At 37.5% G+C, this 71757-nt stretch overlaps 6 protein-coding genes across 11 annotated transcripts; 3 read left to right on the forward strand and 3 right to left on the reverse strand.

Annotated features, from left to right (window-relative positions):
* The first annotated feature begins 5141 nt into the window (after positions 1-5141).
* LOC121997605 (vacuolar cation/proton exchanger 3-like) lies at positions 5142-25501 on the forward strand. 3 transcript variants are annotated; one of them, XM_042552107.1, is made up of 13 exons: positions 5142-5389; positions 5511-5795; positions 6420-6680; positions 7063-7130; positions 7194-7222; positions 7356-7552; positions 7646-7858; positions 15262-15393; positions 21436-21552; positions 21639-21692; positions 22287-22403; positions 22711-22804; positions 23450-23853. In XM_042552107.1, the coding sequence occupies exons 3-13, from the start codon at positions 6420-6422 to the stop codon at positions 23455-23457; spliced, it is 1290 nt and encodes a 429-aa protein (XP_042408041.1). In that variant the 5' UTR covers positions 5142-5389; positions 5511-5795; the 3' UTR covers positions 23458-23853. The 3 variants fall into 3 exon arrangements, 2 of the variants coding, with proteins under 2 accessions (XP_042408041.1, XP_042408040.1); XR_006116312.1 differs by lacking the exon at positions 5511-5795 and adding an exon at positions 24353-25501 and having other exon boundaries at positions 5143-5389; positions 23450-23624; XM_042552106.1 differs by lacking the exon at positions 5511-5795 and having other exon boundaries at positions 5143-5389.
* Positions 24529-25939, forward strand: LOC121995201 (pollen receptor-like kinase 3). Its single transcript, XM_042549006.1, has 2 exons — positions 24529-25846; positions 25911-25939. Exons 1-2 carry the CDS (start codon positions 24529-24531, stop codon positions 25937-25939), a joined length of 1347 nt encoding a protein of 448 aa, XP_042404940.1.
* A 23-nt stretch (positions 25940-25962) lies between these two features.
* Positions 25963-26768, forward strand: LOC121997608 (pollen receptor-like kinase 6). Its single transcript, XM_042552110.1, has one exon. The coding sequence runs from the start codon at positions 26258-26260 to the stop codon at positions 26663-26665; it is 408 nt and encodes a 135-aa protein (XP_042408044.1). The 5' UTR covers positions 25963-26257; the 3' UTR covers positions 26666-26768.
* Positions 26769-27911: 1143 nt separating this feature from the next.
* On the reverse strand, positions 27912-28784 carry LOC121997606. Of its 2 annotated transcripts, none has more exons than XM_042552108.1 (2): positions 28642-28784; positions 27912-28549 (listed from the first exon to the last, which is right to left on the reverse strand). In XM_042552108.1, exon 2 carries the CDS (start codon positions 28532-28534, stop codon positions 28109-28111), a length of 426 nt encoding a protein of 141 aa, XP_042408042.1. In that variant the 5' UTR covers positions 28535-28549; positions 28642-28784; the 3' UTR covers positions 27912-28108. The 2 variants fall into 2 exon arrangements, with proteins under 2 accessions (XP_042408042.1, XP_042408043.1); XM_042552109.1 differs by having other exon boundaries at positions 28666-28756.
* Positions 28785-32683: 3899 nt separating this feature from the next.
* On the reverse strand, positions 32684-41083 carry LOC121997609 (aldehyde dehydrogenase family 7 member A1-like). Its single transcript, XM_042552111.1, has 15 exons — positions 40858-41083; positions 40679-40765; positions 39807-39938; positions 39254-39326; positions 38533-38555; positions 38373-38436; positions 37832-37877; positions 36331-36511; positions 35739-35915; positions 35475-35639; positions 34673-34813; positions 34432-34529; positions 33674-33823; positions 32871-32933; positions 32684-32782 (listed from the first exon to the last, which is right to left on the reverse strand). Exons 1-14 carry the CDS (start codon positions 40993-40995, stop codon positions 32879-32881), a joined length of 1530 nt encoding a protein of 509 aa, XP_042408045.1. The 5' UTR covers positions 40996-41083; the 3' UTR covers positions 32684-32782; positions 32871-32878.
* A 1365-nt stretch (positions 41084-42448) lies between these two features.
* Positions 42449-54836, reverse strand: LOC121997610 (protein SEMI-ROLLED LEAF 2-like). 3 transcript variants are annotated; one of them, XM_042552112.1, is made up of 20 exons: positions 54625-54836; positions 54056-54248; positions 52977-53051; positions 52402-52517; positions 50626-50740; positions 50414-50542; positions 49103-49150; positions 48552-48751; positions 48268-48464; positions 47850-48139; positions 47162-47311; positions 46650-47075; positions 46399-46548; positions 45637-45718; positions 44997-45124; positions 44389-44589; positions 44137-44268; positions 43935-44057; positions 43174-43389; positions 42449-42813 (listed from the first exon to the last, which is right to left on the reverse strand). In XM_042552112.1, exons 2-20 carry the CDS (start codon positions 54188-54190, stop codon positions 42658-42660), a joined length of 3069 nt encoding a protein of 1022 aa, XP_042408046.1. In that variant the 5' UTR covers positions 54191-54248; positions 54625-54836; the 3' UTR covers positions 42449-42657. The 3 variants fall into 3 exon arrangements, with proteins under 3 accessions (XP_042408046.1, XP_042408048.1, XP_042408049.1); XM_042552114.1 differs by having other exon boundaries at positions 54758-54835; XM_042552115.1 differs by lacking the exons at positions 52402-52517; positions 52977-53051; positions 54056-54248; positions 54625-54836 and having other exon boundaries at positions 42513-42813; positions 50414-50538.
* Positions 54837-71757: the final 16921 nt, after the last annotated feature.

Consider the following 71757-nt stretch of genomic DNA (forward strand, 5'->3'; position numbering starts at 1 on the left):
TTTTAGCTTGACCACTAAACCTAGGATTGGTCCCATAACTATATGGAACCCTATGAAAGGAAGTCACATCCTTCTTGGCTTTAGGTTTGTATCCCAAACCTATATAGCCATTGGATGACTCTTGTCTAGCTTTTTCTAGGTTATGCTCATTTTGACCCCTAAGAATATTTTCCATTCTTGCTAGGGTTCTTTCTAAATTATCAAGTCTTGACCTCAAGACTTGGTTTTCCGTCATTGAATCTATAGACTTGGATTTTTCTTGACCCCTATGAGTATTTCTATATCTAGGCATATATCTATAATCCTTAGAGTTATTGCCTAAATTATTATTTACCTTCCTAGCCTTAGGTGTGATAAATCTAGCATGAGGAGGGATATATTTATCCTTAGATTTATCATGCATTCTATTTTCATGATAAATAGCATTATAACGATTTAAATTTGAACTAGCATTCAAGTTAGGGTTTACCTCCCTTACCCTTGAAGCTCTCTTCTTCTCCCACTTCTTCAAGTGCACCAATTTCTTGAGCTCTCCTCTCCTTGGGCACTTTGTGTGGTAGTGACCCCACTCACCATATGTAAAGCACCTAATGTGCTTCTTCTCCTCCTTCTTCTTCTTCCTACAACTCACATTAGTTTCTAAATTAACTTTAGTGAGTTTAGGGTTTACCTCCTTTACCTTCTTGAGTGAAGGACACCTACTCTTGTAGTGCCCCATCTTACCACACTCAAAGCATTTGATGTGGTCCTTTGTGCTCTTCTTGGTAGTTGAGGTGGAGGGTTGAGCTTCCAAGATCTCCTCTTCCTTAAATTGCTCTTCTTCCTCTTCACTTGAAGATGTCGATGATTCCACTTCTTCCTCCCTTGAAGATGTGGATGATACCTCCTCATCTTCCTTCTCCTCCTCGGATGTTGACCTTATGTCAACATCGGATTGGTCATTCTCTTCTTGGACCAATGAACCCTTCTCCTTGGACTCCTCTACTCCTTGGAATTGTGACGGGTCTTCATGATAGGCAATGATCTTTTTCCAAATATCACATGCACTTGTGCATTCACCTACACTCACAATGATATTAGAAGGTAGTAAATTATGCAAAATTCTCGTTACCTCCTTGTCCGCCTCCGATTGCTCTCGTTGCTCTTCGGTCCAATGCCGAGGTCGGAGGCGTTTACCCTTCTTGTCCGTAGGAGCTTCAAATGGGTCACTCAAGACAACCCATTGATTCCAATCCATTTGAAACCATGTCTCCAACCGCTTCCTCCAATAATTGAAGTCTTCTTTGTCATACGGAGGTGGAATTCGGATATACCATCCGAGCGGTCCTTCGGACTCCATCTTCTTCTTCCTCTAGCTTCTTGCTCTCTTGGCGGTTAGTCCGTAGAAGAGCGACCTCGCTCTGATACCACTTGTTAGGACCTTGACGTCCGCTAGAGGGGGGGTGAATAGCGTCTCACCCAAAACTTTACTTCCTATAATGTTAGTGCACAGCGGAATACAAAAACAAACTAACAAATACGAAAGTTAACCTAAAACAAGAAAGAAGAAGACAACAAGCCAAACACAAACCCTAACACAAGGTGTTTACGTGGTTCGGAGATAACTTGCTCCTACTCCACGGCGTGTCCGTAAGGTGGACGATCCCTCAATCCGTCGGTGGATTAGTCCCCGGCAAACTCCGGCTAGCTCAACCTCCTTGTGGGTGGAGAAACCTCACCACAACTCCAACCAAGATCACTTGGACACAAGAGATCCTTGAGCACTTTGGTGACTACTAATTAGGCTTTAACCAAGTCTAATTTCGTCACCTTGGCCGGCCATCCCAAGCTCCTTCTTATAGAGCTTGGAACAAATCAGTAAGCTGATTTGCCCGTTACCAGTCGATTGGTGTCAGCCCAACGGCTCTCTCGACGGCTATCTACAGTGCACCAGTCGACTGCTACAGTCACCAGTCGACTGCTACAATAACGCTACAGTACCGCTACAGTAAACCCTAATTCTAGGATTTTACCTCGAGTACATTCACTCAACACTCGTTCTCGCCCGACCAACCTAGACCTAGCCTTCTAGCCTCCTCCATCAGCCTTGCGTCCCTCGGATGCCTCCTCATCCTTCACGTCTTGCCTTCTGGAGCTTCCATCGGCCTTGTCATTGTTGTCAGGTCTTCCTTTGCCAAGAGATCGCGCCTCCGGGACTTCATCCATTGCCAAGTCACACTTGGACTTACGTTGCCAAGACTACATGCTTGGACTTACACCGCCAAGACTCATCCTTGGACTTTCCTCCTTTGCCAAGATCACACTTGGACTTACGTTGCCAAGACTACATGCTTGGACTTACACCGCCAAGACTCACCCTTGGACTTTCCTTGTTGTACCTGTATCCTGCACACTCACAATGCATATCAAATACAACAATAAACCTAACTTAAACCTTTGCCCAAACATCAAAACTTAGGGCACCTAGATTGCTCCAACACGATTAGCACTAACGGTCTAACTCAAGTTTTGATAAATGACAAAGTAGACTAAGTTAGTTTCATATTGATCTAACACTTTGACCAAGTGTGAAGGAGAAGCTTAGACGGGTCGACGGGCTGACCTAACGTTTGGCACGAAATCCAATTAGGTCGACGGGCTGACCTGATAGCTGGCTCGAAGTCCAGACGGGTCGAAAGGCTGACCTGACGTCTGACACGAAGTCCAGCTAGGTCAACGGGCTGACCTGATAGTTGGCACGAAGTCCAGACAGGTCGAAGAGTTGATCGGATGTCTGGCACGAAGTCCAGACGGGTTGAAGGGCTAACCGGACGTCTGGAAGGTAAGTTAAGGTAAGTCACTGGATGAGAGTGACTGTGAGAACGCGTTCCCGGGAAGGGAACATTAAGCGTCGATCCAACTTAGATCCATTTCGAAAATCTAAGTTAAGACCGTGACTAGATTTCGGTCTCGAGGAGATGGAATCTAATTACTGCTTTTATTACTCTTATAAATTAATTATGCTAACACTTTGTTTTGCAGGGTAGTTTTGCATTTTGCCTCAGACTAATATTTTTTGCAGGTTGCTGAAAAAACAAAGGTCCGAGCGCCCGGAATGCAAAAGTTATCCTCGACGCACGGCACCACGTGGAACACTCTGATTGGACGGGCTACGTCACACTCCAGGCGCTCGGAAGGGATCCGGGCTCCCGGAGCCTCCTGTATAAGGAGGATGCACCCTGGAGCAAAGAACAATGAACAACAAGATCTTCCAACACTTGCTCTGCCGTACTATGCTCTTGCGATGCTGCGAAGCTCCTCCGACAACGTGCTTCTTTTTCATTCATTATTGTTGTCGATAATTTTCCTTTAAAGCAATTGTACTTTCACGTGTAATATTTCAAATTGCTAGTGGATTGCCTAACGAAAGCACTCAACGAGTGCGGGTCTTGGAGTAGGAGTCGACCAAGGCTCCGAACCAAGTAAAAAATTACTTGTGTTAGCCGTTGCTTTAATTTTATCTTTTCCGCTGCGTACTCAATCTTCTTTTCGACTTTTTAAATCGATATCCCCCCTCTATCGACTTTCATGATCCAACAGTGGGTGCCTAGGGCGAGCTAGCGGTTCGGGCGCCTGGACTTGGCGCGGGTGTCTGGACTTGGTCCGGGTGCTAGGACTTGGTCCAGACTCCCGGACCCAAAAAATCATCCATAAGCTGATGTAGAACGTATCGATTGGTCGAGCCACGTGGTCCAAGCGCCCGTAGGGGTTCCAGGCGCCCGGAATGGACCTATTTAAAGGCCTTCGATCAGGAGCTTCAGAACAACAACTGCTACAAGTTTCTCTCCTACTCCGTACTCTGAAAAAGCTCATGCGACTCTGTGAAGCTCCTTCAACAATCAGCGACCGAGACTTTTCGTATTTTCTTTGTTGTCGGTAACTTTTATTTTTAGTTTTTCTACTTAACTCTTGTAACACATTTTGCGAACTATTAAAGATTGCCCAACAAAAGCACTCGACGAGTACGAGCCTTGAAGTAGGAGTCGTCGAAGGTTTTGAACCAAGTAAAACTTGGTTTGTTAGTATTGTTTTATTTTTTTCCGCTGCGTACTTCAATTCGCTCTCGATTTTCGACGATCGCTATTCACCCCCTAACGTCTTTCCGATCCTACAAGTCCATCAGCTGATTTCGGCAAAATTGGTCGATGGACCTAGAGATCTCGGAATGATATGAATCAGTTCCTATGTGTTCATCTAATTCTCTTGATTATTAAAATGCTATCGAATATCAATTTGACCTAATATATTGAGAGTAGTAATTTTTTGAATACGAATGTGTCTTAAAAATTAATTCATATTTAAAAAATCACTACTCTCAATATATTGAGTCAAATTGATGTTTGATAATAATTTTACAATCATCAAAATTGAACGAACATATATGAACTAATTTTATATCATTTCGAGATTTTTTGTCTATTAATCGATTTTGATTAAAATGGATGGATGAATTTTTCAAATAAAATCAAAACGATTGAAAATAAAATCAATCGACTAATTTATTTTTACAGTCCAATTAATTTAAAGACTAAGGTAAAATAAAAAGTAAACACATAATTTAATAACTTTAAAATTATAATACATTTTTGAGTATTTTAAAATCTTATCTACCAAATTCCGTAAAAAACTGTCGTAACTAAGCAAATACCTCCCACCCAACAGAATCTATTTGACGCATCTACCCAAAGATTCTCACAATCATTGTTGCATTCCAATCCTTAGAATCTTCTAAGGTCTGACGGGGCACGCCAAGAAAGGGACAACCCGCTGATGACCATGAAAGGCAACTCGTTGGCAGAAGCACATTTATTTATTTATTTATTTATAATTTTATTATAAAAAATTATACTCTTAAGACTTAAGCCTGCACCGCAGCTATCCGCTGTAAATTCTCGTCCACGAAACAGACTTTTCACAAATGACCGGGAAATGTAGTTCTTTCCCTCATGTGGTCGCACTTATCCTTGGTGGAGAACACGTCGAGCTTGGGTGAGACAGCGACAGCTGATCTGACGTGGTCAAGATCGGGCCCGAGGCGACTTCTTGGCTCACCCCGAAGTTTCGCAGAAGCTTCCAGTTGGCGCGTCCTCAAATCTCTGCCGTCCTTGTTCAAGTGGAGCCGAATCCCTAGAATGAAGGCGATGTTCCAAAAAAAAATTCTCCAAATTTGAAGAGAAAAAAGGGCAGAAATCTAGATCAACGGCGCTAGCGGAGAAAGAGATGGGTTTGATTTGAAGTATTGTAGCAAAGCTTCGTCTTCGTCTCAGTTTATATCGATTTGCTTCTCGCTTTGCCTTGCAGTACCTTCTCTTCGATCTCCTTCGATCGAGAGAGCAAAGAGTGAAAAATGGTAGCTTGGTTTATTTTGTTTCCGATTTCTATCTCCATGCCGTTTGTAGATCTCTGTTGGGCTTGAATTGTTCATTTTTGGCTTTAGAATCATACTCAGTTTTGATATACAACGCTTGCAGACACTGAATTTTACAACTACCAAATGAATGTCCGAAACCTGGCGATAGATATTGAGTTCACGTTGACATTAAGAAGGTGGATCTGTGACTCAATATCTTGTGCCTCAGAAATTTGGTGTAGCAGTTAAAAGAATCTGAGATCATGCCGATTGCTGAATCCTCTAGCGCCAACCTACTTTGTTTCCCGGGAGCAACTTCCATGATAAAGAGAAATGATTGAATGGCTTCTTCGCAGTCGTCCTTTGATGGCCAAATAAGATTCATTTAGGAATTGAAGCCTTAACTGTGAGGCTGAGACTTCTTGTTTATAAGAGTTCTCTCCTTTTGCCCAGTTAGCCACTGCCTATGTTAGTTTACAAATGATGTGGACAATCATGTGACCATTGTATTGTTTTTTTCTTTCTTTTTGAATCTTTGGCATCTTCACATAATAGTTGCTTGTTTGATGCCCCTTCCTTCATTGATTAAAACTCAAAATTTATTTTCTTGATTCATTTTTTTAATCTAATACCCCAAGCTAGGTGTCTCGACCAAGAGTTATGATATAGAGCTTTTTCTTAGACTGTAATCAATGATTTATTCCCATCATCAGTATTCCAGATGAGCCTACATCCATTTGATACTGATTCTAGTATGATACAAGTATACATATTGCAACCATTCTTTGCAAATTAAGTTGGTTAGTTCCTTTGTAGTGCATAGATGGGCCCAGAAGATTCTATCCTTATGATATTGTGAACTTTGTAGTGCCTAGTCCACTATTGGATTTATTTCTTTTCAGCACTACTTCAACCACTTCCATTTCTGAAAGAAAACATTTGGACGTATTTTTTGCAAAAAGAATCTTTACTACTGTTTTTTTTTTTAAGATTCCAAAATATGATTGTTTTTTATGGATTAATTATACAGATGAGACCTGTGGATGAAAGGGAAGGTTTTGCAATGGAGGTGGAGACAATTGTTAATTCATCATTACCGTCCACAAAGATTATTGCTTCTGAGATACTCCATAGTAGGCCTCGTCCAAATGTTGCTTATTTGAGGACCTTCTGGAGAATACTCATTGGACTTTCTAAGAGCATTAAAGTTGTTATTTTCTCTGCAAAAATTAATATTCTACTACCATTTGGACCTCTGTCGATCATTCTCCACTTTCTCACCAAAAATCATGTAAGTCAAAATTCAGATATTGTTTGTACCTGTCATTTCCGTTTGTTTTATGATTTTTTTTTGTCCCATAAAAATATGGACAAACTTAAGTTAAACTAGGAAGTTTTTTTAGTCAACTACTTGGTTGCCATGAAAATAAAACAAATGTCATATGGGAGTTGTTTCTGATTAATGATATTAATCAGTGAATTCTGAGTCTAACCATGGTGATTCAATAAAGAACAACAATCAATCACCAACTGAAATAACAATTATCAGAACCTAATTGCAAAAAAGCTAATCTTCTCTATTTAAGAAAGGTCAATCATATATCTTATTTTCCACTCCCTGGGATATTATCCTGAAATCATCTCTCTGATTATTCCTTTTCTGCTCATTTCAGGGATTAGTTTTCTTCTTCAGTTTGATAGGTATTATTCCTTTAGCTGAGCGTTTAGGATATGCAACAGAGTAAGTTATTCTGTATTTGCAATATTGTTTTCATCAAATGTACTGAGAATTTCTATTTCACAGGCAGCTTGCTGCTTACACTGGTAATACAGGTGAGCTAGATCTAACTATAACGTATAATTCTGCCATAAAATATCTTTGGGTTTCTTTTTTTTTAATTGCCTTTTGGGTTAGATGAATATAACATGTTAACTGTTTTTTTTTTTTTTTGCTTTGCAATTGCAGTTGGAGGATTGCTAAATGCCACCTTTGGTAATGCAACCGAAATGATAATAGCTATATATGCACTAAAAAGTGGAATGATCCGTGTTGTGCAGCAATCATTATTGGGCTCTATATTATCAAATATGCTATTAGTTCTTGGTTGCGCTTTTTTTGCTGGTGGAATTGTTCACAACAAAAAAGATCAAATTTTCGACAAGGTAGTTTTTTTGGTTAACAAATGTTTACATTTTGCAAAATTTAGGATGGTTGTATTATGGTAACTGATATTTATGTAGATTTAATCGTCTTAGGCTGCTGCTGTTGTAAACTCGGGGCTATTGTTGATGGCTGTTATGGGTTTAACATTTCCTGCTGTCCTCCACTTCACCCGATCAGAGGTGCACTATGGAAAGTCAGAGGTTGCCCTTTCGAGGTTTAGCAGTGGTGTTATGCTTGTCGCATACGCAAGTTACCTTTTTTTCCAACTCAGGAGTCAGCAAAACAGCTACCATCCGATTGCAGATGTGAGTAACTAGGCAGATATAATTGGAATTTTGATTACATATATGCTCCTCTGCCCAGCTAACTTATTGTTTCATTTATGTCATATGCTTCCCCTGATCAATATGTAAGATTAGGAATAGCTGATAATTCTGTCATTAAGTCCTTGATTTAGTCATAATTTCAGGAATATTTCAGGATCGTTTCCTATGTAAATACAGATTGTAAAAGATATTCAAATAAAAAAAAATGGGAAAGTATAATCTGTCAAATATTAGCTTTATTTAGTTTTTTTTCATTAGTTTCCTTTTCTATTGTAAATTCTCTCTATAAAAGGAGAGCCTTGTACTTCTTCTAGTTAAGTGGAAATAATTATTTTCCTCATATTTTCTATCTTGGTATCTGAGCAAAAAGGAAAAAAAATACAACAACAATAAAATTGTAATAGCCATGTCAGAAGTCACGTCCAAAACCACTACAAGCCAGCCACCTTCACAGTAAAATCCTCTGAGACCCTGCAACACCATTCCAACTCTCATTCAGTCCAAATCACCACCATCCGCTTGAATGGTGACAACTTTCTCTGGTGGTTGCAATTCGTCCGTATGTATATCCGTGGGTAAAGAAAAATCGGCTATATCACGAGTGACAAGAAGGTTCCTACTGTTAAGGACCCGCTGCATGCCACATGGGACACTGAAAACTCCATGGTTATGACATGACTAGTCAACTCCATGGAGGAGGCTATAAGTACCAATTACATGTGCTATCCTATGCAAAAGAGTTGTGGGATAATGTTTGTCAACTGTATTCTGACCATGGTAACCAATCTAAGGTTTTTGAATTGACTTTAAAGATGGGGGATATTCGTTAAGGAGATGATTCCATCACCAAATACTTCAATTCGTTGAAAAGGTTGTGGCAGGATCTTGACCTCTTCAGCACATACGAATGGAAATTTGCTGATGACTGCAACCACCACAAGAAAACCATGGAAGACGGCTGTATTTATAAATTTCTTTCAGGTCTCAACGTCGAATTTGATGAAGTATGAGGAAGGATTATTGGGAGACCTCCTCTCCCATCCATTGGTGAACTATTTACCCAAGTCAGTTGAGAAGAAAGCCGAAGGAGTGTCATGCTCGGAAAAAGGAGTGTAGTGAGTCAATTGAAAATTTTGCCTTATTTACTGATGCTACCTACAAGGCTGCAACTTACCAGTGCAGGTCTGATGATAAGCCACGGGTTTGGTGCGATTTCTGCAACAAGTCTCGCTATCCACGTGAGACATGTTGGAAAATTCATGGCAAACTTGCCAACTGGAAAAACAGCAAGCAAGGAGAGAAGAATCGTGGAATTCCTACTACCAATGAAGTTGACTTAGGTCTCTTCAACAAAGAGTAGATTGATCAATTCTTGAAGTTGATAAAATCCAACTTCTTATCTGTTATTCCTAGTGTTTCCTTGGCACAAACAGGTAGCAAGCCTAAAGCTCTCTCTTGTTTAAACTCCTCTCCATGGATCATAGATTTTAGAGCCTCAGATCACATGTCTAGTTACGCTCTCTTGTTCGGGAAATGAGAAAATTAGAATTGCTGATGATAGTTTTTCACCTATTGCATAAAAACGACTTATTAAACTAACCAAGAAAATTAATTTCAATTTTGTTCTTCATGTTCCTAATTTTGCCTGTAATCTTTTGCTTCCTTAGTAAACTATCTAAAGATTCTAATTGTCGTATTATATTTCTTGAATCACATTGTGAAATTCAAGACTAGAACTCAGGGATGATGATTGGGCATACTGGGATGATTGAAGGTCTTTACTACTTGGATGAAATACTTGTTAGTAATAAAAAAGTTCAGAGCTTTTATAGTATTAGTTCAAACTCGGTTCGAGAAGCACTATAGACTAGGACATCCTAGCTTTCTTTATCTAAAAAACTTATTTTCAGGATTATTTGAAGACATTGATTGTTCTTCTTTATATTTTGAAACTTGTATTTTTGCAAAATCTCATCGTTCAACTTATTTGCCAAAGATTTACTAGTACTCCAAACTTTTTTATTTGATTCATAGTGATGTTTGGGGCTCATCTAAAATTACTACTCTTTTTGGAAAAAAATAGTTTGTAACATTTATTGATAACCATACACGTTAATGTTGGATTTATTTGATGAATAAAAAAATCTGAAGTGAGTAATTTGTTCAAAAATTTTTATTGATTGAAAATCAATTTCATACCAAAATTTATATTTTACATCCCGACAATGGAACATAATATTTTAATGAACGCTTTGGTATTTTTTGAATGAAAAAGACATTTATCATCAATTTACTTGTCGGGATACCCCTCAACAAAATGACATTGCAGGAAAAAAAAAACACTTAAAATAGGACGTGCCATAATGTTTTACATGCATGTTCCTAAGTATTTATGAGGTGAAGCAATTTTAACAACCTCTTATTTGATAAACAGGATGTAAAAGTGTTAGAATACAAAACACCTCTTGATTGTCTTAAATTTTTTTTCCTGAAATATGATTGTTTTATGATTTATTTGTCAAAATTTTTGGATGTATTGTCTATGTTCATATTCTATGTCAATTTCGTTCAAAATTTGAACCACGTTCTATAAAATGCATATTCTTGGGTTGTCGTTCAACAAAAAGGGGTATAAGTGTTTCGATCCTCAAACAAAAAAAAATTATGTGAACATGGATGTCTCACTTTTAGAAACAAAGCCCTATTTGACCAAAAATTCTCTTCAGGGGTGACAAGTGAAGTAAAATACAATTTTGGGGACATTTCTAAATAGTCACTTATCTCTAATACCAAGTATCAGAGACTATCGATCAAGGGGAGAAATACTTCAAACTGATCACCAGGATTTGAGTTCTGAGCTTCAGATTTATACTAGGAAGGGATTTCATATGAGAAATAAAGAGTCGAATATCAAGCCTACACAACACCAGTCTGAAAATCCAAGCTGCACCGAATTTCAAGTAACCCTATCCCAAGTCTAGCTTTGATTCCTCCTATTGTGTCTAATTGTTCACCTACTATTCCTGATCTATGTTCCTATAACAATCAGGAAAGGTGTCCCAAATTGCACTAATCATCCTATTGCAAATTATCTTTCCGATCAAATACTATATAAAAAAAAAATCATAAAGCTTTCACTTCTAGGATTTCACACTTGTTTGTTCCAAGGAATAGATAGGAAGCTTTGGATTATTTGAGTTGGAAATTAATAGTCATTGAAGAGATGAATGTTTTAAGGAGAAGTGACACTTGGGAGATAGTTGATCTACCCAAAGACAAGAAACCAGTTAGGTGTAAATAGGTGTTTACAATAAAATGTAAAGCTGATGGAAGCATTGAAAGGTACAAGGCTAGACTAGTGGCTAAAGGCTTCACTCAGACATATGAGATTGACTATCAAGAGACTTTTGCTCCCGTTGCGAAGATAAACTTTGTTAGAGTCTTGTTATCTCTTACAATAAATTCAAATTGACCTCTACATCAACTTGACATTAAAAACACATTTCTCAATGGTGATGTCGAAGAGGAGGTGTTCATGAACCTACCATCGGGATTTGAGAAGAGACTTGATCGTGGAAAAGCGTGCAAATTAAACAAGGCATTATATGGACTCAAACAGTCACCAAGAGCGTGGTTTGAACACTTTGGAAAGGTTGTTATTAGTTATGGCTTCTTGCAGAGTAAGTAGATAACACAATATTTTTTAAACACTCAAAACAAGGTAAAGTTGCTATTTTTATTGTTTATGTTGATGACATTATCTTAACTGGCGATGATGAAACAAAATTAGCAGTCCTAAAGAAGAGACTCGCAAAAAAATTTCAAATTAAGGATCTAGGAGTCCTCAAGTATTTTCTCGGAATGAAATTTGTAAGATCCAAGGAATGTATATTTGTTTATCAAAGAAAATATATTCTTGATCTCCTTGGAGAAACAAGTTTGTTTGTGTGTAAAATGGTTGAGACTTCGATTGTGCTTAACTTGAAGTTACAAGTTGCTAAGGCTGAAGAAGTGAAGGACAAGGAACTATATTAGAGACTCGTAGGAAAATTGATTTACTTGTCTCATACATGGCTTAATATCGCTTTTGTGGTTAGCATTAGGGGTATAATTGAGCCGAGCCGAGCTATTGAATGTTTGAGTTTGACTCGTTTATAATCGAGCCGAACTCGAGTTTTATTTAACGAATATATTCATGACTCACAAGCTTATTCGAGCTTTTATCGAGCCTAAACGAGCTTAATAAATATAAATTATAAATTTAAATATTCATTAAAAACTAAATTATATATTTAGAGAAAATTATAATATTCTTATTAAAATTCATAATTTTATTCTAATAAATAAATTTAATATATTTGTCTATATTTTTCATAAGTAAAGTGTAAAATCTATAAATTCAATATCAAAACTATTATTTTTTTTAAAAAAGTTGATTCATGAGCTAACGAGTCGAGTATTGTGAAGCTTGAGCTTGGTTTGTTTATCTTAACGAGCCTCATTAAATGAACTCAAACGAGCTTTTATCGAATCGAGCCTCGAGTAGCTCATGAGCGGTTTGGTTCATTTACAATCCTAGTTAGCATGGTAAGTTAGTTCGTGCACTCACCACAAGCAGAATATTTCAAAGTCGTATATAGGATATTGAGATATTTGAAAGGAACTTCAGGGAGAGGTTTATTATTCAGAAACATGGACATCTTCAAGTCGAAGTCTACACAGATGCAAACTGGGAAACATGGACATCTTCAAGTCGAAGACTACACATAGGGTTGTAAATGAACCAAGCGTTTGTGAACAAGCTTGGTGTTCGGCTTGGTAAGAGCTTGTTTATGTTTGTTCAATATACATTAGATTAATTAAACAAACAATCTTGAACAGCTCGTTAAGCTAAACAAATAAGTTTGAACACATATGTGTTTAGCTCGTTAACGTTCGTGAACAATGTTCGTGAATAATGTTCGTAAATAATGTTCACGAACCATATTTATTAATAAAATTATTTTCAATATGCTAAATAAATAATAAAATAAAAAAAAAAAAATTTAAATTATCAATCTTAATAACTAATCAAATAATTAAAAGTTTCAAACAATCAAACAAGCTTGAATTGAAAGTTTGATAACATCTAAACGAACCAAGCTCAAACCAAGCTCAAGCCAAGCTTGAATTGAGAGCTTGATAACATCTAAACGAACCAAGCTCAAGCTCATAAAAAATAAACCAAGCCAAGCTTGAACACTCATTTCAAAAGTGTGGTTCATTTTAAGCTCGACTCGGCTCGGTTATCTTATCAAACAAGCTTGAACACCCTAAAGCTCGGCTCGGCTCGGCTCGGCTCGGCTTGTTTACAACCCTAGCCTACACAGATGTAAACTGGGCAGGGAGTGTTACAAACAGGAGATCAACATCTGGCTATTGTTCCTTTGTTGGTGGGAACCTAGTTACACGGCGAAGTAAAAAACAAAATGTGATAGCCAGAAGTAGTTTCCCATGGAATTTGTGAGGTGACCATGGAATTTGTGAGGTGATGTAGATCAATGAAGGTTTATTGTGACAACAAAGCTGTTATTTCCATAGCTAGACAGAAAATATGAGGAAAATAGTTATTTTCACTTAACTAGCATTGGTACAAGGCTCTCCTTTTATAGAGAGAATTTACAACATAAAAGGAAACTAATGAAAAAGGAAACTAAATAAAGCAAATATTTGACGGATTATATTTTCCTATTTTTTCAGTTTTGTATATCCTTTACTATCTATATTTACATAAGAAACGATCCTAGAATATTCCTAAAATTGTGACTAAATCAAGGACTTTAATGACAGAATTTCCAACACTCCCCCTCAAGCTGGTTTGAAGACATCTTCCATAGCTAGCATGCTAGTCAGCTTATCGAATTGTTTGTAGTGTATTTCCTTCGTTAATACATCAGCTAATTGTTTATATGTTAGAAGATACGTCATGCATATTAACAGAAAATATGAGGAAAATAATTATTTCCACTTAACTAGAATAGGTACACGACTCTCCTTTTATAGAGATAATTTACAATAGAAAAGGAAACTAATGAAAAGGAAAATAAATAAAGCTAATATTTGACAAATACTTTCCTATTTTTTCTTATTTGTATTTTAACGATCTATATTTATATAAGAAACGATCTAGGAATATTCCTGTAATTATGACTAAATCAAGGACTTTAATGACAAAATTTCCAACACTCTCCCTCAAGCTCAAGCTGGTTTGAAGATATCTTTCATAGCCAGTTTGCTAGTCAACTTATTGAATTGGTTCTTATGTAGTCTCTTTGTTAATACATAAACTAATTGTTTATGAAGATATGCATGCATATTATTCCAGTGTTGATTTTCTCCTCGATGAAATGTTTATCCATTTCTATATGCTTTGTGCAACCACGAAGAACCGAATTATGAGCTATGGAGATGATTCGGACCTCAGTAGCCAATCTCAGGTTGTGAGTGACTAGGCAGATGTGAGGAAAACAATTATTTCCACTTAACTAGAATAGGTACAAGGCTCTCATTTTCTTGCAGATGTGAGTGATTAGGCAGATATAATTGAACTTTGATTATATATATGCTCCTCTGCCCAGCCGACTTATTGTTTCATTTATGTCATATGCTTCCCCTGATCAATATGTAAGATTAGGAATAGCTGATATTTTATGCCAAATTTTAAGTTTATGATATCCCACATATATATCGTATGCTTTCCCTGATTGATATGTAAGATTAGGAATAGCTGTTATCTCACACCAAATTTAAGTTTATGATATCTTGCACCTATTTATATCGTATCCTTCCCCCGACTGTTATATAGGAACAACTGCTATTTGATACTGCAACAGTCATTAATAGCATTAAAGCACACGAGATGGAGCTCAATCCAAATCCAAAATAACAAGTCACTTAGATGTCTCTTGGTATTTATGCATATTTTAAGAACCTCTAATTATAGTTGTGAGACTGACCAAATCCTCTCCTCACTACCTACTCTAACAAATAGATTCGACTCTGGCTGCTTTGCTGTCTTGTTTACCATAAATCTCCATTAAAAAAATTCTCTCTATACTTGCTGAGCTAGCTCGTTCTTGAGTCAATACCTTTCAGTTAGCCATCAATTGAGAAGTAGCAAAAAATTAAATTCATTTTTATGTCCCTTTTTTGCCCCTTATCGCCTTGCTACTGAAAACCATAATTGTATCTTTGATCCCTTTCTGTGTTTTTTTTTTATAGCAAAAGGTAAAATGAGAGTTTATTTTACCATCTAAAGGCATATATCTTCTTGTTTGCTTGAATTTTTTTTTGACTTCTGTACTAAATATATTTTAATTATGAAGTAGTGTTACATCTTCTAGGAAGAGGGGCATAGTGAAGATTCTGATGAAGAAGAGCCTCCAGAGTTGAGCCAGTGGGAAGCAATATCATGGCTTGCAGTTTTGACACTTTGGATCTCCATTCTTTCTGAGTACCTTGTTGATGCCATAGAAGTATGTCAATCTTATGTTCATTATATTGAACAATTTTTTCTTAGAAAGTAGCTTTATCATGCTATTTTTTCTGCAATGATTTGTGTATAGCATCTGTATCTGCACATGCACGTCGTTGAGCAATCCTCGTTTGGCTGTATAGCTTTCATCTAGATTCACCTTCCCTCTGACAGTGTTTACTTTCCACATTACACTCTCCAGACATAATTTAATAATTTATGGAATCCATGATCTGAGCTTGTGACTCGATGCAATGTTTCACCAGGTGGATTGTTTGAAGAGTGTAATTTTCTCTACAAATGCTGCACACCCTGATGTGTGTCTTATAGCAAACTAAGAGCTATGTTTTGGTAGTCATTTGAATCATATGAGTCAATGGACTTTCAATTCTTTAAAAACTATTTGAAAGACCTAAAGGAATGGCCACTGTCTTAGTATCTCGATTTGGCATTGGATATTGGTGGTAGGCTAAAATGAGATTTGGTGATGACCGACATACTGTATTAGTATGAGAGTTGGTGCAGACCAAGGAAAAGAATACCGTTTCGTGCCGGGCAGCACGGACGGTTTATACCGTTCCGTCGCCTAGTCGAAACCGGCATCCGACACGCAGTGATTTCGGCGCGTGATACGTGCGGGCGTGGCTCTGTGCTTTCGGCACTTGATACGCGCGTTCGATAGCACATGCAACACTCGCGATCGATAAATCGCGCGATAGAAGGAATCGAATCGATTCCTTTTGTAATCGATCGGGCGACAGAAGGAATCGATTCGATTCTTTCTATCGCTTGCAAAAACCCTATAAAACATACCAGCGAGCGATTGATTAACAGCAGCGAGGCGGTAGCGACGAGGTGAGGCGAGCAGCGACAGAGGTACGATTTCCCCTATTCATCGGTGTCCCGTCTCGTATGCATCGTAGGCGGCGTCGAAGGAGTCGCCTGATGCCTCCGACGCCACCGGACCCCTGCGATCCGCCGTTGCCGAGCGGTGTGTTTGCGTTGTTGCCGCCGCACTTTGTGCCCTAGGTGAGTTTAAGAAAATAAATTATAATTTAAATTTATAACAATTCCTAAGATATACATGATATTCTAAACAAGCTTTTATAAATCCTAATTAAATTTTCTCAATAAAAATTAAAATATATAAAAAATATATTTAAAAGTTAAAATTTTAATTAATATTCTGAAAAATTAATTTTTAATGTTTTAAATTGTATTTAAAAATTTTTAAAAAAATTATAAGAAATCTGTTTAAAATTTTTAAAAAATTAAAAAAAAATTCAGATATATATTATAATATTTTTTATTATTTAAAATTTAATTTAAAATTGTTTAAAAAATCATAATAATTCAGATTTATATTCTAATATTCTAAAAAAAATAAAATTCTAAAAAAAAAAAATCTTAAAAAAAACTAATAAATTAAATTTATATTTTGATATTTTTATTATTTTATATTTTTACAAATAATAATTAATTAATTAATTTGTATAATTATTATATATAAAGTAACATCTTTATGCTAATTTATATATTTATTATAGATAATATTTTTTTATTTTAGAATTAATTTAAAATTTGGATCCATAAATATTAACTTTTGTACTTTTGTAATATGTTTAGAAATATTACAAGTCTTTTATTTTAAAAATTTTGATAAAGGTATGCTGTCATGTTTATGATTCATAATAAAACACTTTTCTAAATTGAGAAAGGTGAATTAATATTTTTAGGAGATTGTTTCAAATTTTAGAAAGTCGCTCTTTATAATTTATATATTTAATTTGTAAATTTACAATGATAAATATATTCTTAACGTTATAAAATGATGATCATTACCTAGAAATGTGTATTATTCTTAATTTTTTTATAATGCATAGGCAATGACACCCAAACAACAATCTCATGATCCAGCTTTGAGACACGTCGACTAGAAAATCGATTCCATTGGCAATGTTTGCATTGCGATATAATTGGACGCGACGGTGGAGTCACACACCTAAAACATCTTGCTGGTGGATATCCGGATATTTCTAATTGTCCAAAAGTAAGTTCGTCGTGCAATGAAAGACGAACTTGATGGTAAAAAAGCATTAAAGTATAAACAACAACAACAACGTGAACTTGTTGATAGTCGAAGTTCTAAAGAACCAATCTATGATGAATTTGAAGGTCATAGTGAAGTTACAAATGATGAAGGCTTTTAGCAGCTCTCAGCACCTCTCGAACTCAATATGACTATGAGCAAAATATGTGACATAGAAGTGACTCAACTACTGCATTAACATTAGAAAGGAGTACAAGTGTTCGTATTCCTTCAACACAAGGTGGTATTGGTTGTTTTTTTCCTTCTATGGGACGAAGACGTGCAGTCGATATTGCTGATATTGATCCACTGGCATTCCCAGACCAAGCTAACAAACAGACTAGGATTGATGATGCATATTCAAAAGAGAATAAGAAGTCAATCATAAAAGTATTGTTAAATTTTTACATTTTAATTATATTCCCCCTAATGCAGCAAACAACGCATACTACCATAGCATGGTGTCCAACATCCAAAAATCTGGTCCTTGTATTCAACCTCCGACTGCATATGAAATTGCCAGCCCATATTTAGATGAACAAGTGGAGGGGATCAAGACTTGGATCCTATCATGCAAGAAGCAATGGAGCTTATATAGGGTTACGTTGATGTGTGATGGTTGGACAGGACCTACACGGATGAGCATTATCAACTTTCTACTATACTGCAATAGAAAAGTGATATTTCATAAATCTATTGATGCAACTATAGACTATCATGATGCACTCTACATATATCGTTTGATGGATAGCGTAGTTCAAGAGATAGGTGCAGAACATATAGTGCAGGTGATTACAGATAATGGTGTCAACTTTAAGAGGGATGAAGAGTTATTGGAGCAACAATATCAAACATTATTTTGGACACCATGCGCAGCACACTGTATCGATTTGATAATGGCAGATATCAGTAAGGTTGATATAGTGAAGAAGGTAGTGAAAAAAGGTCAATCTTTAACAAAATTCCTCTATAACCATTATTGGGTTCATGGATTAATGAGGAAATTTATTGATGGAGAGATTCTGCGATCAGGAGCGACTAGGTTTGCTACTCACTTTCTCTTGTTAAAGTCGTTGAATCAGAAAAAAGTCGGATTAAAGGTCATGTTCTCTTCTGAGGATTGAGAGGTCTCTCGATATTCTAACACAGCCGAAGGTAAGGAGGTGCAAAAAATTATTATATCTGTCAGATTTTGGGACTATATCGCAGAGATTCTTATAGCAGTAGAACTATTCTATGTTGTTCTACGTAAAGTTGATATAGACAAGAAGCCACAAATGGACAACGTTTACCGCCTAATTCATGAAGCAAAAGAGGAAATTAAGAGGCGTCTACAATCACCAACCAAGTATCAACATTATATTGATATAATCACTACAAGATGAGACAATCAAATGGGAAAATATTTTCATTTGGCCGATACATATTTTTTAATGATAAAGAATCTTTAATATTATTATTAATAATTATATATGTTTAATTATTGTAGGTTATTATCTCAATCCGACATATCAATACCGTTATAATCTTGACACAAATGATCATTTATTAGTGGCTCTCAGACATATAATATCAAGACTGCATACAAATAGAGAATCAATTGCTGAGACTATTAATGAAAGTCGATTATTTCGTAAGGCATATGGTTCTTTTAGCGATCCTATTGCAGTGTCATGCGAATATAAAATGGATGCAGGTAAGTATAGTAAAAATTATTACTAATTATTGTCAACAAATATAAATACTATTTTAATTTTGTTCTTATTTATCTTACAGCTGAGTGGTGGTTACAATATGGAGGATCAACTCCAAATTTGAAAAAGATTGCAGTATGAATTCTCTCACAAACGTCTTCAAGTGGTTGTGAAAGAAATTGGTCAACTTTCTCCCTCATTCATACAAAAGTACGAAATCGTCTTTCTTATCGTCGCTTGGAGAAGATGGTCTACGTTCATTATTATACGTGTCTTCAACTAAGAGCAATAACAGAAGAGAATGAAGAACAAGAGTCTGGTGATGTAGACTTATTTGATATTGGATTTGTCCAAACTGAAAATGATCCAATGATGGATTGGTGGAGCGTTGTTGAGGCTGAGAATCCATTACTTGATGAAGCAGGAGACCCACCACGACCATCTCAATTTCTTACTCAACAAATTAAAAAAATACAAGCTAGAGGAGATATCTGTGAGGAAGAAGATAATGATGAAGCATTTGATCAAGAATTTTAATTTTTTGGATCTCGGTCTAGACATTCTCAAATATCCCAACCGTAAACCCAACCAAAGTCCATAAATAAAGGCAAAAGCAAAGGCAAAGTTCCTGCAATTTTTACTAAAAAGAAAGAAAAAGGTAAACCTCCAGCTTTTACGAGAAGGGGTCAATTAAGCATTAGAGAAAATCCACTCGATGTAATTGATGAGCAAGAACATGATGACAGTGATGAAACTTCATCATCTTCTGACACTGTAGTCTGACAAGAAGTTCGAAATGAGGATAGTGATGTTGATAGCATTGCAAGTACTCATGGAAGTGATGACAGTGGTAATGCATCTAGTGGTAAAAATTATGTTCCCCCTACTCTAGCACTGGAGTCATGGACATGTGAGATAGATTACACACATGCAACTCAAGATTATGATCATGGAGTTAGAAGTAACGCTATTCAATATCAGCGTCGATATAAGGGTGACAAACAAAAGAAAACTCATAATTATCAAGATATGCGAGAGAGTTTAGCTGAGATTGATTCTGGTCGAAGTTCATCATACTAGCAACCTTCTTATTATAACTCTGATGTATCATATGGTGATCCATCATACTAGAGCTCGTGAACGTATGCTTATCCTTATCCGTATCCTGTGCTTGTTCCTGTACCCATTCCGATTTCAGTGGTGCCAGTTCAAATCCAACATCCAGTGATGAATCGAGACACGTTGATGGACATGTGGAGAAATCAATATCAATATTGCATGTCATGGGATGATTATTTAATCTGGGCGTTGGAGAATTATGGAGTTGACCTAAGTAGAATGTTACAAGAACCAATGCTTCCATCTGATTCACGCCACTCCTTTTGATATTAGTAAGGTAACATATTATAATGTATCAATTTAATTATAGATCAATTTTTTTAAATAAAATTATATTTAATTATTTTTTCTAATAATATTAAGTTATTCAATAATTGAGAATTTATATAAAATCAACATATAATTTATTTTTAAATTATACACTATAAACATATTTATCTAATTATTACTATATATAAATTAAAAAATAACGAAGCAGTATCGGCACGGTAGATACCGAAACCATATCGTTCCGATCTGGGACCGAAATCTCGGCACGGTTCGAGATTTTAAATCTTGGTGCTGACCAACATTGATCAGGGGATGGGGTGGAGATGGAGTGGAAGAGGTGATGGCAAAGGATGAATGGGAGGACCAGGAGGAGGAAGATGGAGAAGGCAACCCATGAACCCTCTGTAAAAGGTCCTAGGTTTCAAACTTAAAACCTGTGAACCCCAGGGTTTTCCGTAGACACATAGAACGTAGGACCTTCCTTTTTATAACTCTGAGGAGCTGTAAGATGATCATCATTGACGGACACCCTCCAATGCAGTTTTGCTGATGCTTCCACTGAGATCCCCATCTTTGAGGCCAATGTTAGTATCAGCACACTGGAGGTGACAATGAGGGCAAAATGGAAGACCTTGAGTGAATAGCTATCTTGTAAACATTACTGATTTACCTTTTTATGTCAATCCATTGTATCAAGTGAATCCTGGTTTAATGCAGTTCTAATTTATAATATTTGGAGTAAAGTTCTATTTGTTAGCTATCCTTATTTCTAAACATTGTACAATTTGCCAAATTGATTCTGTTGTTGTTAATATGGAAAAAATTATAAATTTTTGGTCGGCTTATCCTCCTGCCTGCTATTTTTGTTTAGGGAGCTTCTGACGCATTGAACCTTCCACTTGCGTTCATCAGTGTAATTTTGCTTCCTATTGTCGGAAATGCTGCTGAACACGCTAGTGCAATTATGTTTGCCATGAAGGATAAGCTCGTAAGGAATCTGGAGGACATTGATTAATGTTGATTACTTTACACCCATTGCAATCAACTTACCTCTTTTTTTTTTTTCTCTTGTAGGATATTTCTATAGGAGTTGCCATTGGATCATCAACTCAGATATCCATGTTTGTGGTAATGCTTTCATAACCTATCTATTTATACATATTCCTTTAGGAGTTGTATTACAACAAAGGCATAGCCACCTACCCATATATTGAATTCTCTAGCCAATTGCCCATATATCAAATAATGTGTAATTATTAAATTTATCACCGAGTCATCCATGGAATACAATGAAAGATAGGTATATAGAGAGAGAGTAGGAGGCATTCATGAACCTAGAACATGTGTTTTTAAATTCCAGTTCAGATGAAGGAAGAGGTTAAGATTATCTGTTGCTTCCAAGTTTATCTGCTGTAGGCTTTGCAGTAAGCATTAAAAAAATTTGGATAAGTTTCAAGTCTATCATGTGCAATTTTTTGCATTGTTGGGCGCTCCTCTCAAAAGTAAAACACACTTCTAGTTTCACACCAATAACAGATTGCTAATTAAGCAATTCTGAATCTTTATGCTATATAATTTTGGCGCCTAGTTATATTAACACACTTTTATGAATCTTATTGATTATTATTCTGGTGCCTATGGGATTCTGAAACATTTTTCAATGTCCATGTTTCCTTCTTTTATATGATGTTACCGACGTGGATTACCATGTTCTTGTTGCAGATTCCTTTCACTGTGGCTGTTGGTTGGCTCATGGAGAAACAGATGGATCTAAATTTTCAGTTGTTTGAGACAGTAACTCTCTTTATTACAGTGTTGGTTGTGGCATTCATGCTACAGGTTGGTTCTCTTTTTGTTCTTGGGGGTGAAAGGTTGGTTCTCAAATTGAAGCATGTTTTAGATTGGGGTCCATTAGATATTAGATTTGGACTTCACTGTCTTATAATTGTCATTTCTGTTATGCAATCCTTGTACTGATAAAATTTCATACGGTCGCGGATTCATTAGTCAATATATGCATCTTCTGGTACTTTGTTTAAAGCTTTTGAATTCGGTAAAAATTTTCCAGTCTTTTCTGTCACATTTTCAGAATAGGAAGAATACAATACCAATTTTCCGTCAAATAATGGTCGTTTTTCTTTTTCAGGAGGGCACTGCAAACTACTTCAAAGGCTTAATGTTGATTCTCTGCTACTTTATTGTTGCTGCAAGCTTCTTTTTTCACACAGACCCCGTCGACAGTGAGTGAAAGGAAACTCTTGGCATACGCTTCATGATTCCAATCTTTCTAGTTATATAACATGATTCAGTTTTTGTATGAGTTGAAAATAGTATAACAAAATATTTCAATACCAAAGGAGAATGTTCCAACTAAACCAAGAATATGAGACTAAATTATTGGAATTACACTCTACCCTAGGTGCGAGTATAGAAGCCATTGATGTATAGGAAAGGAAAAGAAAGTCTCATTGAGTCTAAAAATAAGCTCACAGATCTGGACATTGAACTTGTATTCTTAGGGGGAAAAAAAACACTCACCCTATGCATGAATAAAGAAATCAATTGGTTCTAAGGATATCAGACTAAAACTGGCACAAAAATGAACAAAGATCGTTTTCGTTCTATATTCCATCCAAATAATCGGATCCTTAAAGAACTTATCTAATAGCTAGTAAAGAGGTGAAAAATATAAGGAAAAAGTATGGATAGAATTATGATATTTTTCCCATAGTTTCCCTTCCATTTATGATTCATTGAAGTACTTGACAGAAACAAGCATCAACACTATCTGATCTAGTTCCATTTCCATGGAAAAAAGAATTACAAAAAGATCAACAAAATCATGATATCAACTCATCAAATTCACATTTGTACTATGTTTTTAGGTGACTAATCCGACTACGAGGAGAAGCTAATCTCGTCACACAATTAACCGACTGACTAATTACATCACGCTGAAGGCCGAGTCATTTGCCGCTAAGCTCATGATTTTGGTACCGTTTATCAAATATACACACTCCCATGAACTCATTTGAAGAAATCAGGGACCAAAATTTAGAGGTCTGACTTCTCTATCTTTTTCATTTCTGTTTTTCCCCCCTCTTTAATATCATGTAAGTTCATAGTTGAAGGTGAACATCGTTGTCAAGATAATTGAAATTTTTTTCCAAGTACCTTTTGTATGATTTATATTTTGATTCTGTGGATATGGAAAGATCTTACAGGGACCGACATTTTTGTTTGAGATGATTGAAATTTGTCACATAAATGCAGTTTCAATTTATTCAGATTTTTGTTGGTACTTGCCTGTAGCAATTTATAAATAATTAGGCTGGTTAATAAGGATTAGTTCTTCCAATCAGTGTTTTTGCCCGAGTTGATTCTCGATTTGTTAAATGATAATTTGTTCAATCAATCCTGTCGATTAGTTTAGTGATTTGAGCTCGTTTTCTATTTTCCATTTATAAATAATGTTTTGTTTTATTTTATTGTATACAAAATAATAAATACTAAAAGTCACTAAAGCTACGAGTTATTTTAAAAGATAATTTATTAAAATTTATTATAGTTTCCCCCTTTTAAAAATTATTGTCCTCATACTAATTCTCGTTTGACAATATTATTAAGCAGTTGACGGGTGGACTTTAATAGTCTCGTAATAAGTATAATTTAACTTCCTTTTTCCTGTTTTTAACAAACAAACAAAAAAATCCCAAAAGTTATGTAATATTTAACCATTTGCCTAGAAATTTGGAATTATTATTTGACCACAACTTTGTGTGGACCAGGTCAACGCATGCCAGCCTCGATGTATGTGTCTGTCTAACTATTCTTGTCCTTGTACAACTCTGCTTCCTCCTCCTCCTTCCTCCTTCTCTAGCTCTCACCCATCCGCCATGACCAAGGCCGAGACAAGGCACCGGACACATCGCAAGAATCCAGCGGCCTCCCTCCCTTGGCCGCCATGGTCTTCCTCCACCGCTGCCCCCGGCGCCATTGTGCTCTGCTTCTCCTCGTAGTCTTGCAGGTGCTGACACCGGCGTGCTTCAGCGACGACACGCCGTCGCCGGAGACTGCCGCGCTGCTGCTACTCAAGAACTCCTTCACGAACGCGACGAGCTTGTCTTCGTGGACCAATTCCACCGGCAGCGGCCCCTGCGACAGCCGCTGGGACGGCGTCATTTGCCAGAAAGGCAGCGTCGCCGGCCTTGACCTCGCTGGCGTAGGCCTCTCCGGCGATATCGACGTCGACGCGCTCGCGCAACTCGCTGACCTCCGCACCGTGAGCTTCGCCGATAACTATTTCTCTGGCGGCATTCCGGCCCTCAACCGCCTTCACACCCTCAGGGCCATCTACCTCTCCCGCAACCTCTTCTCCGGCGACATCCCCGGCGACTTCTTCGACGACATGACTCGCCTGAAGAAGCTCTGCATCAACGACAACGACTTCACCGGGTTGATTCCTTACTCGCTGTCCAGGGCTTCGGCCATGATGGAGCTCCAGCTGCAGAACAACCACTTCGCCGGGACGATTCCGGCGCTCGTGTTGCCGTCTCTTTCCGCCTTCAACGTGTCGAACAACGAGCTCGAGGGGGTGATCCCGGATGTGTACTCCAAGTTTAACGCGAGCTCGTTCCTCGGCAATGAGAACTTGTGCGGGGAGGCACAGTTCGGCGACCAGCCCTGCAAGGAGGTGGTGGCGAGCAACGGGAAGGTGGCGGCGATCTTTGTGCTCGTCGTCTTCCTCATCTGCTTGGTCGTTTACTTAATCACGACGCGGGAGCAGAAGGGAGAGGAGCCGCTGGATCTCGATGCGATGAATGACGAGAAAGTGATGGAAGCAGCGAAAGAGGTGAGATTCCGGCGAGTTCAGAGTATCGCGAAAGAGGGCGAGGTGGGGCAGTCGCGAAGGATGGGCTCGGCGGAGAACAACGGAGGCGGAGGCGGAGGCGGAGGCGGGGCGGGGGACTTGGTGATGGTGAACGAGGTGAAGGGGGTATTTGGGCTGCCGGAATTGATGAAGGCATCGGCGGAGGTGATGGGCGGCGGGGGGATGGGATCGGCATATAAGGCGGTGATGACGAGCGGCGTCGCGGTGGTGGTGAAGCGGATGCGGGACATGAACCGGATGGGGAAGGAGGCCTTCGACGGCCATCTCCGGCGGCTGGGGAGCCTGGACCACCCCAACGTGCTGCCGCCTCTGGCGTACCATTACCGGAAGGATGAGAAGCTGTTCGTCTACGAGTACATCCCCAAGGGAAGCTTGCTCTACGTCCTCCATGGTGAGAAAGCTCTGAGAAATTTTAATTTTACCCCTCGTATTCTATCTAATTTTTGTAAACGGAGTGGAGGAGTACTTTATTCTTATTTTGTAAACTACGGAGGGCAAGATGCAATTTTGTCGTTTATAATTTCTCCGGTAGTTGATTTTGCAATTGATCTCCGGCGATGTATTGATTTCAGGCGACCGAGGGATCGACCACGCGTCGCTGGATTGGCCGAGGCGAGCAAAGATTGCGAAGGGCGTCGCGCGCGGGCTCGCCTACCTCCACGACCAGTTCCCCTCCGACGAGGCGGAGGCGGCGCCGCCGGCGCCGCACGGCAACCTCAAGTCCAGCAACGTCCTGCTCGCTCCCGACTTCGAGCCGCTCCTCGTCGACTACGGCTTCCTGCCATTGCTCAACCCCACGGCGATGACCATGCAGGCCCACCGGGCGCCCGAGGTCGCCGCCGGCAGCGGGCCGGCGACGCAACGGTCCGACGTCTTCTGCCTCGGCGTCGTCCTCCTCGAGCTCCTCACCGGGAAGTTCCCGTCGCAGTACCTCGGCGACGGTGCCAAGGCCGGAGGCGGCGGCACCGACGTCGTCCACTGGGCGACGTACGCCGTCGGGGAGGGGCGGGAGGCGGAGATACTGGACCCCACGATCGTCGCCGGGCCCCACGGCGCCGCGTGGGTGCCGGAGATGAAGCGGCTGGTTCGGGTGGGGGTGGACTGCTCCGCGGCGGAGCCCGAGCGGAGAATCGAGCTGCGGGAAGCCGTGGCGCGCATAGAGGAGGTGGCGGCGGGCGGGAGGGATGGTGCTGGGGAGCGGCCGAGCTAAGCCCAATTAACACGTGGAGGGAGACGTCAAACGATGAATTAATTCAAAAGCATTAGAAATGAAACCACAACACGACGCATAGGACGATTTAGTATTTATTTATTTTCTCAAAACTCATTATTAATTTTTAAGTTTGTAAATAAGTGCTATAGAAATGACTTGTTTATCGACTCAATTACTTGATTAAACTTTTTATATAATGTAACTAACTTTTAAATATTCATACTTTATATAATTTTATATTTAATACATTTAAAATGATTGTAGCAAATGATGAAGATATAAGAGATCGAGTCTACTAGAATAGGAGAATTTTAAAGGCTCTTGTGGTAAATTATTAAAATAAATATATTAATTATAAACTAGTCCATTCATTTAACTTTGTAATATTTGAATTGTAGTTAATTGAGTAATTAGAGCAAATATTTTTTTCACACTAAATGTAAATTCTTTTGAGACGATCCAAACTTTGTAGTATATTTAATGTACTTCCACATGCTTTACCTTTAGTCACATACTAAACCCTAAAGCGTTGGAGGAGACTTCACTAGACGAACTAGGTTGATTTAATACAGCATCAAGATTGGAATTAGAAAAATTGTAGTTGAACCAAGAATGGTCATAGCATGCCTAGCGTGACTACTAATATGATCAACTACTAACGAACCTTATTATGGTATGACGATGTTGTTAGCGAGTCTAACATGTATTACACAGCCTTTGATAACCAAGTTACTCGGGGAGACATAAACATAAGGGCATCTCCCCTTCGATAATTGTTCCTTTTCTCCCTTGTGAGACACGAAATGAGGCGCACAATTGTGTGAGATTTGCCGACAAAGACAAATAGATGTAACTCATCAAGCCCCCGCGAGCCATCACAAACCCTAGCAAGGCTAAACACAGCATGAAGACCTTGACCACATGACAACTTAATAGCCGAAAGAATTGGGAGCGACAGCTGAAAATTGGATCATTAACTATGGATCTAACCAATCCTTAATGGCATGCAACCACCAAAGTGAGCAATTCTCTACTCTTCTCCAATCTTGGAAGGGTTTTCCCTCCTTGTTCTCTATAATTGAAGTAATAAATGAAGGCTACCCTAATCTCTAAGTTCAACTTGTTGTCATATGATTTTGAGGTCACGAAAACAATCTTTTATAAAATATAAGGTAAGACGGCATATTATAGATATAGTTGTTGAGAGAAAATACGGAGAAAAAACTATCAAAACAACATGTAATTAGCTGAATTTTCTTCTTTTTTTTCTTCTGATCTTGATATTAATCCATTTTTTGATGCAAAAAGGTAGATTAAGAAGCTAAATGCAGGGCTAACAAGGGTTAGTTTTATTCTCAATATTAACAAAGGTCGAGAGTAGGATTCTGGTGACTCGCTCTTACGCTTACCGTGTCGATTTCCTCGCGGGGGAGGGGGGCTTCAGCGGGCCGCAGTGGAGAGGTAGCTGCTCGGCCTCGCAAGTGATCTGCGGGCGGCGGTGCCGCCGCCCTCTCCGGCGTCCTCCTCCACACTTCGGCGAGTGCTGCTTGCCGTAGCCCTCGGCGAGTCGAGGCTCCGGCGGAGAAGCTGCCGCATGGCGGCGATCATGGGCTCCACTGTGTCGACGGGCGGTCCGGCGGCGCGGAAGCGCTCGGAGAAGCTCGTGTGGCGGCTGAGCGCCTCGTCGATGGAGATCCACCGCCCGGCGCGGCCGATCTCGTCTTCGATGGCCTCGCCGCAGAGGCCGCACACCCACCGGCCGCCGAACTGCTCCCGGACCGACTCGATGTACTCCGGCGTGCAGTCCTCCGTCAGCCCGCAGCACGCGCACGCCGCCGAGATGACCTCCGGCGCCTTGTCCGACATCCCCCAAAATCGGACCTTTGAGCACGAATCGAGAACCCCAGGACAAGATAAATCAGCGATTTGAATCGGAAAACCCAGGGGGAAGCAGACAAAGGTGAAAACTTTACAGGAAGACAAAGCAGATAAGAAGCCTTAGATTGCGTCTCTACGCTTCATCGAGCGGGGGCTGTGGTAATGCGCGGACGAGTGGCCTCCGATGGCGGCGCGGCCTCGCCGGGAGGAGACCTAATTGGAATCCGGAGGCGGGGATTGCAGTGTATTTATTAGGCGAAAGGAATTGGAGTTTTTTATTTGTTAAAGAAAATTTCATTCTGGTCCTACATTTTCATTAGTTTTATATGAACTAAGGAAATTACATTTTACCCTATATTATTTTTTTTAAAAAAAATCATTTTATCAAGTCAATGGCAAAATTAATCAATAACAATTTAGACGAAAGTTTGACCTTCAAATAATATATATCATGTGAAGGATATATATATGGCATACACTTATTATCAATCACTCTTTATATTTCATGCATCTTTATTTATTTTATATGTATATTCTATCTTCATACCAAGTGTCATTAGAGGGATCAACATGCGAGTTCTAAGTAGTTCGAGGGACAAAATAAAGTGATTTTTAAAATAATAATTTAAAGTGCCACATTTTGAAGATTAGAGAAGGGGCAAAATACAATTTTTCCATATTTGTTAAACAGTTAAGGACGTCGGAACGGAGGAGAGAGAGAGAGAGAGAGAGAGAGAGAGAGGCGAATGATTGAGGGGGGAATGCAAGGGCCCCACGCGGTTCCATGTACACGTCAGCTGCTCATCCAGCTGGACCAATCTGTACGGATCCCACATGGCAGCAACTTGCTCAGTTTATTCATTTACAAATTACTCATTTGTGAAAGAGAGAATATTATTATAAAACTCCAATTAGAAAGTGATAATATCGTTTAACAGCCCATTTATAATTAGCAAAGTCATTATTTTGTGCACTGGCTGCAGCGGCGAAGTATCTGCTCAATCGAATTTAAATTTTACAAATTAAGATAACTTTCTTTTAATGAATAGTTGATTAACAAATAAATTTTTTTAGTGGAGAATTAATCTAAAAATGTTTGGCTGATGAAGCACTGTGAGAACTTCTTAATTTAACCTACTACTAGTGTATGAAAAATTTCTATGTAATCATATCAATCATCCTCAAAATTAATTGGTATAAATTAAATATCTAATACTAACTTTTAAAAATCACTATTTCGTGATAAAGTTTTTTTAAAAAGTAAATATTATTTCTGACAAAATATTTGAATAAATCAAATTTTGAGAGCATATTGGGCAACTTATTAAACGTGGCAAAAGTAATAAAGATCAGCCGCTCAATATCGTTAACCCTCCACTAAATATAGGTAACTAAATCACTAATGACTTTATCTAATAATAGTAATGCATATAGGGGAGTGAGATAACCCATAAGACTTCTGCACCCATTGAAATCGACCCTACACTTATTTGAAGTGTATAAACCATCTAACTAATTAATTATTCACATTTTAAGAGATCAACACTTTCTCAATAGAAGATCATGAACTCTTATTATATCTAGGTTCTCACTAAAGAGATAAAATTGGGAATAATAATAAAAAAGGCTACCATAGAAGGGATTAGCTACGGTAGCAATGACAAATAATCGAAAATGAAATTTGATATTCTGTATAAAAAATTATAAAAAATGATGAAATATTGAGAAGGAAAACAAAAGTTTCATGCCTAACGATTCCCACCTATCGTTCCCATCACAAATGAGCATTATTAGATCAAAAAGTCGATAAATGTCGGGCTACGTAGTTATCAACTATCTAAGTGCCCATTGCTTTCCATCTTAAATAATGCAACTTTTGATTTTTCTCGTCAAATTTGAATTGACAACGTCACAAACATGATTCCATCTTCAAATACATTTTTTAATGCAATCGAATGGATTTTAGATCGAATCCCTATTATTAGTTTATGAAGAAAAAACAAAACTTAAGTTTCTTCTGATCAATAAGAATCTATGAAGTGCCCAATCTCATATAAAATAATTTTATGCATAATTATTTACAGATTTTGTTGTAAAAATTGATCCTCTCTTCTATTTAAAATAGAAAGACCATAACCATAACCCTACGTTTGGATGGGATGAGTGAAGATTCATTAACAGAAGAAGAAGGGAGGAGAAGTAAAGTATTTATATTCTCCTTGTTTGGGAAGGAAGATTCATTAATGTAACCTGTGTTGCCGTGTTTGGGATAAAGTAAAGGTAATGAAGGTTAAATATATAAAGTAATAAAATTACCCTCACTTTTGTTAAAGACTTACGCATTCAAGAATCTAGTGCATCTCATTTATTGATTAAGACTTACGTATTCAAATATTTGTAACTCATTTGTTAAAATCAGTGTCGGTGTCAACATCGGCATCTATGTCGGTATCAAATTTGATGTTAGCGTCAAAGTCGGCGTCAGCATCGACATCAAAGTTGGCATCGAAATCGGTGTCAACGTCAAAGTCGGTGTCGACGTCAACATCGACGTCAACGAAGTGTGAGCGTCTAATGGTGCAAGTGTTTTTCGTCACGACGTAAAGAGTATCTAAAATAATAATTTTTGAAATTAATATAATAAAACAGAGATAAAATTAGAACACAAATTTTTTTAATCCCCTTACCCTTCCTTACACCTCAAATCGGGGTGTAAAAAATTCTTTAATTTTATATGTAAAGAAGGTTAAAACTTATCCTTATCTTTTCTTTCCATAGCTCACTTCCTCTCAAACATGATTTCAAATTTCTCTTCTTCTTTATCCTTCCCTCCCCTTCCCTCACTTTCTCCCAAACAGTGCGTAATATGAAGAAGAAACAAGGAAATTTTGTTGATGTTTTTCAAAGGAATATAAGTTCTAAACAAACAATCCTCAAGTGAAGCATATGATCAATTTATTACAAAATAGAAAAGATATTATACACATGAAATTAAACAGAAAAATCAATAAATATGTTATTTTTAAAATAATAATAATAATAAAATATTAGTAATCATCCCTGCCAACTAGCTAACTCATGTATTCCATTGCGTGGTGAATGAATATGGCCATTATGTCCAACTCATGCCCATCATCTCAAGTCACTGGAAGTTGAACTCAAGGAGGAAGATAGCAGCCAGTGAGATAGATTTGGCCTTGTTGCCACTAAATTGTGGCAACATTTTGTCTTTCCAAAAAAACAAAAAGGAAAGGAAGAGAGAGAGAGTGGACAATTAGTTTTCTATTTGATGTGATTAGCATAAACTATGTAGTCGATATGACAATTGCGTTGTCCACCAAAGGTAGTTTTCTATTTAAAAGAAAATTAAAAACAGAAAAAGAGTGAACAAATTGGTTGGGAATATATCAAGTTGAAGTGCAGGCTAGTTGACCATGACGACATCTTTCATCATTAAGTCAGATCTTATGAATATAACAAAATTAGTCAGATCTTTCATCACCAGTCACCTAATGGAGGAGTCTTCGATCAACTAGGGTTGTGGATGAAGGGAAGATGCATTGCCATGGTCCAAAAGCTGATCTTTAGAAGATTAAGGTGTGAATCATCCAAAGCGAAAGATCATATGTGAACCTCTTGAAATGTTTTCTTATTTTAGCCCAAAGTCATCTATGAGTGTACATTGGATTGCGACCTCCTTAAGTTGGCCTTGGACCTCAACTTCACACCTCGATTAGCCGTACCATAAAATCCATGGCCACGACTAAATGAGGTCTCGCACAATTTAAATGGGATCTTCACAATCACAGCCTATGTCGTCAAGTGGTAGTCGCAATGACAACTGCGAGGATAGCTAAAACATGCTAGCTACAAGCAATTATCTAGACATCATGTGGTATACAAGCAAGCTTATGGTGACATCATTAAAGGTCATGCTCAGCAAAGTCTGCTAGCCACATTGGACCAAGCACGTCCCAACTTTAGGCCATCGAGGCACAAAAACGACACATTGGCACCATTACTCTGCTAAAGTTCACCCTATTTATGTGGTCGTGTGGATGTTACCGTGAGAAGTTTATGTGAATACTATCTTTCCAAGATTGAAATTTTGGAAACAATAAAGCAACACAAAGCTTATGATCATCGGAAAGATTTTATTTATATAAAAAGTCAGCTAACATAATCTCTCCATAATTTAAACATCTTTCCTTATCAAGTAAATGGCTGGATCCATATCTGTTAATAGAGAACCAATAAGTAGGGGTTAGAAACAACCATCTGTGCATATGCTGCAAGAATAAAAAATGGGGAGAATAAAAAGTACCAGTAATTTCAGCCAAAGTTTATTCCCTGAGCGAGAGGTAGTTCACTGCCATAGTTGATTGTGCTGCAAAAGTGATTGATTGATCAATACAAAGATGAGTTCAAGGTAAATAAATAAATATCAAGATTCAACATGATAACAATGCCATGCTTCTAGCTAGGATAAGAACTAATTTCATGAGAATTTATTATCACCCTCACAAAATACTAGAACTACTTCGATGATCTTAAAACTCTAGGAGGCATTTTGAAAATAGAGTAAACTTCAAGAAGGGGATTGAGATGAAATATTATCTCCATTTAGCATGCCACTCCCATGAAAATTGAGGAACAGAGTAATCTAACTGTTTATTAAGCAATTAGTAAAAGGATTAAATTTGGTTAGGCTGCTGCTCTAATATCATGCTAAGTTTGATAAGATTATCATTAGGTGCCCCAAAAATTAAGACTATTTAGGAAGGGTTCAATCTATATTTGCATATTCTTAAAACTCGAAAAAAAATCTAAACTATTTCAGCTAGATACAATTTAAAATTTGAAGACAATAATAATGAATATCGACGATGATAAGAGTTTGTATAAGTTCAATGTAAATATCGATACAAGCAAAACAAAGAAGTCATATTAAGTGACCTAATTGTTTACCCTGAGCTTTTTCTTCATTAAGTGAGCAATACCAGATGATGTTTTATTGACAGCAAAGAGAAACGAAGACGAAGATGATAACCAGTAATGTGTTTGATCAGTTGGACAAATTAGACTAGAAATAAGAAAACATACAACTGAAATTGAATCATAGTTTACCAGGTTGCTCGCCGCATGTATTGCTTCCATGAGTCACTTCCTGCTTCTCGACCTCCTCCAGTGGCCTTTTCACCACCAAAAGCTCCACCAATTTCAGCACCATTGGTAGGTATGTTTATGTTGACAATACCACAGTCACTGCCATGAGGTCTGTATCATACAGATACACCATTTAGTATGAAAGACAGAAAATAACTATGTATATTGACAAAAGGGAGGGAAAACATGAGAGCAGAATTAAACAGGAGTATCCTGAGGAGATAAAAATGTAGCTTCTCTGATACAAAATGATCAAGTTTTTAAGATATTAGATTAAAAGAAGCACCAGTTATAATTTAATAACAGCACATTTTTGACACCGCATGTTACCTTGCACAAGGTAAAAAAACGATTAACTTAAGCTGTGTCAAGGACAAGCACAAGATTGGGTAAGTCTAGCTTGTCGGCACAGATAATATATTTCATCAAGCTAGTGTCGCAAAATACAGGAAAATGGAGAATGGTGTAAGGAATTTTCTAAAGAAATACCTAGAGACTGGTGGTGAGAATTTTTCTTTTTTGAAAAAAAAAAAGTGGAGCTGTTTCTAAGGGAAACCACATGCACAGGCCTAGAGGCAGTAACGTCACAAAGATAACTTACAAGCTTTAGATCCTTATCAAGAAGTACAAATAAACTGTTTAAAACAAACATCTAGTCCTAAAACATCCAAATTTGGAGATTTTCAAATACATCCAATAAGTTCGAGGATGATTCTTACCCAATCCACTTGAAGATAATCTCAGGCTTGCGAGTGAATATCGAACTGCTCAGTCCTTGTGGCACCGAATTGTTTATTTCAATTGCCTCGTTTAAAGTCTGTATAAGAAACAGGAACAGGTTATAACTGTAGAGTTGAGCAGCAAGACCAAAATATCAGGGCTTGGTCATTTATCCTTAAATAAAAGGATGACAATGAAATTAAGAAACCAACTAAATTACACGCTGATTTCAAGAACTACCTGAAATTTCATTACGTATAAGACAGGACCAAATAATTCTTCTTTAACTACTTGTGCACTAGGAGCAATCTCAACAATGGTAGGTTGCACAAAGTTTCCTTCGGAGTCAATACCAGACCCTCCAAAGAGGATTTTCCCACCCTGCATGATTAAAATATGGTGAAACAAAAAGAAAAAGTAAAAAAGAGGCATTGTACACAATTTCCAGGAGAAACCAGTCTTCTTCCCTCTCTTAGAAAGTTGTATCGACCTTGGTTATCTAGGCAAATAGAAGAAACATTTAACCTCAAACATGCTGATATTAGCCACTTCAAAGTTAGAAGGTAGCATCAACAAGTCCATGACAGATTCTAGAGTTTGCGCTAATACCATGTTAAAAGTAGAAACCTCAATTGGAAAAATAATATTGAACATGACCCCCTATAGATATAAGAGGGGAGAGAGAGAGAGCAGTGGAAAAGACTGCAAATGTTAATACGTTGCTCTTACAAGAGACTTCTTGATATAACAAGCAACACTCTGTGTTGTTCGACAAACTGTATTCAAGAATATTACTAACTGAGTCAATCTATCTATTTCTACAAAGATGCAGACAAAATTGATTTGATTGTTCATTAGAACAAACCATTTTCCCCTTCATTCAATGAGCAGAATCCTGGAAGCAAAGAACACATGAAAAAATGGAGGTACAAGTATTTGGAAAGCACTAAATTAAGGTGATAATGCCAAATATTCAATTAAAGGAGTAAGCAGATGAACTATTAGAACAAATGTAGGAGTAAACAAAAGGGGACAAACTAACCTGTGATTTAATGACTTCAATACCTTTCACAAAGTTCTCCTTTGAAGTAGGTGTATGTAATGGCCCTAATAAGGTTCCCTTCTCTAATGGATCCCCAATTTTGACTTGCTTATAGACTTCAATCAATTGTTCAACAAAAGTTTGGTAAACACTTTCATGAAGAAGCTACAGATAAAACCCAGGTAAATCAATCAGTTGGGCATTGATCAATCTAGGTCCTCAGATGAGGATCAAAACAGCATATAGAAAGTAAATTGTGATTACTAGTCTACGGCATGTTGTGCAACGTTGTCCAGCTGTACCAACAGCAGCAAAGAGAACAGACCGCACAGCTAGCTGAATGTCAGCATCATCCATGACTATGATAGCATTATTTCCACTGAGCTCAAGCAGGCATTTGCCATATCTTTTATGGACATTCTGCTGAACCAAGAGACCAACCTGCATTCAACACCAATAAGCTATTGCTATTTCGCAGCAGAAAGTGAATGATACAGTTCGTGGCTCGTGCAAAAAATAGTATGCACCAAGTGAAAAGACATTCACCATTACCAAGGACTGAACATGACAAATATAGTTAACTCCATTACTTTAAGATGAGAAACAGTTCCAGGTAATTAGGAACCGGGTGAGTAAAAGCCAAATCATCATCGTTCAAGTTTAAACATAGAAAAAAAACATGTCTGCTTAAATAAAGTGACACTTTTGTAATGAGTAATAACAATCTTAATCAATTCATACCGCCAAATATAAGAACTAGTCAGAATAACAAAATAAATGGCATCATATAAAGATAACCTGCCAGATATCTTTTAGTTAAAGAAAAAGGACAAGAAATTTTAGCACACAGAAACACCTTGGAGCTTCCAGTGAATGAGACCAGAGGAATCCTTGTGTCACGAGCTATTGCTTCACCAATTTCAGCCCCTCCACAAAATGAAGTGAAAATTGCTGCTGGCAAATTGTTCTTCTCTAGAACTTGTGCAACAATCTCAGTCATTGCAATAGTGATCAATGGTGTTGTAGGAGCACCTTTCCTAGAAAGCGAAACAAAAAATTTATATCGAAGTATAATTAACAAAGCAATTAGACTTTCCTAGTTGATTTCAAGCTAAGGAATCAATAAGCTTTTTTATTTTGATAATCCAGGTATCTAGTTCTTATGGCCCGACTAATCCTAGAGGTAACCGATCTGACCCCCGAGAAATTTTCCACAGGCTACCAAGGTAAATCGGAAAGCACGGATAGGTCCTAGTGGACGGCCCAACGTCACAAGTTTTTCAAACTCCCTAGGTATAATGTGCACTGGGTGAAATTTGAACCCTTGTTGCCTAGGGAATCCGTCCCACCTCTTACCATCGCACCATAGCCCCGGAGGCATCAATAAGCTATTTTTGGTCCTTATAGACAGTGAAATAACCACTAGAATGTTATTATAAAAAAATATGTGATCCAATCTTTCATAATAAAATATCTTCTAGGTAATTATCTGAATGAAAAGAAGCCTCTTGGTTCATCGTTAATGCTATACCCCAACTGTTGTTTCATGATATGAATTTTATCTGTTGAATAACTCAATACAAACACTGCAAATGCACACTTGGTATAAAGGAACAAGATTTTGTAAAGCAGTCTTATGATGATTTTGCAGGGATTTCCTGAGAAAAAAAACCCAGATATTTTCTTATGCTGTGGGGGGAATATTTATAGCCAAAGAACTGCTTTCTGTTCGGATGACAGTGGTGAAGTATTTACTTGTATGCTGCTTGGAGAGGATCATTTATAAGAAGACCCTTTGCCAGCACATCCTTTATTTCTTCATATTTTAGCTTTTGAATCCATGAAATGTTGTAGGATAAAAAGACTGTCTTGTTTTTTATAAGATGCTTACTTTTTCACGAGCATCCATCCATATTGAAAGATCCTGATCTACTAATCTGTGAACCTTTTATCCAGTTTTCCACACTCTTAAAAGAAATAAATAAGCAATACTTGACTGCACAGGCAATGACAATCAAGTCTTTTATTGGAAAAGAAAGTTGGTGGAAGAGGAACTTAGACAAATGTTTTGTGACAGTCAAAAGAACATCCTAGTTACCGGTTAGAGAACATAAAATTCCCAATGGCTGAAAAGATTGTCACCATGATCCTAGCATGAATCTCAGAAAGTAAGTCCTTAGTCTAACCATACAAAGAGTTTATCAAAGAATATAAAGATACTAGAGAAAATCAAAATCCATGATTTTGTCATAGGTTCCACCATTCCTATTTGATTGTGCCTACAAGCATCCATACTTAAAAATGAAATGTACAAGAGTAAATTTGCAAACAGGTAAGGAAAGCTCAAAAGTACTCACCAAACCACACAGTTTCCACAGACTAGTGCGATGCAAGCATTCCATCCTACAGTATTGGGGTATAGTAACTTTAGGTGCAAGTCTTATGAAAAATCAATGTCAACCTTAGAATTTAAACAGACACCAGAACATGGGAAGGATGACAGACAATATTAAAGGTTTTTATTTTTTTTATCCCAGAAAACAACTACCAACATGGCGGAAACAATAAACAAAGTTTTTGTTTTTTATCCCAGAAACAAACAAGTATTACTTATTTCGCAATACAAGTTGATCAAGTTACAGGGTCCTGAAAGTTATTAATAGCGTTGTTCCATCAAATAGAAAGGTGTTTCAACTAAGGAATAGAAAATTTCATGGTCGATGACTATTGCGTTTTCCATTTGTCTCAGATTATAAAACATGCTTTAGTTCTACTTATTATTCTTTTATGTTATGTTTCAGCGGTAATGGTTCCTTTCTGTGGTCTTCGCTAAATCTACTCAAATTGCTCGCTTAAGAGGCCAAAGTGATAAATGAAAAGGATATTAGAGGAACTCACCAAGCACAGCACATGGAAAATTGAAAGCTGTAATGACGCCCACTACTCCAAGAGGATTCCACACCTGAATTACATGAAGCATGGATATGAGATCCACCAACTTCCGTTGTATATTTAACATCAAATTAGAGGAACTTAATTAATAGCACAGTTTTAATACCTCCAGCATCATATGATTTGGACCTGGAAACAAAAAAAAAAGGAAGATCAGTTAAACAAATAAAAATTACAAATTAAAATCAAGCGATAAGCTGTGAAACAATTGATCATATTTGCACTTCTCATTGGTCGAATATGGAGTTCAATTGACACACTATAAAAAGCTGATGCACTATGCACGTTTTGGGGGTTGAACTCTCTGTGGACTCACCCCAGATAGCCTCTAGTTCAGTTGACCCGACCTAAACATGCTAGCCCAATCAGGAACTAGTGGACTCAACATTTTATTAACCAAACATCTTTACTAGGTGTTCACTCGATCCATTCTAGTGCTATTCTTTACGTGCATTGTTGACCTGACTTAGCGTTCCGACACTGATCTTGAAATTGCAGGTCTTATACATGGCATGTGACATGATAGTCATAGATGAAATGAATATGCAAACCTATATGCCACTTGCATATGCTTTATGAAACATTGATAGGATTACTATCATGATGATGCTATCTTTGGGATGCTTATGTGCATATAGTTAACTATTCTAACTTTTCTTGCAAGTGGATGAAAATAGAAAATATAGAGGTGCACTGACTAAATTGTATAAAGACAAAGTAATGGTATGTGAACATCATCATCTATGATCAAACCTTCTCATTGAAAAGATTACTCAAAATAGGGTAAAAGTTAAGAAAATTGAAAGCAAGCAGAGTGAGGATTTCACGTTCAGATGGTATGATAGATCCATTTAGCTGGCGGCTCAACCCAACAGCATAGTCACACATGTCAATGATTTCCTGTATAAAGATTTAAACATCATGTAAATATGAAAAATACAATTCTATCAGTGAATCTAATCAGATGTATGGATAAAATTACTCACAGCTACTTTATAGTTATGAGAATGGTAACATATTTATCTATTCCATGAACTAAAAATTACATTTCAATGAAAATAAAAATAAGGACGGTTATGGAACCTTAACATCTAATTGAAGTACCTGGAAACAACTTAAACAATTTCTGACAATGATACTATATATCCACGTGGTGACTATGTTACGGGTCTGTGACTCACAAGAAATTTGCTCAATTGATTCCACATTGCATGTATTGTAAAATGGAGGAAGACCCTAGAACTATGTCAGATAATCAGTTAACAGAAAATCTTAAGTGAACCCAGCTTTAAACTATGATAGAACGTCATTGATCCCTATAATGAGGTGTGACTGTATGAATGATGCGATCATATAGCACTGTAACAGAATGTGTCTTACTTGAACTTCACCGATCCCTTCTGGAAGTATCTTCCCCATCTCAAGGGAGACAAGTCTACCAAGGTATTGCAGTTTTGTTCTTAGAGCTTCGCCAATCTGTCTAACAATCTCTCCTCTTTTAGGAGCTGGAATCTGGTTAGACATTGTAAATCGAGTACTTCAGCCCAAACAAAGAACAAGGTAATAGCTGAGAACTGAGACAAGTACCACAAAAGATTGATTAAAAAAGGTAAATACCATCTGCAAACAATTATATGTTGCAGTAAATCAACACAATTTAACAAATCCTATGCATCAAGAAAAAAAAAATCCTTGCTTTTGAGATAACTTGCAGCTCAAAAATGTGCACTTGCAATCAGCCCCCCACAATACTTCTCTAAACGCAGCTATCTGCTATCTTTATAACCACCGACACTATGATATGATTACAAAGATACAGTAGCTCAGGCAGTCCCATCGCTCATACAGACAATATTAATTAGCGAGTGAGCAAATACCTAAATCTGCACAATTTATCATGTCCCAATTCCCAAAACAGATAACTAAAAATCCTAGCTCAGAGGGACACCGTTCTCTAAGTGCAGGCCAGTAAATTCGAGTAAGTGAACAATTAACAAATTATATGAACCGACAAAAAGTAAGAATGTCCTTGCTTTTGAGAGCATTTGCAACTAGGAATCGTGCAAAACGTTCATTACGGAAAAACATTTCTCTCCGAATCTATCTTTCTAACTACCAACCATTTTAATACGAATTGAAAAAAAAAACAACCTCGAAAACAGGAGCATTTTAGTCAATCTCAACTCTCATGCAAACACGATTAGCAAACGAGAACCCTAATCGATCACATCCGTCACTAAGTGGCCCCTAACCTGCATCCAGATCTTAGCTGCATCAGCGCAAGCCCGTAGGCCCTCCTCATAGTCATCAATGGACGCCTCGATCACCTCCGCAATGACCTGAATCAAGAACCCCAAATCACATGAACAAAGAAGACAAATCGGGGGAAAAAATAGCCCACTTTCAAGATCGAAGGGAAGAAGGAACTCGCCTGGTTGTTGGTGGGGTTGAGGGAGGCGACGACGGGGCCGCTGCCGCTCCAGGCGCCGTTCACGAAGCATCCTGGATTGCGGGGGCCAAGGCCGAGCTCGGAGAGGAACTCGTACTCCTTCCTCGCGAATCCGCCCATGTATTCGATTGATCGATCGCTATCTCTGAGGAGCGATTGGATGGCTCGGAGAAGGAATATCGGAAGGGATTCGACGGAAAGTGGAGGTGTGCGAAAATGAACTTCATCGATATGATTTATATAATGCAAGTTTGGCAGTGGACACGTGGATATCCAGCGACAAATTGTTTGTAATGTAAAGGTGATTACGCTAATCCAAATTAGCGCCCAAATTATACGAAAGGAATAAAAGCTGAGTTTACAGCCGACCGTCAATTAATCAGAGAATTAATCTATATGATCTATATTTTATTATAATAAATCTGTCATTTTTAATCCGATCATATCTTCCAAATAAATCCTGCACCATCATCAGATCATCATGATATTAAATTCTTACTATTCATAAAATAATATATATAAAGAATAATATATTTTTACTTTATGAATCAAGCTAAAGAAGAGTGGCGTCGATCTCAGGCTAACCCACGTAGATAGATCGGCCCCCTTAGATCCATCATTGATAAAATTATAACTGCATCTGACTTAAGTTATATTATTTAATGGGACAAATCAATCCAAGAAACTTAATGGATCCTTAAAAAAACAAAAGCTACAAGTAATAAAAATAATTATTTTATTTTCTATTAATTTATGGAAATAAATTACTAAGGAAATAAAAAAATAGAGCCGTTTTAAATTTTTTTTATTCTTTCAATTTCGAAATTGAAAGGAAGAAGAATTTTATTTATTATTTTCATTTTTATAAAGATTAAATGGGCACTGACCTGTCACACTTAAAAGTTCTTAATCAATTTGCCAACAACACAATAAATAAATTAAATAGAAAATTATATTTCATCTTGGAGTTAATTTTTTTATAGAGGCACCCAATAGATTTAAAATTATCAAAATAGCCCTCTTAAGCGACAGTATGATGAGATCAAATCCTTCGGTCCAAAAAATTCTGGATCAAAAAAGACTCTATTCATTTATTGGTTGGATGAACTAGACTTTACCTGTTTAACTTCATCTAATCAATAAATGAATAAGGGACAGGAATAATTTAGAGATCCTGAACCAAAGGATCCCTGTCTAGAATGATAGGTCAAGAAGTAAGATGATTATTGTACGCAGGCAGGATTTACCATCAAACAGGTATAATTCGATTCCCGACATATACAAATATTATTTTAGATTATTATATCCTTATGTCAACTAAGACCATTCGAGACTAAATAAACACCCACAATTTATTCCCTCTAGAAGATATATAGGACCGTCCTCAAAGGACGGCTAAAATAGCGGCTTCACCTTTTGCCGTGAAGTAAGATGATTACCCCACCTACAGGATTATGGAAAAGTAAAGTCAAGTCCAACGAAGGACTGAACTGAAATTTTCCCCTAAATGATTATATGACAAAAATGTTTTAAATGAAAAGAATAATGATGGTTGTTGAAGGGTGCACACCTCTCACAAAACACACAATTCTCATACGCATACACAACTTAGAGGACAATAATCACAATGCTCGACATGAACAATTTTAGGAACTCACTTCACTGAAACCATCTCTTTGTTTCTTGGATTTTTTTTTCTTTCTCCAAATAAAACACAACAAAAGAATGTAGAGGAGAAGATACAAAGACTAATGCTCATTACGACAAGTAAGAATTGTTCCTTCAGCACCCGGCAGCCTTTAGGAAGTTATCGTAGGGGCTTGATGCAGGAAGCCTGTACATTTGGGGCTGGCAATGGAGCTCCGTGCCGCAAAAGTATGAGGTAGGGGCTTGGTAGGGATATGAAATGAAGTTTTGCTCGACAAATGGATTTCCAACCTGCACATAAGGTAAATCAGGTAATATTCGCAATGTTTCTGGTTGAGTCTCAAGCATAATGATCATGTAAAGTTAGCTTATGCAGGCTTAAACCGCAAAGATTGCCAGCTCCTAGAAAAAAAAAAGAAAAAAAAAGGACAAAGAAAGTTCAATTAGAATCTTTCCAAAGAAGGAAAGCCAAGGTGAACCATCATTTATTAGTATGCAAATTATGTGCGAACGGAAGGGTTTCGAGGGCAAGTAATGAATTATGGAATCTTGATTGAGAACATATGAAAATGTTAGTATAGACCACATGTAGCAAGTTTGTAAATATGTAAGAACAAGCACACAAGAATTGAATATCCTAACGTTACATACCCATTGGGATGGTTGAGCAGACGGTATTTTCACATCATTCTGGTCTAGAGAGTTGCCGGTCAAGATGTCCTGTTTGAGTTGGGGACCCATGAAGACAGACAACTTTTGCTGCTTTCCTGACAGAAGAGCCTCACAATTGCTAGTCATTTCCTTGAATGGCACATTGGAGTTGCTCGATGCTGATAATCTTTCGACTTGGCATGCTGTCTCAAGAACCTATACCATTTTTAAGCCATCATCTCTACAGATAGTATGAAAGCCCATCTAGTAAACTGAAGGTAACAATGGAGTTAAAGTCGGTAAAATGTTCTTCAGTATAATACTATTTTTTTCTTATATTTTCCAGAAACATTGGGCATTGACATATCCAATTGTCTATGCCTTAACATGAAGACACTAATTGAAACTTAGAGATGATGTAACCTAATATGGTTCAAAGAACATAAGATCACAATTTCATATTTCTGAACTCAGTCTCTGAGTAATTTTTGTGAACTTTTTAAAAGTGCATGAGGAAGACCATTTGCACTTGAAGTTTCAATCGGGCCCCTTCGTTGAGGTACTTTTGTGAAATAAATAACCGATAAAATACGATGGCAAATATGACATATTATACTATGAATTTCCTATTAAATATACTTTAAAAGGATAAAAACTCATTCTAATTCATTACTGAATATGATCTACCTGTAACTATAATATGTACATGTTTAGAAAGATTTAGAACTATGCTAAAGACATCAATAGGATTGCAAACGTACTGATTCAAGTATCTGATTGACACTGAGAAGATTGGACTCCATCAGCTGTCGTGATCCAGTTTCTGGTGGGTTATCGAATAATTCGATTAAGTCATCATCTATTGTAAAAGCAGCATTTGTGGCCTACATAAAAAGAAAAAAAATATCTATCACAGCTTCATTTTTTTAATGCGAACCACCTGCAATATTTGATTTTAAGTACCTCCTGTTCAGAGTCTTTATTTGTTGACATTGGAGCAAAACTAGGAAAGTCAATAAACTGGGACTCCAGTGGACAAATATCATCTGGAGAAAATTCACTGAGTAGCTGCTGTCTTAGAGTCGATATCTCTGACTGAAAAAACCCAAAAAAATAGTAATAACAGTTGTAGCCAAAAAACAATTTAAAAACTACTGAACCAGAAAAGGAAGAAATCTAGTAAGTTGAAACCAAAATCAGACTATCAGTACTTACATCAGGTAAATCTCCCAAACTGTTGACGATCATGGAAACCATAGCCTCAATTGTCTGGCTTTCTTCTGCTGATATTGATGAAAGAGATTCCAATGAAGCACTATCATGCTCTTGTGATCCATAACCCTTTCTTTGGTGATCAGGAACATCTTTTGAAACCTGAAGTTTACTGTCCTCGACCAATTGGAGGAATGGATCAACCTAACGAACACATCAAGTTATGAAAGTTAATATTTATCATGGAACATATGTAAGCATCAAATGACAGGAAAAAAAAAAGTGCTAGCAGTGTATGCTACCATGACACGGTTCTAAACTGAGTCATGGTGACTGCAACAAAATAACATATAGTATGAGAATTAGTTGGAAGACTTATTTATCTTTCTGGAGCAGAGAAGAAATACTACTTCAACAAAAAAAGAAGAAGAAGAAGAAGAAGAAGAGTAGACCATTTTAGTTCTATATAACAATAGTCAGTCTATCCAATCTGGTTTCTGCTGAAATATCAAGGTAAATCAAGCCTCATGAGACAAATCTACTCAAGTATTTATATCAAAGAATCTGCACAAATACAAACTAAGTTATCAATGTAACAAAAAGTTGCTTACCATTGTTTCAGTAAGAGATGACTTGGCAGTTGGAATGAGAGGCGAAATATTGAAAGCTTTTGAGGAAAAGATAATCATCGCTGTTGCCAATGTGAAAAGAGAGCGGCAGCGTGATGGTGAAAGTGGGCCTATAAAGCATCAAGAATCATTAGCCAATGTGACTTTTTAGGGGATGAAGTGATTTTCTATTTTAAACCATTTTCAGGAAAATTGTATGTTTGGGTAAAAAGAACTATGATAAATTGCCAGCTAAGTCATATAAATGAATTGAGGACCATGCTGTCATTTGATCAAATCAAAATTACCTTTACAACAAGCTAGGAACTGATAGCCATATGACATATGAATAACAGTTCCAATCCTAAAGTTGGGGTCATTAAGTGAAGGAAAAAATCAAAAGGGCACTCCATAATCCTTATTATCAGTTTCGTCAAAAGGGCGCCCCTTTTTCAAATAAAAAAAGGTGCCCTTTTGACAAAAAGGGTAATAAGGGGTGGCCTTTTGATTTTTTTCCCCAAGTGAAAAGTTGTCTCCTTAGGAGTTTTAAGTTGTATTGAATGTTTTCTTTTAACACATCATGCTATAAGACAAATATATATTATATTTGATGTAAAAAATATTGTAGTACTTTGAAATGTACCTCCTCTTGTAAGCGAAAGGCTTCTCAATGAAAAGGCAAGCTGAAAGCTAAGAGTCAAAACCTCATTAACTGAAGTCTGCATCTGAAAAGTTTAAGGAAAAAAAATAAGCATAGCCAATGAGAAACCAATTTGTATGCAAATGCAATCCAAATAGTAATATGTTTGAATTAATTGAACTTCGAAGGTAAGCAAATTACAGCAACCGTTGCTGTGCTGAAAAAAGAACATTGAAACAGAATGAACCGCTGGAAGATACTGAATGAGGTAGTCAGCAAAATTTTCAACCAAAGTATTTTGCCAAATGAGTTGTAAGAGTGGGCATCAAGAACCTAAAACTGATAAATCAAACCTAACCAAACTTAAAAAATTTATTGGTTTAGTTTTGATTTGAAAAGTAGGAAATTTTAACCTGGAAAGAGAGAGAAAAAACCACCTGTATGGAAATAAACCAGATAAGAAAGAAACAAGAACAAATTAAACCGAGGTCATCATGCTCTAATCAGAGTCTAGGTTTTTTCACTTTATAGCATCTGCAATAGGAAAAGACAACTCCCAAGATCATGTTATATCTCTTTCAACTAAATTAATCCTATAATGAGATGATTTGAATATATTTTCCAATTTACAGTGTATGTACAATAGGATTACAAGTTGTAGCTACATCTTTTCCAGCTAACATAATCCTATAATGAGAAGATTTGGATTCATTTTAAGAATGAGCTTCTTCTTGCAAAATATAAATTGAAATATCAAAATGTAACCTTATCCCGAGAAAAAAGAAGTATCAAACTGTAAGTGTGAGCAATAGCTTCATAGTTTTCTGGAGTATTCTCAGGTGACATTGCTTGAGCCCAGATGGATGAAAGCATAAGCATAATCTGTTGGCTGCTCAAATCAAGGGAAGTTTGTTCCTGCAATCAGTTTGAAATACGAGTCAAATGTTCATCTACATACCACTGAAGCAATGAATCTGACAACATTGATCTAACTTAATATAATGGACCGAACATACCATTTCTCCAGTAGAATTATTAGAAAGATTTGGGTCTGTGTTGGAAGGGGGAGGATTGACTGTGCTACGTAGTCGGCTTAGAGTTGATTGCAGCTTCTGCATACGAGAGTCATTATTGCTAACTGCTTGTCCATCACCATTGAGAGAAACTCTGTTTACATTGTCTTGAAGTCCAGTCTGATTGAATGAGTACTTCTCTCTTCTGAGTTTGCCAAATAGAGCAGCTGAAGATGAAAACACAGAGACAGTTCTTGACAGAGACCTTTGAAGGTCAGCTGACATTGGTGCTTCAGTGCCAGAGGATCGGGGACGAACAGAAGATGGAACTAGAACAACAGAGAAGATGCGATGCGCGTCAACATGTGTTAGACGATCTGGGTGAACCATTGCCAGGAGTAATTGATGAAACAAGGTTTCAGGGAATATCTATATCATAGGCAAGAGGAAACTATTATTACAAGATATTAAAAAAAAACCTTCAAAACTTAAGAGGCACTAAACTGGGATCTTACCTTATTCTGGTAAGACATGGTTGGTATTGATGCAATTATCCGAGCCATACGATAAACTGAAGAAATTGTGGATCTTGCTGCTGATATAGATGCTGAGATATTCTCCAACATCATGGCCATTATATCAAAAATAGGACCTGCATCGCCAACCTACGACAACAAGAAGAAAAAGCTGTTAATCGCAATACATGGATATAATCCACCATTTGGTTGTACTCTATAAGGCTATATTGCTAGTGATATCTAAATCATTAAATCACTTTTATTGATGTTGATAGAATTTTCTTTGGCCCCATATCCCTTGCACTCTGAAGGATCAATTTGACTTGTCTCTATAAAATAAATTAGTCATCTCTGAAGATGACCGTACCATTTTTATCCAATGTTATCATCCGTTAAGTCATATCTAATTGCTCCTAAATCATAGTATCATGTTTAGTTTTATCTTGTAAGAACATAGACATTCATCTTAGCATTCTCATGTTATTGAACCTAAACAATGAAAAGGAGAAAATCTTGTTCTTACATATAGCAGGTGTTGCTAAGAATATGGTGAACTTCAATCTGCATGCATCTGTATGCAAACAACAAATCTATGCATTCCTTACAATGATATTGCAGAAATATAGATAAATGTTGCTTCAGAAATAAAATATAATAGAAACTATAGGAATCATAAAAAGCTCACCTTTTTGGACAACTGAGTGAGGCATTGATCAATAGAACTTTGAAATCTTATATTCAATTTGATCATAGCATCCCCCTTTTCTGACATGCCAACTGTATTCTGCATGCTTTTACGCAAATGTCTAGCAAGATCACTTATTGCACCTATTACAGATACAGACTTTGTTTGCGAATTTTCAGCAAGGCGTGTAGTAACATCAATGATGTTGAGCTGCATTTCTGGTTGTTTGATGACAGTTTTGTGCTCCAAATGCTTAATTAATATTGATAACAAAAGGTGTGCATTTTGACCTGGAAGGGCAAATAACAGAACAGAATAAGAATTGCCTGGTCACTGTAATCTCCATAAAATTCCTCAAACCATTTAGCTGCTTTCTATAGTGCATATCATAAAAGACAGTAGCAGAGAATCACCATACCAGAGTTTTCCATTACTTCTTGCATTTCCAGCAGCACACAGAGAGCAAGCCCCTTATCAGGGGACCACAAGTTGTTATCATCAAAATATCGGAATAAAGATTCTAGAACACGTCGGACTGTTGTTGCTTCTTTGGCTAACCTGGCCATGTTATGCAAACACACCCTAGACCAGAAGATGGAGCTCTTGCTCTCTTCCCTATTTAGCAACCAGAGATGGTAAATATATGTGAAATAAATGGATGTTTACAAATGAATAGCCATGTATCCATGGATAATGCCTTACATGGTCAAGTTTAGTCCACCCCGCGAATTAACAATGCTTTTCCAAGAAGGAACCCTAGTCATTGCGGAAGAAGGATTTGGTTGACCTTCAGTATTAGCAACTTCCTGTACCCATCTATGATCAGAGTCCTGGTTGTCGTTGTTGGGTTTGTCAGATTTTTTATTAAAGTTCTCATAAGTCTCCAATACTACTGAAACAACCTGCATCATGATTAGAGATAAAGATTACTACTGTGATGGAAGTATAATATCTCAGTGTATTCACTTTACAAGCATAACGTGTCTCACATGGACAAATTAAAAGAAATGTTTCAGGGTTTCGACATTATAAACTAAAGTAGAAAACTAAATATAAAAAATATTATACATACAAATAATTGCACAAGCCTCTTAATAAATCCTATCTATGAATGAAAAATAGTTCCAAATTATCTCAATTGAAGAAATAAGTATCATCTTACTATTTCTCAAAGAAGATCACGCTTTTGAAGTGTCATAAAGTAAGCACAAGTCTACTTATTTGGAAACTGGAGAAGACAAAGAACTACTCACATTATCAAATTCTGAAGAAATGTGAGAGTATTCACCCATAAACCAAATCTGCAACACTCCAAAAATATCAAGCAGTCTATATCAATATCCAGCTATGGAAAAAGTTAAGAAGAAACATAAGCTGATGAAGCATAAAACTGTGGATAGGTATGGAAAAGAAATGTTGCTTCAGTTATTAACTCATAGTTTACCATCTATTTATCAATTGGTATGTCTTCCTAGAGTATGGTCATGAATCAAATGTTTCGAGGAAATAATTAAAATGAAGCTCTGAAACTTGTGGCAAAACAGTAAAGAAACATAGCCATATTAGATTAAAAGAATATGAAGTATCTCTATCTAAAGTTGAATGTCAACTATGATAATGATCTTATTTCAGGAGTAACTTTGATGTGAAATATTGATAGAAGAGGAAAGTTAGGTAAATGCTGGAGGGCACAATTAGCTCAATCTAGCAATTGTACCAGGATAATTGTCATCATCATCCAACCACCTAGGACTGCTCCATGGATCTTATCCCTCTATAGAACTCTATGCAAACTACATTGCCAGTAATATTTAAAATCAATTAGATCATTTTTATTGAATTGTTCAGTAATTGTACAAAATCTACACCTTAAAATAGTACATATGCATAAGTAATGGGGTATCCAAAGTTCTCCCACCTCAAGTCTCACACCTACAATCTACATAGGAAGCATCATTGTTATAGTCTTGACAAAGAAGTAGAAAATATGATCTATGGCCACATTGCCCATCAAACATATCAATCAAAGCTTTCTCAAACCATCTAATGATGTTCCATGCTAGATGCTATACACAACCAAACAATCATGAACCATCTTCAGTACAACAAAAGTGCCCATCAAAGTGGTACTACAACTTGTACTGGTTCTGGCCATAAAAAATTAGCAAAAATTTTAAATTGTTCAATTTCTTTTTCATCTTAAGGGGACAGATCACATTCAAAATAATTAACATTATACTGCAAATAGCTGATAAAATGTATCTTGGAAAGAGATATACATCTTTCTAGTCTCTTTTTTTCCTTTTATTTCTGCTCCAGAATTACACCAACTTTCTTATCTTTAGAACAAAACATATCACTTCTGTTGGCATGCAACACAGAATGAAGCTACAATGGTGTCAAACTAGTGATTGGCCATTTGGCTAGAGCCCTGATGTTGTCAGAATTTCAAACTTTGTTTAACACATTCTTTAGTAATTACAGCAGATCAGGAACATGTTAGGCATTTTCTAAAGCTGCACTTCAGTAGTACGAAATTATGGTTTTCAAATTTATAGACTTACCATTGAAGAAAGTGCTTGAAATCCTGCCGCATTCATAGTTTTTATCGTCTCATCCTCCCCGATTTCCTGAGAAATCTGGCAAAGCTTTGGAACTAAGCCTTCCAAATTGAACATATAAGTGCCATCTGTCTGAGACGAACACAGAATAATGCTAATTTTGGTCAAGTATTCCCTTACTAAACTGCAGCAAATATAATGAAGAAATGGCTAACCTGACTATTTACAAAGTCAAAAATGGTATAACAGCCAATAATACACATTTCATCCTGTCTTTTTTGTTCAAGAAGTGTGCAGATAATGGTAAGTAAGCTACTAGCGAACAGTGGCCTGCACAAGGTAAATTTTAATATCTAAAATTCAAATTTAAGGACTAATTGACTGATTTTATCATTTAAAGAACAAAAAGAGATTCCTGTTTAGCATCACCCTAGAGCAACTCAACAAACTGTTAGTTTAGCATTGCATATTACAGTAGGATGCAAAAAATGTTTGCAGATATGAATGTATATCGAAGAGACAGTTGGGTTTTGCTTTCATTTTTTAAAAATATATGTTAAGAATATCAATCTACAGATTGCATTCTTTCCAAAATGCTTAAGATTTGAACATTCAGTCAAACTATACATGGTATTGACACACGATATTTTTTCTGATACTACAAGTAAATTGAAAGGAAAAATAACTACAGTTGAGTTTCTAGGCATGTTTTAGGCTTGAACCTGTATGGTCTAGTTCACTCATGCACAAAATATAGATTTGGCTATTTCATATCTATTTAGTTTTTGAAAAAGACTATATTAGCAACAATAAGGCATGATAAAATTTATTTAAATATAAATGATGATATAATAAGGGATAGAGCCTAATGGCGTAAAAGGATCCATATAGCCGACCCAGTGGGATAAAGCTTGGTTGTTGTTGTTGTTAGTTTTTGAATTATCATTAATGGAATTTCAGGAAGTACGAAGAAAGTTAAATTATATGTAAACATTTGTTGAGAGATTGGGCGTGTATTATTATGGTATGAAAAGGATTACAACTTGTGTATACATTTCCTCTTGGTCTAATTAATTGCTAGCTATAAAACTAAGTCTATTTTTTCTTTGTATTTCTAATACACCTAGATATTGGAGCATTGATATTTATCTAGCTCAGCTTGTTGCATAAGGGAATAATGAAAGAAACATACACAATATGTTCTTCGGAAGAAGCATATAATGTGCTTATCTTCTTGGAAATGATATATCTGAAGTGGTAGATAATTTCAATTTATTTAATGTGTGCATGAAACATTGGATTGTATACGTTTTAGATGGCCATAAAATTGAACTCAAACTTAATCCCCATTATTATATATGTCACTGCAGTATATTTTGCTTAGTACTTTTGAGCAACAATGTTTTGTTTTTTGCTTCTCATGTTACTAGATTGCATCCAACATTTGTTCAAAATTCTAAAATGGAATCCCTATCAATTCCAGACCCAAAACTAAATCAGATTCGGATCCGTTTGCTTTTTTATTGAAAGCACTCCCTGAATATTCTTTAATAAATTGCAAAATTCTACCATTTATTTCTAATGGCACTGCCAATGCCTACCACATTAACGTCTGACTTAAGATCAACCTTCATGAATTACAAGTTTATTATTATTATTACATAGATTTTAGGTTTATTCCTTATCAATATCAAGGGTGCACATTGTGTAAACAAAGAGCATGATCTTTTATCATTTGCCATTTAGATATTTTTTTAGATATTATTTCGATGAATTCAAACTAATCAAGAAAATTTCAAATAATGTGATGATTACATATGAGAAGTGTGCATATAATCCAACTAAGTATTGCTTGTATGATGAATAAGAAAGATGAATACATACCGGCAAAAGTTAGAGAGAAAGACAAAAAAAAATGCCTTATTTAAAGAAACCAAAATAAGACTTGGACACATAAAGCGTACAATTGATCCATAAGAATAAAAACTCACATCTGCTCCTTACAAGAGAGTAATAATTTTCGATAAATGGCCAAGACAACTTTAACTGAGCCAAAGTGTTCCAGCCTCAATTCCTTGTAACATCTCTGCTCCAAGTAAGTTGTTATCTGTTGAAAATTTTCACATGCGAAGATATAATTGCCTCTACAAAAGCAAAAAAAGAAAGAAAGAAACTAAGGAGCAAAGCATCAGATAGCCTACATCAAAACCATTTTATATAGTTGGGCAAACATTTGGAAAATGAATCGTAACCAGGATCCAAGACCAACTTTAAATTCTTAAAATGAAGAAATTAGCACTACAATATAGTATCTTAAAAAGATCAACCTAGTAGTTCACAGTATGCAGATGAAAAAACTTTAGAAGCCTAGTATAACAAGAAGGTATATTTAATTAGTTTGAAAAAGAAATATTTCCATAGTCATACTGTGCCAAAAGAATCAGTTAGTTCAGGAATCAATTAACTCAAGAAGCACAAGTAAAGCATAACCAATCTACTTGATGCACGCTAATTGTGAAAAAGTCAATACTCACCAGGAACTTAGCAGAAAAGCAGTAGAAATTACCTTTGGAATTCGCAATGGATTCCTAGATGCATATTCACAAAGTTTGCTAATTTGCCGATCATTTGGCTCCTCCTCCTGTAAAACTCACATGAATGAATCTATTACTCTACACGAATCAAAGAATTGTGGAATAAAGAGCTATCTTGATACATAGAAGTCATATAAAGCAAAATGGGCATGTTTTTTTTTCTGCATTTCTCCTTTTTTCCAAAGGAGATTCAAGTTGGCGAGGTTTAGAGAAAATGAAATCTTCTATTGCTAAAATCCATAAGCCCCACTTCTATTGGAACCACACATGATGCCATCAGAGCTCAGGTGTCCATGTTGAGTATGAGGAAAGGGGACCAAAGGGGCAACAAAAAAGAAGGGAAGGGCAAGAACATGTTTTTTGAAGGGACCCAAGAATGGTGTTTTATGTTTCCCTCTGGTGTTGAGAAATAGATATTCTGGTAGGTGTTGTTTAGGTTTTTGCAGTTGTATGGTTGGATGTAACACTTTGAGGATGTTGATCAGCAATTGTATCATGCTTGAGTGGGCAGAATATACATCTCTGTAGTGTCAGGGTGCTAGGGAAAGCTACTAGTTCTGTGCTATGATCTATTTCATGAGATGGATGGTGACAAGCTAGCACAGTCTTGCATACCCCTAAAGCATTTGGGTGTATGATGCGCTAGCACCATATTGCATTGTTACATTGTTATAGCCAAGGATACTATTGCAGTATTACATTGATACATTGAGTTAGCATCAATGATATATTATGCCAGTGTTGCATAGGTGCATAACGTGAGTGCTTTCCCAATCCAGTTTTGCACAAAAGTAGTGTCGCATTAATTGCATCACTTAGTGGAGAGGGATGAGTTCATCTGTGTTATGCTGACATTGTGTCCTGAGGTTGCTAATAAAATGCTTATTTCATTTCCTAGTGCAACAATTTGAGAATGATTGGATCATGTTATTTCTAAATTACTTAAAAACAATAAAGTTAAAATTATTAACATTACCAGATTTGCTGAGTTAATATCCATTACCACCACATGCAGAAGAAACAACGAGGGAGAACAAAACATTAAACCAACCTGTGATCGAGGGAAAATATCGGCCAGTAGCTTCTTGTATCTCTTCACTGGCTGTCGAGACCTTGCTCGCAAAGCAGGACAAAAGAAGCAAAGACTTCCACAAGCAGGAAGAACCTTCCTTGATATCACACCCATCTTTCTAAGTGATCACTACGATATCAACTGAAAAAAATCTGGAATTTCGGTGCTAAACCTATGAAGAGATAACAAGAATTAACAAATATACTCGAATCATAAAGGCTTACGATCAAAATATTCTATCTGCAATACAAATCTGTAAGAGACAACTCCAGATGACATCTTTCATAGCCAAGAAAGATGCATACACACTAAAATTTTCATTTTTTTTATGCCCAATGATTACCACCGAAAGTATTCAAACAAATAAAATAAAGAATTTCCGGTTTCATCGCAATCGATACAAAGACCGCAAACATCACATTTCCGTAACCGCGCTCCAATTCAACATACAAACAAACTAACACATGGAATTGAACCGCGGCAAGAACAAAATAAGGCAATGAAGACGCGGAAGGAAAAAAAAACGAAGGATTTTACGACGAACTCACTAGTTATTGGAGGAGAGAGAGGGATCCGATCCGGCTCGGCACTATTCTTTCTCGATGATCAAATGTAGGGAAAAAAACTAAAAAAGGGGAGAAGGAAGAGCATAGAGGAAGGAAAGACCGGAATCGCTCCAACCTTTCTCCTCTCCTCCTCCTCTTGCGAAGCAGCGGGCGACGCGGAGGCAAAGAGACCTAAAGAAAGCAGCAGAGGGACGAAGACGTGGCCGGCGCATGCATCTTAATAACGGTCATTTCGAGAGCGTAACACTGTTACAAACCATATATCTGGCCCAATATCCAAGTTACAAAATAATGAAAAATATGAGATACCTCGCCACACCTATTCCGAGTTTACCAACTGCTCTATCAGTAGCTGCGCGGCCATTAAAAATGTGGGACCCATTAGCACGTGATACGGGTGTGCAATTGGGGCTAAGGGAGGTGTCCGAGGAGGAAGGGAGGTACACAATTGTTGGACATGCGGCCCATATGGCATACGTGTGGGGCCAGTATTAGTTGTTCAACTCCCAACGGCTTTTTGATATCAGCATTCTCTATTTCTTTTAACTACCCGATATATTTACTGGTTTGTGTATGCGGGAATAAGGCGACATGTTGAGCGATGCCTCTGTGGAGACGGATTGATTGGTAGGGTATTTTGTTGGGTAAGATTCCAAGTCTGCGGTGAAGTATAAATCTGTTAATTTGGTAACGATGATTAAAAATTATGGTGAAGTATCGTTTTCCTGAAATGTGTTTAATAAATATCTGTGCATCTACTCTAGGTCTCGAGAAACTTTTCAAATAAGTATTTTATATTTCAAAATTATGAAATACCCTTAAAGTTTTTAAAATCTTATCATTTTACTCCATAATTATTACATTACTAATTCATCTAAATGAGTGTAACATATCACACATGGTGTTATATGATTTTTCTATTGCGTAAATGATAAGTTTTAAAATTAGAAAAGTACGATGTTTATAAAATATTTTTTTTATAAGGATTAAAGTTTGATTTAAATTTAAAATTTAATAATGCAAAGAATGTTTACTCATTTTCGTTCCCTACCCCCTTCCCATTGCTCTTCTGCTCTGGTTTTTTTTTCCTTTCTTTCTTTGGGACTCTTGTCTTAGTCTAACTTCATTAGTTGTGTTTGATAATTAACTAGAGCCCTTTGGCCATGCCCCATATTTACTTGACTATTATTATTATTATTGTTGTTGTTGTTGTTGGTGTAAATGTTATCACGATTTTACATTAATTGACTAGTCTCTCTAAGAGAAAGAGATGAAATCGAGGTATATGAGTCAAGTAGGCAAGATAATTTAAATATTATAATTTGGACACTAACTAGGCAAGAGAAGTTAGTTAGCCTAGTTGTGACAATCATATTTGATGGATTCAATGAGCCAACATTGGGCTGAAAGAGCTAAGTGGCTCAAACCGTCTAGGTAGGTCTTATTGGTTAATCAAGTTGATTGTATGAAACAAATTAAGTAGATTGTTTAGTTTAAGTATATTGGGTGGCTAGGTTAATCCAACATGTCGATTGGGTTAGTCAAGTATTAAGATAACCAAGTGAGTGACTTGGTTAGTTAGGGTGAATTGTTGACTTGGTCCCACTAATTTGATAAGGTGGACTAATTGATTTGATCTAAATTTATTAGCTAATTAGACCGATCAATTGGGGGTATTAATTAAGCGAGCCAAGTTAAATCAATTTACCTATCATGACAAGCGGACTAATTAGGCAAGGGACAATCGGTGGATTAATTGGGACTTTGTTTGATCCTTAGGCTTCTATGTATGATGTCTAGTTTTCTTGATTCAGATATGGGAGCTCACACTTCCTTATTCGATGTCAATATTATAGTTTTTATGCATAGTTAACTGTTAAATCTTCTGGTAGTCCAGACTCTAATACACTACAAAAAAATACTATTATTACCGATTGAATATTCAGTCGGTATTTCGTCGGTATTTGGCATTACCAACAGAATACTGACGGAATTCATGGTATCAGGAGTAATTTGGTCGGAATTCACTTTACCGACGAAATAGTATATCCGTCGATAATTTCCGACAGAATTATATTTTCCGTCGGTATGTTACCAACTGAATATTTTCCCCGTCGGTAAAAAATCAAACGGTAGGTAACGTAGATTCCCGACGGAATCCCTGATTCCGTCGGTATTTGCCGACGGAATAACTGATTCCGTCGGGAATAGGCCGACGGGATCACTGATTCCGTCAGCAATATATCGCAGACTTTTACTGTTCTTTCGATATTTTACCGACGGAAACTATAATTCCATCGGTAAAAAACTGAAAAAATTTTAAAACCCAGCACCTGTTTTGCTCATTTCCCATATACAATTTTAATACAAATACAAACAATCACAAGCGATGGCATCACAAACACAATTTATACATATATCACAATCCACACAATATATTAACAACATACAACAACAAGATCACAATATAAATCAATCCACAATCTCCAAAATACTGTTAGGACCTTGACGTCCGCTAGAGGGGGGGTGAATAGCGTCTCACCCAAAACTTTACTTCCTATAATGTTAGTGCACAGCGGAATACAAAAACAAACTAACAAATACGAAAGTTAACCTAAAACAAGAAAGAAGAAGACAACAAATCAAACACAAACCCTAACACAAGGTGTTTACGTGGTTCGGAGATAACTTGCTCCTACTCCACGGCGTGTCCGTAAGGTGGACGATCCCTCAATCCGTCGGTGGATTAGTCCCCGGCAAACTCCGGCTAGCTCAACCTCCTTGTGGGTGGAGAAACCTCACCACAACTCCAACCAAGATCACTTGGACACAAGAGATCCTTGAGCACTTTGGTGACTACTAATTAGGCTTTAACCAAGTCTAATTTCGTCACCTTGGCCGGCCATCCCAAGCTCCTTCTTATAGAGCTTGGAACAAATCAGTAAGCTGATTTGCCCGTTACCAGTCGACTGGTCCTTGCACCAGTCGACTGGTGTCAGCCCAACAGCTCTCTCAACGGCTATCTACAGTGCACCAGTCGACTGCTACAGTACGCTACAGTAAACCCTAATTCTAGGATTTTACCTCGAGTACATTCACTCAACACTCGTTCTCGCCCGACCAACCTAGACCTAGCCTTCTAGCCTCCTCCATCAGCCTTGCGTCCCTTGGATGCCTCCCCATCCTTCATGTCTTGCCTTCTGGAGCTTCCATCGACCTTGTCATTGTTGTCGGGTCTTCCTTTGCCAAGAGATCGCGCCTCTGGGACTTCATCCATTGCCAAGTCACACTTGGACTTACGTTGCCAAGACTACATGCTTGGACTTACACCGCCAAGACTCATCCTTGGACTTTCCTCCTTTGCCAAGATCACACTTGGACTTACGTTGCCAAGACTACATGCTTGGACTTACACCGCCAAGACTCACCCTTGGACTTTCCTTGTTGTACCTGTATCCTGCACACTCACAATGCATATCAAATACAACAATAAACCTAACTTAAACCTTTGCCCAAACATCAAAACTTAGGGCACCTAGATTGCTCCAACAATCTCCCCCTTTTTGATGTTTGGCAACCTGTTTAAGTTAGGGAAACATAAATGCAATACATATGCAAATAAATATGCAAATCAACTCATGCATAAATAATGGAACCTAAATTTCTAGGCTCCCCCTTCACTTAAGCTCCCCCTTGAGCTAGGATCTCCCGCAAAGGTAAACTTCTCCCCCTTTGCCTAAACAATCGCTCCCCCTTCACCTAAGCTCTCCCTCGAGTTAGTATTTCTTGCAAAGGTGTATAGGTTTCCCACTTAAACCTAGACTTCTCCCCCTTTGCCATAAATCAAAAAGAGCTCCAACAATATCCCAATTGTTGAAAACATGTCATCCAAATTGACCCTAAACTCATGTATTTATCCCCCATGGATCTCATATATTTAAACGAGTTGACACGGTCAAGAACAACGTTAAAAAACATTTTTAGGCTGGTATCAGTCGACTGAACTAGGTACCAGTCGACTGCCCCCTTCGACAGAACCTTACAGAAGCATTCTGTGGTCGAAATCTATGAGCTTACAGAGACATTCTGTGCTCAAAAATACTGTTACCAGTCGACTGGTATCTGCACCAGTCGACTGGCACCCTATTTCTGCAAAAATCAGCCTTTTCAGGCCAACTTCAGAAATGCACCAGAAATTCTACAGACCTCCAAAAAATCTCAAATTTTGTGGAGAGGTCTATTTTAACCTTGTCTACTTGGGAAAAATATATATAAAAATATATTTATCACAGATCCTAAGATTGACACAAAATTCAAAACTAGCTAAATTGTTCAATTGAACCTTGACCTAAAGTCCTAGTTTTGGCTTCCTCTTGATGTATCTGCCCATACTAAACCACAAAACTTTCCTAGCATGGGTTTATATGGCATCTATACATCAAAAACTAATTTTTATGCAATATGACCCCCAATGTCATATTTTCATGCATGAAACACATCCCAATTGTGCCAACCCACTAGGTTAGAGACTTAAGTTTGTCTCTTAACCACTTGGCACATTTGATAATCCATCTATCATGGGTCCCAAAAGCTCTTCCTATCCTTAGAAATCTTAACCTTAGTCACCTCTCTTGGTGACTCATCCACTATGGCTAGGTCACTTCGATGCACCTCGGGTGACACCTGACCTACTAAACTCACCTTCTTAACCTTAGACATCTTGTCTTTGATTAATTTCTTCTTGTCCTTAATCTTGGACACCTCATCCTTGCTATAATTATATGCTACCCTAGCATATTCCTTCTTATTGGCCTTGGATGACTCTCCCTTGTCCTTGGTCACACCTCCCTTACCAATGTCATGTGCTACCTTAGCACTTGACCTCCTTTTGGTCTTGGAGGGACCTAATTTGATATTTTTGGGTCTTTGACCACCCAAATACATGTCAAGTCCTTTAGGTCCAATAATGAACCTCTCTAGGACTTTCTCCATTTCCTCAAGCTTTGTCTTCAAGACTTGACGTCCGCTAGAGGGGGGGTGAATAGCGTCTCACCCAAAACTTTACTTCCTATAATGTTAGTGCACAGCGGAATACAAAAACAAACTAACAAATACGAAAGTTAACCTAAAACAAGAAAGAAGAAGACAACAAACCAAACACAAACCCTAACACAAGGTGTTTACGTGGTTCGGAGATAACTTGCTCCTACTCCACGGCGTGTCCGTAAGGTGGACGATCCCTCAATCCGTCGGTGGATTAGTCCCCGGCAAACTCCGGCTAGCTCAACCTCCTTGTGGGTGGAGAAACCTCACCACAACTCCAACCAAGATCACTTGGACACAAGAGATCCTTGATCACTTTGGTGACTACTAATTAGGCTTTAACCAAGTCTAATTTCGTCACCTTGGCCGGCCATCCCAAGCTCTTTCTTATAGAGCTTGGAACAAATCAGTAAGCTGATTTGCCCGTTACCAGTCGACTGGTCCTTGCACCAGTCGACTGGTGTCAGCCCAACGGCTCTCCCAACGGCTATCTACAGTGCACCAGTCGACTGCTACACAGTAACGCTACAGTAAACCCTAATTCTAGGATTTTACCTCGAGTACATTCACTCAACACTCGTTCTCGCCCGACCAACCTAGACCTAGCCTTCTAGCCTCCTCCATCAGCCTTGCGTCCCTCGGATGCCTCCCCATCCTTCACGTCTTGCCTTCTGGAGCTTCCATCGGCCTTGTCATTGTTGTCGGGTCTTCCTTTGCCAAGAGATCGTGCCTCCGGGACTTCATCCATTGCCAAGTCACACTTGGACTTACGTTGCCAAGACTACATGCTTGGACTTACACCGCCAAGACTCATCCTTGGACTTTCCTCCTTTGTCAAGATCACACTTGGACTTACGTTGCCAAGACTACATGCTTGGACTTACACCGCCAAGACTCACCCTTGGACTTTCCTTGTTGTACCTGTATCCTGCACACTCACAATGCATATCAAATACAACAATAAACCTAACTTAAACCTTTGCCCAAACATCAAAACTTAGGGCACCTAGATTGCTCCAACAAATACAACATACAACAAATACATAAACATAACTGAACGACAAATAGAAAATCTCCAAAATATAATAAAATCTAATTATCAAGTGCTCACAATCATAAGTATCTAAAAGTATATAAGTGAACGACAAATACAAAATATTCAAAATACATACCATGATACATCACCTATACATATATCCGAATATAATCCTGTAAAAGTCAAATACAATAGATTATGATTAGAATAAATCGATGCAAATGTAATATAACTCAAACATTGTTATATATAACTAATTTTACTTGTAAAAAAAAATACTTGGATTATATTTTGGATAATCAATAATAGTGGTGATGGTGAATGTATCAGTATGAACTCCTGAAAAATGTAAAACACTTTAAGATAAACATCTAATAATATCCCAATAGAATAAATATATTTGACTTAATGAATTTCTAAGAAATTCTAAAAAAAATCAAGTTATAGTTAAACATACCTCAAAAAAATCTAATCATCAGCGGGGTCTGATGGGTCTCGGGTCTCCTCTGACTGGGGCTGTTGTGATGAGTCCCATCGTGCAATGATTACTTGCATCTGGGCCAATGCCTGCTCCTGTGCAACCTACTTCTTCTCCCACCTCTGATCCATGGTAGTCATATGAGTCTTCAATTCTTGGTTTTCTTTTCTTAATGACTCCACCTCAGAAGAAGAAGAAGAGGAACTCACACGACCCTTAAGAGTCCTCAAGCGATCAAATACCACCTTGGCCTGGGAGCCAAGGCCGTAGAGGGAGGAGTTCTTTGTCCTTCCACCCACAATATCATAATAAATTTTGTTCATTTCCTGGGTGGATAGATCCTGTGACTCCCCTCCCTCTACTGGTGGCTGAGATGCCTGAGCAACCCTGCTTGTCATTTCCTCCTGTGTAGAAAAAATATACAATTTATATCTTATACACAATTATTAAAGCTAATTAATCATTATTAAAGATTAAATATAAATTGCAAGTTAATAATTTAAACCCCAATGTTCTTTGATCGATCATCAACATATGTGTCATCCTTTCTCTGGTGAGTCTTGAGAAAGATCTCCAAGCAAGTGGGTTGTCTTTCTAAAGAACGCTCCTGCATGCACAAATAAGTTTGGCTAAAATTATACAAGTTTATTAATAAATAAAAATTTAATTTATATAACTTTAAATTAAAATCACCAGATCCATAGCGTGCTCAACAATGGATTGAGATCCTGATGTATGCCGAGCAGATCCGGTACTCGGGTCACCTGGCTCTGTATTCCTATTCGCTCGAGCTTTTAGAGCCTTTGTCTGCCATCTTTCTGCAGACCAAGTGACCGTCCATGCACTCCAAATCTCGTCGGATACATAAGCAGGTCGTGTGTCATCCTTTCTCACATAGTATAATAGGTCTTTGTACAACTTGGCACAATAAATATTCCAAGTTTTTGCAAATTCTACCTCGTGCCCCTCCTCCCATGTATATTTTTTCTGCAATTAAAAAATACAATTTTAGTATATTAAAGGATAAATATAATGTACATATTCAATTTACTTACCACAAATTCTTGATAATAAAAATCCTTAGTTGCAGCATCTACATGTCTTCATGTAGTCTCATATATGCAGACTCTTTCCTTAAATTTCTGTGTGATATATGTGGATATTCGATGGTCGTCGGGAGTAAACCTACATATAAACAATATTAAGACATAAGATATATGTTATAAATAAAGAACTTGAATTACTAATGATAACAAAATATTTATGACTCTCTAACAACCCTAAGGACGGTGGATCCACGTGGTGGTACTGGAAGATCTGTCATGATATCTTATATCTACAAAAACATATTACAGCACATCATAATAAGTCTTTAATAACATGATAAATAAGCAACAAAACATGATTGAAGCATAACTTACTAGATGAATAATAATGCTAAAATTTAATCAATGCTAGACTCTGGAAGCATTTCTACTCAACATTAACAGTTTGTAAGTCGTCGTCGCTAGACTCTGTCAGTTCAACAAAATCCTCACTGTTGGATTTCTCTTCATCATCTATCTCCTCGTCAGTGACATTACCATCTACAAGTAATTGTGATGTAGATTGGAGTTATGAATCAACCGAATGTCTCTCTACTTCGTCATTCTGAAATGCATCATGATTTTGAGCAGTAATGGTGTTCGGCATTTCTATGGTAGAACGAGACTTCAATCGACAAACAGATAACCATTCACTAGCTCTTCTTCTCTTCGTAGGATATTCAAGATAAACAACTTGACCCGCTTGTATTGCAAAAATGAAAGGTTCAAACTTATTGAACCTTCTGTTTGCATTAACCTCTACTAAATTATAATTTGGATGTATTCTGGTACCTGTTCTTGGGGTTGGATCATACCTTGAACATTTGAACAACACACACCTTTTTATCGGTAATGCAGGATACTCAACCTCTATAATTTCCTCAAGTCTACCATAGTAATCAAACTCAGTGTTATTGGTGTCGATAGATCCTTTAACGCAGACACCAGAATTAAAAGTTAATCTCTACGAATCCCTTTGTCTCACATGGAATTTGAGACCATTAATATAGTAACCCGAATAGACCATTATTTGGCGTAGGGGTCCAGATGCAAGATTCAATATTCTATCATCTTGTACATTAGATATTCTTCGGTCTTTCATATATCAAAATAGTAATAAGAAAAATTAGGACGGAACTTATTTTAATAAAGAATTATGAAAATTTCTCTAACTCACATATATTTGAAACCATAATGCAAATTCAGTCTCTAACTTTTCAGCAACCTCACTTGCAGTCATTGATGGATTTTGAAGATATAATTGTTGCTCATACAAGCTTTGAAAGAAGGTAATTAGAAGAAAATTAGGATATCAAGCAAATAATTAAGTACAACGAAATAAAAGCTTGATTAGAGAAGTTAACTTACTTTATGTAAGGTTTGGCCTCATCACAGTTTAAGAGTATGTATGTTCTTGCAACATGGTATTCTTGCTAAGTTAACCATCTAGAAACAGATGCACCCATTGGTTTACCAGAAAATTTGAAAATAGAAAGCATCGATGGATCTATATTCTGAGTATCATCGGAATTTCTAGGATATTTGCGGTGTCTGGTTTTAACATTATTAGCAAAATAATAAGAGCAGAAAGAAAATGTTTCCTCCACCAGATAAGCATTACATATTGACCCTTCAACTCTTGCTTTATTACGAAAATTATTTTTTAATTTTCTCAAAAACCTTTTAAATGGGTACATCCATCTGTACTGCACAGGACTAGTTATTCGTGTCTCATATGGTAAATGTACCGGTAGATGTTCCATTGAATAAAAAAAACTTGGTGGAAATATGCGCTCCAACTTACAAAGTATAAGAGGAATGTCAGTCTCTAGCTGAATCATATCAACCGTCATAATACACCTCGAAAACAAGACTCAACTCTGTAAGTGCTTGCCAAACATTATTGGGAAGTAAATCATGAAAAACTATTGGAATAAGTCTTTGCATGAACACATGACAGTCATGACTCTTCATTCCAAACATCTTTAATTTGTTCATGTCAACGCATCGAGCCATATTCGAAGCATATCCATCTGGAAATTTGATTTCTTTTAACCAACTACATAAAGCTTGTTTACCATCTTTGTCCAATGTATAACAAGCTTTTGGAAATTTATTGGTTGTTTCATTCTGATGCAACTCTGGTCTGTTGACTAGTTCTTTTAATTCCTCACGTGATTTTGCAGTGTCCTTAGTTCTTCCAAGTACATTATTCATCACAGTGTTGAAAATATTATCAAAGAAATTTTTCTCAACATGCATCACATCTATATTATATCGAATGAGTAGATACTTCCAATAAGGCAGCTCCCAGAATATGCTCCTTTTCTTCCAACCACACTTGCACATCCTCACAAGATATTTATTTATCTCATCAGAATTAGGCTGAGATACTGGAGAAATCCATAAGTATCTATTTGTTCAATGATTTCTTCACCTAAAGCATGGACTGCTGGGGGAGGTTTTCTGACTACAACATTCTTTAGAAAATTTTTCTTATTTCGACTAAAAAGGTGATCCAGTGGTAGAAATTTACGATGATTATCAAAACAAGATACCTTCCCACTGCAAGGCAATGAAAATGCATCGGACTCTGTCATGCAATGTGGGCATGCTAATTTACCAGCCGTGCTCCATCCCGACAACATTGAGTATGCTGGAAAATCACTGATCGTCCATAATAAGGCCGCATGCAATGTAAAATTATTTTTACTTGCAATATCATAAGTAACCGACCCTACATTTCATAATTCATTAAGCTCGACAATTATAGGTTGCAAGAAAACATCTATCTTATCTTTTGGATTAGCTGGATCAAGAATAAGCACGGTAAGGAACATAAATTCATCTTTCATGCACATCCATGGTGGTAAATTGTACGGTATTAATATAACTGGCCAAGATGAATATTGTTGTCCCGACTGACCAAATGGTTGAAATCCATCTGCAGAAAGTCTCAATCTCACATTTCGTGGTTTCATTGCAAAGGAGGGAAACACAATATCAAGATGTTTCCATGCAGGAGAATCACAAGGATGACACATTATACCTCCTTCGTGCTCATGCTCATGCTCATGCTCATGATGCCACAACATGTGGCCAGCTGTAGCTGCAGATGCATACAAGCGTTGAAGTCTAACAGTTAACGGAAAATAATACATCACTTTCCAAGCAATATTTTTCCTCTTCTTCCCTGGTATGCGAGTACGATGCTTAAAACGAGGGTGAGTACAGATTTTACATTCATTCAAATCACTGTCTTCATTCCAAAATATCACGCAGTTGTTTATACAACAATCAATTTTCTCTACAGGCAAACATAAACCTCTGATCAATTTCTTTGTTTCATAAAAGTTATCAGTCATTATGTTATCAGTAGGGAGCAACTCTGACATCAATTAACAAATGTCATCGTAACATCTTTCTGAGAAATGATGTTCTGCTTTCATATTCAATAACTTTGTTGTAGCTGATAGTTGTGAATAACCAGAAGGAATGTCTTCCCACACTTCTCTTTCACTAGCCTTTAACATTTCATATAGTTGTGGATATTTAGGGGTTGGTATTTCATCTATATTCGAATAATCAACTGCATTCATCGCATCTTGAACCATTGATTGCATTGAAATATCAATATTATTTGATGCTTCAGGAGCGGTAACAGTAGTCCCAGAATACGAACCACCAGATGACCCAATTGGTTTATATAAATAAGGCTCTCTATGACAATACCAATTATAGTAATTTGGCACAAAACCATTTCTATATATGTGCATTTTTACAATATCCTCATCACGAAATGCTCTAATTTGACATTTTTATGATTGCACGGACACTGTAACTCAACACCATTCATACATTCTGGATGACTTTTAGCAAAGTTCACAAACTGTTCAACTTCAGCAATAAAATCATTTCTGATAAAACCATTGTCTAATCGATTGTACATCCAAGCTTTGTTCATATACATTGTTATAACCTAAAGAAAATATAATTTGAAACATTATTAAACTTGTATCACTTGAAATAAGCTTAAATAAAGAATTATGTGCAAAATTTCATCTCACGATCATCATATCATATTACCAAAAATCTCCTTTACACTAGAGCAAATAAATGAAACTATTATAAACATGTTGTTCCTTATAGCATCATCAAATGAAATAATCATACATATATGAGAAGCATCGATCAAACACCTGTTGGCCACTACATTTTATGCAAGTACAATAGCGATATGGATCAAAAGATGTCACGACACTAAAATTTTCTAGGGTTTTGGATGTGCTCAGCGAGCCACGAGCAGGTCGCCGGCCGCGAGCCGCGAGCAAGGTGTGGCAGCTGTCGACCGTGTGAAAACCAAAGAGGAGAGAGGAGAAGAGCATACCTGAGAGATCGCCGGATCGCGGTGAATGGGAGGAGAGGGCACGAGATTGCTGTTGCGAGCCGCTGGAAAATCGCCGAGAGAATTGCTGCTGGAAAATCGGAGGAAAAAGAGGGTCGCGCGAAGAGGAAAGCTAAGCCGATCGGTGCCCTAAATCGTGAGTTACCGACGGAACACTAATTCCGTCGGTAATTACCGACGGGGCACTAATTCCGTCGGTAATTACCGACGGGGCACTAATTCCGTCGGTAATTACCGACGGAATTAATAATTCCGTCGGTGCTTACGTCTGGTTAACGGACCCAGCTTTACCGAATTTAAAAGATAACGGGTATGGGCGGAACCCCCGCCGACGGAAACATACATCCGTCGGTGTTTACCGACGGAATTCGATTTCCGTCGGTAAAGTTTACGCTCGCACCCGTTAGATTTAAAACCCGTTAAAACTTGTTCCCGTTAATTGTACCTATTTACCGACGGAGTATTAATTCCGTCGGAAATACATAAACCCTAAACCCGGATCTTGTAAATCCGTTATCTTGTCGCGCGACATTCCGACTGAATTTAGTTCCGTCGGTAATTACCGACTGATTATCCAAATCCGTCGGTAATCACCGACGGAACCTATATCCGTCGAAAAATACCGACAGAATTAGATTCAGTCGGCAAACGCCGACGAAGTTGTGATTTCGTCGGTACCCCCGTCGTTAATCACAGGCATGTTTGTAGTGATACCAATTGTTAGAACTAAAGAATCAGATATCTCCGTGATAGTATGAAATTGTTCACTTTAAACTTAAGTTCATTTTTAAACTCTACCCAAAATATCTTATATCAATAAAGATATCTTTCTCTTTTAAACTCATAATCTTTTTTATGTGTTTCCGTTGCAACCCAACATTCAAGTTAGTCGAGTTAACCGGATCAAATAAACTGAGATATGGATTAGATATATTGAACGAACCAACCAAACTAAAGATTTTGCTTTCTTTCCGAGAACTTATAATAGCTTTCACCAGTAGCAGTGGCGGTACTCCGGCGAGACTCCTATCCGCGGGCACATTGCCGATGATCGTGTACCTCCGCTTACCGTGGTAGCAGAGGAACCTCCGGGATGTGCCGTGGCTGCTGCTCAAGTTGAACCACTACTTTGTGCTGGCTCTGTTTCTAGTGCAGGAGCAAGAGGAGGAGCTTGGTCGGTAGTTGCTCTCGAAGCTCAAACTCTTTTAGATTTTTCTTGTTCGAAGTTGATATACAGTTCTATTTCCGGGTCAGTCATTCCAAGGCTAATCTAAGGTTACTGGATTTATCAATTTTTTTATTTATCATTAAATTGTCTTCATTTGTCATCACAAAAGATGAATATATTCATCTCAGCGTCCATGTCAACCCGTCCTAAGGTCATTAAATTATCTTCAGGAATATAGTTGTGATGATAAATAAATGATTATTTATTGTAGCATCGAATTTCTGTACTGTATAACTTACCTTTATGATAAATAAATGATTGTTTATTATTATTTTTTCATTATTAAAGATGTACAAATAATAATATATTTTATTATGAGTCAATTATATCAATTTCAATCTATTTAATTTCAAAATTAATGCATAATTAATTTTTATTAATAATACTTAATTAATTTTTTCACTAGCTTTGATTTAATTTTTAGCTAATGAATTTAGATTATGGTCCGTTAGATTTACCATAAAAAAATAAAATAGTGCACATTCTATTTTTTTTTAATCAAAAACACTTTTATTTTAGTACTAATTATAGTAATTTTAAACTTTTATAATATTGATACTAAATTTGATAAAGTTAGCAATTTCAATTAAATTAAAATAATTTTAAACTAAGTTAATTTTTTTAATATAATAATATCTATGCATAATAATTTTGAATAAGATTTTTTTATGATAATAAGTATTTAATCTTTTTCTTAGTTTGCCTAATTAAATTTCAATTATAATTTATGCATATTCAAAATTCATTGGATTTTCGAATGAAAAAAAATGTCCTTTATTAGGAATTGAGCTACATATTTTTGTTTCATGCCTTACAGTTAAGGTAACATTTGTTAGGATAGAATGTGTCTTGTAATTTAATGAGAATTATATTATATAGTTGATTATTTTATTTGATTTATTTTAAATTTATATTATAATGTAATCTTAATTATAAAAAATAATAAAATTTTATAATCTGTATTACAAAGTAAATACTATGTAATCTGATTACATTACGAGGTCATCTTTTAATCAAAATTTGAATGTCGAATATACCTCTAGTCTGTTGCTTGCCGTCGCCCACCGTAGCACGTCGGTTGCCGCCCGCCGTCGCCCAACAACTCATGCCAGTCGTCGCCCGCATGCCGACCGGCGCCCGCCGCATGTCGACCCGTTGCCACCACCGGCCGTCGACCATCGGTGCCCCCGCAGCCACTGTCGGTTGTCGTCGACGCCCGTTCGTGATGGCCGGCGGTTGCCGGCGACGGCGGCCGATGGCGGCCACTGGTTGTCAATAGCTACCACAAGCTCCGGCAGAGGTACAATCGCCGCCGATAGAAATCACAGGATATTTTTATCATTTTATAATAATACGAATTACATTTCTTATAAAAAATAATGGACACCAAATAAAAAAATATAATCATCTTTTAATCAAATATTACATACATTACATTATCAAACATAATAATGTAATCAAGATTACATTACATTATAAATTTAATTTCATTATAAGCTCAATTACATTATACCCAACCAAACATAGTCTAAATACATAGCTAGCCAGAACAATTTTAATTTAAATTGTGTATAGACTAAAATTACTATAATTTTACTGGAATAACCGAATAAGATACTATCTTGATATTTTACTCAATACAAATGACATAAATTAAATGGAATGATAAATATTATTGTCAAATGTCATTAAGTATTGATCCTGTTCAAGTGTTGAGTCGATGGACGCTGGGGATGCGGCGTTCCTGTTGACTGGTCGAAGACTCCCAAGACATAGCTCCTTTGTCGCCGTGAACCTACAAACACAATGCCTAGCCGGGGAGGGGTTCCCGACGATGACCCTGCGACGCTCAAGTCAAACCTCCGGCAGAAGGATGCAGAGCAAAGAAGCGAGAACTGTAGCTACAGTAATAAAGTGAGCATACCTCCGTCGAAACCCAGAGGTCCTTATATAGGGCTCCCCCAAAGGGGCACACACGCTCCCCGAGGCGTGCACACCCCTCGAAGTATACCGGAATGAGTGTGTTGGAAAAGCGTGTCTGACACCATACCTCAATAGTACGAGCATATCCCTGACGCAATAGTGGAAACTTCCACCATACGATTCTTTGTCTGACTCTGCTGCCGACCATGCCGCCTGTTGGTGACATTGTTCCCTAAGAAGATATCGCTAATTGCTCCCCTTGGCCCTTTCCGGGCCGAGCGGGGGAGTCGCTTGCTGTCCTAGCTGGCAGCCTGGTCGGGCCAAGCGTGATGTCCGCTCGGCCCTGATGCACACCAGGCTGCCTGTATGCCCCGGCTGCATAGTCGAGAACATGTCCGCTCGGCAAATATCCTCCCTTCATGCCTGAACCTTTGAGCGTCAGAAACTTGGGGATTAATCCGAGCTGTAGTAGTGTTGTGCTAGGTACTCCCTCTGTCCGATCGGGGAAGTGAATGGCCCGTTCGGTCAAGCTCCTTTGGCGTTGACCGCATTGACCTTTTGACCTTCCACATGTCACTGACCCTCCTCGGGCGAAGAGCCCCCTCCTGTAGCCGGATCACGTGCCTCCCCCTCAAGTCTAGTCGAAGGAGGCTAAAAGTCCGACTGACTGGACAAACTCAGTTTATGGTTCCGTCAGCCATTCAATCGTGCTGCTGAAAAGGATCCGACCGGCCAGTCGAAGCCGCACAGCGAAGCACATACCAGTACTTTGCAAAAAATTTCATTGTCCCATGTCCTTGTCCGCAAGCAGTCAAAGCTAATGTCACTCGGATCTCCTTGGACTTCGTACGGATCACCCTCATTAAATCGAGCGCGTGACCATGCCTGACCTTAAATGGTCGCCTATGGCCGACTGCCACATGGCATCGCCGCCGTCACCCTATTATCGAAGGGTCAGGGGTGATGTGACAGGTGGCAGTTCAAAATCAATGGTTGGATGTGCGCGCCAGCTCTCATGACCTAGATCGGACGGCTCCGCTCGACCGAGCCAAGTCTTTAGAAAGTCACCACACCGACTTTTGTTTCATTGTTGCTGCTTTCGTGTTCGCGTGCTCCGGCGACTCTGCGTTTAGCACTCCGGCAATCCTTCGTCTAGTGATCAATCTCCAACTTCTCTTCTCCCTCAGCGCTTCTCTAACCGGTAAGCTTCTTGACTATCGTCTTCGCATTCGCTTGTGAATTCTTGTCCTCTGTTTCTTTTCGCCATTTCATTTGATGAGCTTTTTCATGTTCCTCTTGCTTTCTTGCTTTCCAGACGATCGTCTTTAGCGACCCTTCAGCCTCTCCGTTTACCCACCATGGCCAATTCCTCCCAGTCGCTCGACCCTGCTCCCGGTCCATGGTACACCACCATGGAGCCCGGTTTGACGAGGGCGATGCGGCGAGCTTGATAAACGCCTTTGACCTCCCGACCAACCATGAAATAGTTCTGGCCTCACCTTCCGACCGGCCACATATCCGCCGCGCGGCGCGATTTACTTTTTTCGTGATCAATTTGTGGCCAACCTGCGATTCCCCATCCATCTCTTTATTATTGAAGTCTGTAACTATTTTAGCCTTCAGCTCACCCAGCTTGTCCCTAATTCCTTCCGCCTCCTGTGCGGGGTTGTGGTACTGTTCAAGGTCCACAACATTCCCCTTAAGCCTCAAACATTTCACTACTTCTATTATCCTAAGCAGCCCGAGCTGGACACTTATCTTTTCCAGTCTCGGATTGGTTTAGTCTTTTTTGATAAATGACCACTTCCAATAAATATTGGAAGGACTACTTCTTTTATATAAGGCTCCCCGAGCTGCCTCCTTTCCGAACCAAGTGGCAGGTTGGACTCCCCCTGAGCTGAAGAGGTATAAGACTTG

Source organism: Zingiber officinale, chromosome 6A (assembly GCF_018446385.1).
Source record: "Zingiber officinale cultivar Zhangliang chromosome 6A, Zo_v1.1, whole genome shotgun sequence".
Taxonomy (NCBI): domain Eukaryota; kingdom Viridiplantae; phylum Streptophyta; class Magnoliopsida; order Zingiberales; family Zingiberaceae; genus Zingiber; species Zingiber officinale.

Coding starts and splice junctions, on each gene's coding strand:
- LOC121997610 (XM_042552112.1), bottom strand. CDS start 54,190: ATGGGTGTGATATCAAGGAAGGTTCTTCCTGCTTGTGGAAGTCTTTGC. Junction 52,518..52,976: donor ATCCATTGCGAATTCCAAAG/GTAATTTCTACT, acceptor AATTTTCAACAG/ATAACAACTTACTTGGAGCA. Junction 49,151..50,413: donor TTCAAGCACTTTCTTCAATG/GTAAGTCTATAA, acceptor GGAGTGTTGCAG/ATTTGGTTTATGGGTGAATA.
- LOC121997606 (XM_042552108.1), bottom strand. CDS start 28,534: ATGTCGGACAAGGCGCCGGAGGTCATCTCGGCGGCGTGCGCGTGCTGC.
- LOC121997605 (XM_042552106.1), top strand. Junction 6,681..7,062: donor ACTTTCTCACCAAAAATCAT/GTAAGTCAAAAT, acceptor TGCTCATTTCAG/GGATTAGTTTTCTTCTTCAG. Junction 7,859..15,261: donor GCTACCATCCGATTGCAGAT/GTGAGTAACTAG, acceptor TACATCTTCTAG/GAAGAGGGGCATAGTGAAGA.
- LOC121997609 (XM_042552111.1), bottom strand. CDS start 40,995: ATGGGCGGATTCGCGAGGAAGGAGTACGAGTTCCTCTCCGAGCTCGGC. Junction 37,878..38,372: donor TTTTCCATGTGCTGTGCTTG/GTGAGTTCCTCT, acceptor CCAATACTGTAG/GATGGAATGCTTGCATCGCA. Junction 36,512..37,831: donor TGTGGAAACTGTGTGGTTTG/GTGAGTACTTTT, acceptor TTCGCTTTCTAG/GAAAGGTGCTCCTACAACAC.
- LOC121995201 (XM_042549006.1), top strand. CDS start 24,529: ATGGTCTTCCTCCACCGCTGCCCCCGGCGCCATTGTGCTCTGCTTCTC. Junction 25,847..25,910: donor CTTGCTCTACGTCCTCCATG/GTGAGAAAGCTC, acceptor TTGTAAACGGAG/TGGAGGAGTACTTTATTCTT.
- LOC121997608 (XM_042552110.1), top strand. CDS start 26,258: ATGACCATGCAGGCCCACCGGGCGCCCGAGGTCGCCGCCGGCAGCGGG.